This window comes from Phacochoerus africanus, chromosome 1, assembly GCF_016906955.1.
Source record: "Phacochoerus africanus isolate WHEZ1 chromosome 1, ROS_Pafr_v1, whole genome shotgun sequence".
In the NCBI taxonomy this organism is placed as follows: Eukaryota; Metazoa; Chordata; class Mammalia; order Artiodactyla; family Suidae; genus Phacochoerus; species Phacochoerus africanus.
The window spans coordinates 164,864,607-164,936,695 of NC_062544.1; the positions used below are offsets into that span (position 1 = coordinate 164,864,607).

A 72,089-nucleotide genomic window follows, 5' to 3' on the forward strand; every position below is an offset into this window, starting at 1 on the left:
ACATGGTAGAAAGTAGGTGAATGAAAATGGTCTTTATATTGCTCTACCCAGCAATATTTCAACATCATCTTTCCTTTGAAACTTAAGGATAGCTGATAGTTGGGATTTGAGCAGTTCAAGGCCCCATAACTAAGAAATCCCTAAAGGTGCTACCTTCTGGTGAGGAGGGCCATGTTTCTGGAGGAAAAAGTGTAACCTATCATCTCTTTCTATATATATTTAGAAAATAGCAAATTAGTTCAAACCATCTTCTCTGGCCCTCTCAGATTTTTATGTCAGATCTTTTGTGTTCATAGCTGGCCAAGAAGAAAAGTGAGAAGACTGCATGAAATATTTTATTTTATTATTTTTTGCTTTTTAGGGCCAGACCCGCAGCATATGGAAGTTCCCAGGCTAGGGGTCCAATCAAAGCTGTAGCTGCCAGCCTACACCACAGCCACAGCAATGCCAGATCCATGCCACGTCTGCAACCTACACCACAGGTCACGGCAATGCTGGATCCTTAACCCACTGAGCTAGGCCAGGGATTGAACCCATAACCTCATTGTTACTAGTCGGATTCGTTTCTGCTGAGCCATGATGGGAACTCCTGCATGAAATATTTTATTTTCAAACCTGGATGTTTCCCATCTACTGTATTACTTTGTCCAGGATCTGGTCACAAGGCCATATTCATATTGCATTTTGGGCCAGGGATGCTAATCTTTCTATATGGAAGGAGAAATGGGATTGATAAGCATCTAACAATTTCTGCAAAAAAAAAAAAAAAAACCAAAACTGATACATACAAATATCCCCTATTTTGATTTGGTTGGCATTTGCAAGTATGCCAACCAAAATCAATGTCTGTGCCCAGCTATTGATTTTCAAACTTTCTGGATTAGATTGATTTCAGATGAATCTCTTTTACCTATAGTGTACACTTAGGTTTTGCTTTACGATTTGCTCTAAGAGTTTCTTCTTTCACTATGTGAGCTTATTCCATTTAAATTTTTGATCTGATGGATGTTTGCTCTTAGTTTTGTCAGATTGTTTTTTCTTTTAATTTTTTAATGTCTGCTATAAAGTTTTGTTTTTTATTTAGATTTAAGCTTATTTTCTTCCTAATAATTGCAATGTTTTTCTTTTTTAAATTAATATAATTTATCATCTGATTTTTACAGGCATGAAAATTCTGTTTGTTGGCTCTAAACATGTGCAATAATTTGGTTTTGTGTTAAATTCTTAGGATATTCTTCCTTTTCCTGAGGAAAATGTAAATAATATTGCATCATCTTCTAGCAGTGATTGTAACTGGGATAAATTTCTATATAAATTTCTCTCTCTTTTTTTTCTCCTACTTTTTAGGGTCACACCTGCAGCATATGCAAGTTCCCAGGCTAGGGTTTGAATAAGAGCTACAGCTGCCGGCCTACACCACAAGCACAGCAACCCAAGTTCTAAGACAAGTCTATAACCTACACCACAGCTCACAGCAATGCCAGATCCTTACCCACTAAGAGAGGCCAGGGATCGAACTTGCATCTTCCTGGATACTAGCTGGGTTCATTTCTGCTACATCACAATGGGAACTTGTATATAATTTTCTCTTTATTTTTGAAATAAGGTAAATTTTTATGCTATTTCTTGACATTGACTTATTTGTGCAAATGTGTTCTATGACAAGATGTTGTTGAAACTGCTAAGTGGTTTTGCAAAGTATTGTGCTATTTCACAATCCTACCAGCAATGTATGAGTTTCCATTGTTTCACAGCCTTGCCAACTCTTATTTCTAGTTATTTTAATCTTAGCCATGTGAAAGGGTGTGTAGTAGAAACTCATTTACATTTCAGTTTGTATTTTTCTGACAACTACTGACAGTGAGGATTCTTTCATGTGTTTATGACTAATTATATCTTTATATATTAATCATATATATAGTTTTATAGAAAACAATTATAACACAAATATATATTATGTATGTTATACATGCATAATTGTGTATACATATATATGTTATATAATTTGATAGATATAGCATTTTCTCACAATCCATGGCTTGCCTTTTCATTTTCTTTTTTTAAAAAATATAATTGATTTACAATGTTGTGCCAGTTTCTGTTATATAGCAAAGTGGCCCAGTCATACATACATACATATATATATATACATATATATATATTCTTTTTCTCATAATCTCTTCCATCATGTTCTATTCCAAGAGATTGGATATAACTCCCTGTGCTGTACAGTAGGACCTCATTACTTATCTGTGCTAAATGCAAAAGTTTGCATCTTTTCATTTTCTTAATGGTGTGTTTTAAAGAGCACAATTTATCATGGGAAAAGAAAAATAAAGTAGGAGGCATCACTTCCTGAAATCAAGCTATATTACAAAGCTGACATAATTAAAATAGTATAATACTGGGATAAAAACAGACACACTGAGCAATGAAACAGAATCAAGAGCCCAGAAAAAAATCCATGCATATATGGTCAACAAACATTTGGCAAGGGAGACAAGAATACACAGTGAAGACAGTCTCTTCAATAAATAGTGCTGGGAAAATTGCATATTTGCATGTGAAAGAATGAAATTAGACCTCTATTTTATACTTCTCACAAAAATTAACTCAAATGGATTAAAAACTTCAATATGAGACAAAAAAAAACCTCACAAAACTTCAAGAAGAAAACAAGAAAAATATCTCCTTGACATAGACTTGGCAACAATTTTTTGGATATGACATCTAAAGCAGAAGCGACAAAGTCAAAGACAAACAAGTAGGGTTACATCACTAAAAAGCTTTTGCACAGAAAAAGAAATGAGCAACAAAGTAAAAGGACAACCTATGGAATGGGACAAGGTATTTGTGAGCTGTATATGTGATAAGGGGCTAATATCAAAAAATATATAAAGAACTAATACAACTCAATAGCAAAAAAATAGTAATAATCTAATTTAAAATGTGCAAAAGACCTGAACAGACATTTTCCCAAAGAAGATATACAAATGGACAACAGGTACATGAAAAAATGCTGAACATCACTGATCACCAGGAAATGCAATCAAAACCACAAGGAGTTACCACCTCAAACCTGTTAAAGTGGCTATCATCAAAAAGATGATAAAAACCACTGGTGAGGATGTAGAGTAGAAGGAACCCCTGACACTGTTGGAGGGATTGTAAATTGGTACAGCCACCATATAAAACAGTATAGAGGTTCCTCAAAAAAATAAAAACTACCAAATGATCTAGCAGTTCCACTTTTGGAAATATATTCAAAGGAAATGAAAACACTAATTCTTAAAGACATATGCACCCTGATGTTCACAGAAACATTATTTACAATAGTCAAGAAATGAAAACAACCAAAGTGTCTGTCAAAGATGAATGGATAAAGAAGTTATGATATGTACATATGTATGTATATCATGTCATCATATATAACATGTATATGATGGAATATTATTCTGCCATAAAAGAAGGAAATCCTGACATTTGTGACAACATAGATGGATTTTGAGGGCGTTATACTAAGTGAAATAAGTCAAATAGACAAAGACAAGCACTGTATGATCTCACTTGCATGTGGAACCAAAACCAAAATCAAAAATCAAATTCATAGTAAAAGAAATTGTGTTTGTGGTTACCAGAGACAGTGGGGGGTATAGTAGAAACATGGTAACAGTGGTCAAATTTACAAACTTCAAATTATAAGACAATTAGGTACTAGGGAGGTAACATACAACATGATGACTATACACTGCTGTATGGTAAATTTGAAAGTTGTTGAGAGAGTAAATCCTAAGAATTTTCATCACACCCATGCACACAAAAATTTTTCTCTCTTTTTTTTGTATCTATATGAGATGATGGAGCTAAACTTATTGTGCTAATCATTTCACAAGTATGTAAGTCAAATCATTATGCTGTACACCTTAAGTGTATCCAGTGCTATATGTCAATTATATCAATAAAATTAGAAAAATAAAATATACTGTTGCAAAATCTAAAAAAACAGTAACTCATTTATTAAAGCCACTCCAAAAGGAACCAAGACTATAACTGTGTCAAAACAAAACACATTGTAATACAGATTTACACCTAGAAAAGGGATAATAAAGCAATCCTGAGAGTGAAGAACAGAAGGAAAGAAGAGGGGTAGTTATCACCATGAGATCTTTCAGCACTCCTGCAGGTGCTTTAAGCAAGAAAAAACATCAAAGCAGGAAAAACAATTAAGTAAGGGTAAATTGGGTGAACATTGTAAACCAACAGCTAAGAGTTAAGAAAAAGCTGGAAAAGAGAAAAAAAAGTAGGAAAGTCAGAATGATAAATTATTTTTTTTAAAAGAGTATTGGTAGATTTCAAACTAGTCTTAAAACATAGAGCTGCTCTCACATTCTGTCTTAGGATAAAGTATGGTCTTACTCTACCAAATAGGGTTTTAAAAGATGCCAAGATTTCCTGGCATTGAGCATTACTTTGGGATGTCAGCAGAGTCAGGATGCTCTCATTGGTGTCTGCAATTTATGTCTAAACAGTTACATCTCAGATCCCACTTGCTCCCTCTCTCAATAACCTTTGAAACCAGTTCCCCAATCACTTTAACTTCTTACCTCATAAAATATATTTTACATATTAAATAATTTATTTAACCATAAAATTTATAAGAGCACTTTTAAAAAGAACAGAAATCTTTATTTTGATAAAATAAATTTACCACTTTTTTATTTCACGATGGGAACTTTTTTTTCAATGCACCCATGTCCCAGGCCAGGATTGAATACTATGCTACTGCTGTGGCAGTGCTGGATCCTTCAGGCCAGGAATGAAACCTTCACCTCTGCAATCAGATTCTTAACCCATGAACTGCTCATCATGAGAATTTTGGTGTTTTATCCCAAAAACTGTTTTCTACTCCAGTTCTGGGAAGATTTTCTTCTAGGTTTTCTTCCAGAAGTTTTATGTTTCAGTGTTTATGTTTAAGGTTTAAGACCCATTTCAAGTTAAATATCTGCTGCTTATAAAAATTAAATCAATATTGCATTTCTAGAATAAATTTTACTTGCTAATAAAATGTCATTCTTATGCATTGCTGGATTCGATTTATAATATTATGATAAGGATTTTTGCATCTATTTTCTGAGGAATATTTGTCTGTAGTTCTGTTTACTTATAGTCTCTGTCTGGTTTTAGGGTATTAAGATAATTTGGCATCATAAAATGAGTTGCAAGTGTTTCAGAAGGACCTTGTATAAGATTAGCGAAGCTTTCCCTTTAATACTTGTTTGAATCTACCAGTCCAACCATGTGGGGCTTGTCTTTTCTTTGTGGGAAGTTTTTAAATAATCAATTTCATTTTTTCAAATAGGAGAGCTATTCATGTTTCCTTTCACCTTCTATGCCAGTTTTGTTAATTTAGTCTTTCAAGAATTTTCAGTTGTATCTAAGTAGCACAGTTTTCAACAAAACAGGTCCTTATTATTCTTCTAATGCATGTGGGCTCCATAGAGTTTTCTCCTGTTTGATTTTTGTCTTTTTTGGCAATTTTTGTCTTCTTTCATTTGTGTGTGTGTGTGTGATCAGTCTAGCAACAAGTTTATCAATTTTTACTGATCTTTTCAAGGAACTAGCTCTTGGTTCAATTATTATATCATTTATTTTTATTCATTATTCTATTCCTTATTTCATTCTTTCTACTTTTGAGTTTAACTTTTTTTTAACTTTTTAAAATATAAGCTTAAGATCATTGATTTTTATTTAATATTTAATTTTATTTTTTGCTTTTTAGGGCCACACCCATGGCATATGGAGGTTCTCAGGTTAGGGGTCTAATCCAAGCTACAGCTGCCAACCTATGCCACAGCCACAGCAACACCAGATCTGAAGCGCATCTGAGACCTACACCATAGCTCATGGCAATGCTGGATCCCCAACCCATTGAGGAAGGTCAGGGATCGAACCTGCATCCTCATGGTCCCTAGTCGGATTTGTTTCCACTGCACCACGATGGGAACTCCCTGTTGTTTAAATTTTTTAATTTTTAGTTTTTTCTTTTTCTTTTTCTTTTTAGGGCCACACTTTTTTAACATTTTAAAATATAAGCTTAAGACCATTGATTTTTATTTCTTCAATATTTTATTTTATTTTATTTTTTGCTTTTTAGGGCCACATCCATGGCATATGGAAGTTCCCAGGCTAGGGGTTGAATCAGAGCTACAGCTGCTGGCCTATACCACAGCCACAGCAATGTGGGATTTGAGCCACATCTGTGACCTACCCCACAGCTCATGATAATGCTGGATCCCCAACCCACTGAGCGAGGCCAGGGATCGAATTCTCATCCTCATGATATTAGTTGGATTTGTTTCCACTGTGCCACAATGGGAACTCTAGATCATTTGATTTTTAAATATTTCCTCTTTTCTAATACTAGCACCATAAATTTCCCTGTAAGAATTACTTTATTTATTTATTTTTTTGCCTGTGGGCTGTACTTGCGGCATACGGACATTCCCAGGCTAGGGGTCAAATTGGAGATACAGCTGCTGGCCTTGCCATAGCCACAGCAATCGGAGATCTGAGCCGCATCTGTGACCTACACAACAGCTCACGGGCAATGCAGGATCCCCGACCCATTGAGCGAGGGCTGAGATCGAACCCACATCCTCATGGATATTAGTCAGATTCGTTTCTGCTGTGCCACAACAGAAACTCAAGAATTACTTTAGTTACACCCTACAAGTTTAGAAGTATTATTTTCATTATAATTTTAAAATAATTCCATTTCATTTAGTTCAATGTTGTTTTCTAATTTACCATGCTACTCACCAAACCATGGGTTATATAGAACTGTGTAGTTTAATTCTCAAATATTTAAGTATTTATTTACAGATGATTTTGTTATTATTTTCTAAATTAATTTCATTATGTTCACAGAATACATGCCATATGACTTTGATTATTTTACATTTACTGGAACTTCTTTTATGGCTAAACATATGATGTATCTTGGTGAATATTTCCTGTGCATTCACAAATAAGCTGTGTTCTCAAGGATGCCCACTCTCACCACTTTTATTAAACATAGTATTAGAAGTCCTGGCTATAGAAGTTAGACAAGAGAAAGAAATGAAAGATACCCAAATTGGAAGGGAAGAGGTAAAATTGTCACTATATGCAGATGACATGATACTATATACAGAAAACCCTAAGGACTCCACACAAAAACTCCTAGATCTGATAAATTCAACAAAGGAATGGCAGGATACAAGATTAACATTCAGAAATTGGTTGCATTTCTGTATACTAACAATGAAATATCAGAAATTTTATTTCTCATTAAAGAGAATGTAAAATAAAAAATAATGGCTTTTAAAATCACAACAAAATAAAATATCTAATAATAAACCTGAGTATAGAGGTGAAAGACTTATACACTGAGAACTATAATACATTAATAAAGGAAATTAAAAAGGATTCAAAGAAATGGAAGGATATCCCATGCTCTTGGATTATAAGAATTAATAGTTAAAACATACATACTACCCAAAGCAATCTATAGATTTAAGGTGATCCCTATCAAATTACCCATGACATTTTTCACAGAACCAGAACAGATAATCCAAAAATATATATGGAACCATAAAAGACCCAGAATTGCAAAAGCAATCCTCAGGAAAAAGAACAAAGCAGGAGGCATAAATCTCCCAGACTTCAGACAATACTACAAAGCTACAGTAATCAAAACAGTGTAGTACTGGCACAAAACAGACATATAGATCAATGGAACAGAATGGAAAGTCCAGAAATAAAGCCAACAACAATGGTCAATTAATCTTCAACAAAGGAGGCAAAAATATAAAATGGGAAAAAGACAGTCTCTTCAGTAAGTGTTGCTGTTAAAACTGAACTGCCTGTAAATAAATGAAGCTAGAACACACCCTCCTCACACCATGCACAAAAAACAAACTCAAAATGGCTCAAAGACTTAAACATAAGGTATGACACCATAAAACCCCTAGAAGAGAACAAAGGCAAAACATTCTCTGACATAAACTGTGCAAATGCTTTCTTAGGTCAGTCTCCTAAGGCAACAGAAATAAAAACAAAAATAAACAAATGGGACCCACTAAAATTTACAAGCTTTTGCACAGCAAAGGAAAAAACATACAGAAGAAATATTTGCAAATGATGCAACCAACAAGGGCTTAATCTCCAAATATGCAAATAACTCAAAAACCAAAAACCAAACAACCCAACTGAAAATGGGCAGAGGACCTAAACAGACATTTCTCCAAAGACAAATGGATGGCCGGTAGGAATATGAACAGAGGCTCAACATCACTAATTATTAGAGAAATGCAAATTAAAACTACAATGAGGTATCTCCTCACACCAGTCAGAACGGTCATCATTAATAAATCTATAAATAAAAAATGCTGGAGAGGGTGTGAAGAAAGGGAACTATCCTGCACTGTTGATGAGAAAAGAAGTTGGTACACCTACTATGGAAAACAGTATGGAGATTCCTCAGAAAACTAAAAATAGAATTACCATATGATCTAGCCCACTTTTGGGCATATATCTGGACAAAACTATAATTTAAAAAGATACTTGCATTCCTATATCCATAGCAGCACTACTACAATAGCCAAGACATGGAACCAACCTAAATGTCCATAGACAGATGAATGGATTAAGAAGATGTGGTACAGGAGTTCCCGTTGTGGCACAGTGGTTAACGAATCCGACTAGGAACCATGAGGTTGTGGGTTCAGTCCCTGCCCTTGCTCAGTGGGTTAACGATCCGGCGTTGCCGTGAGCTGTGGTGTAGGTTGCAGACGCGGCTCGGATCCCGCGTTGCTGTGGCTCTGGCTCTGGCGTAGGCCGGTGGCTACAGCTCCAATTCAACCCCTAGCCTGGGAATCTCCATATGCCGCGGGAGCGGCCCAAGAAATAGCAACAACAACAACAACAACAACAAAAAGACAAAAAAAAAGAGAAAAAGTGGTACATATATATAATGGAATACTACTCAGCCACAAAAAAGAATGAAACAATGCTATTTGCAACAACATAGATGCAATTAGAGATTAGTATACAAAGTGAACTAAGTCTGAAAGAGAAGGACAAATACCATATGATATCATTTATCTAAAATATGAATCTAAAATATGGCACAAATGAACCTATCTACAGAACAGAGACAGACTCAAAGGCACAGGGAACAGACTTGTGGTTGCCAGGGGAGACGGGCAAGTGAGTGGAATAGACTAGGGGTTTGGGGTTAGTAGATGCAAACCGTTACATTTAGAATGGATAAACAACAAGGTCCTACTGTATAACACAGAACTATATCCAATCTGCTGGGATAGACCACAATTGAAAAGAATCTAAAAAAAGAATGTATAATATAGCAGTGACACTGAGTCAGAAATTGGCACAACACTGTAAATCAATTATACTTTAATAAAAAACAAATTTAAAAAAATCAATCTTCAAATAATGAAAGTAATGATTAGGATATAAATGAAAGCAACTATGACTAATATTTGGGTCATTTAAAAATTAAAAACAATGTTAAATAAAAAAAATAAGTTGCAGTTGTGGCAGCCAAATATCTGGTGCTCCCCGCCTCTTCTTCATCCTCTCCTTCTCCTTTCTCTCCTTGCCTGGCTGCTGCTGCCGCCTTTGCCCAGAGGCCTTGCATTCGTTGAGCCTGTAACCCACACCACGGCTAACATGCGTTTCTTGTTTGGTAGTCGCTCCTCTAAAACATTTAAACCAAAAAAGAACATTCCAGAGGATTCTCACCAATATGAGCTCTTACAGCATGCAAAGGCCACACTTGGCAGTGGAAACCTGTAGATGGCTGTCATGCTTCCTGAGGGGGAAGAGCTAAATGAGTAGGTTGCAATGAACATGGGTTTCTTCAATCAGAACATGCTTTATGGAACAATCACAGATTTTTGCACAGAAGAAATTTATCCCGTGATGTTAGCTGGCTCAAAGTATGAATATCATTGGGCAGATGGAACAAACATAAAGAAGCCTATTAAGAACTCTGCACCAAAGCATATTGATTACATCATGGTGTGGGTTCAGGATCAGTTGAATGATGAGACATTATTTCCATCAAAAATTGGTGTTCTATTCCTAAAGAATCTCATGTCTGTGGCAAAAACTACTCAAAAGCCTCTTCTGGGTTTATGCTCACCTTTATCATCAGCATTTTGACCCTGCGATCTAGATTCAGGAAGAAGCACATCTCAATACACTGTTCAAGCACTTTATTTTTTCTGTCCAGGAATTCAACCTTATTAACAGAAGAAAACTTGCACCATTCCAGGAACTGATTGAAAAACTCACTTCAAAGGACAGATAAAAGGATGCAGATCTATGCAAATTATTCCTTAAATGAAGCTGTGTGGAGTGTATTTGGATTTTTGTCTGTATTTACCTTGGCTGCTTTTGTCTTAGGTTTGTGGGGCTTGTTTGGGTTCCTTTTCCTTTATTCTGAATAAATGAAACCATATCATATTGCTAGAGGGGAGAAAAATAAGCTGTATTCTTTGTTGGATGTAGTTTTAAATAACTTCAGTTAGGTCAATCAGGATGGTCAATCAGGTCAATTTCCTGGTATTATTATTATTTTTGTCTTTTGTCTTTTTAGGACCTGGTATTATTTAATGAGCCTGAGATAACTTCCTTTATCATTACAGTGCTTTTATTGCCGGACTGTTAAGGATATATTTTCTTAGCTTTGTCTAAAAATAGCTTTATTTTGCCTTATTTTTGAAGAATATTTTAATTAGGTATGAAATCTGATTAATAGTTTTCCTTTTTCTTTCCATACTTTGAAGATTTTTTTTACATTGTTTCTAATGATAAGTCCATTTTAATTCTTATTCCATTAATTCTAAAGCATGTAAACTGCTAACCACCCCCCCTTTTTTTGTCTTGGTTCATTAAAAACTTTTCTCTTTATCATTGATTTTTAACAATTTGTTTTTATGTCTCTTGGTATGATTTTATTGTGTTTGTTCCACTTTGGGTTCCTTGAGTTTCATGGGGTTGGGTGTTTATAGTTGTCTTTTTTCTTTTTCTTTTTTATTTTATTTTATTTCTTTGCTTTTTAGGGCCGCATCCAGGACATTTGGAAGTTCCCAGGCTAGGGGTCCAATCAGAGCTGCAGCTGCCAGCCTACACCACAGCCACAGCAACACCAGATCCAAGCCACGTCTGCAACGTACACCACAGCTCACAGCAATGCTGGATCCTTAACCCACTGAGTGGGGCCAGGGATCAAACCCGCCTCCTCATAGATGCAAGCTGGGTTTTTTAACTGCTGAGCCGCAATAGGAACTCTTATAATTTTCTTAAAATTTGAAAAGTATTTGACCATTATCTTACCAAAAAAAATTTCTACTCTCCTTCTTTAGAACATTATATATATTTAAGTTGGATCACTTGATATTGTCCTATGGCTCACAGAGTGAATGTGTTCATTTATTTTCAGCCCTTTTGCTCTTTGTACTTTGGTTTGAACAATTCCTGTGCTATGCCTTTAAGTTTACTGATTCTTTATTTTACAGTGTGCAATCTTCCATTAAGTATATTTGTTTTCTGTTTTTTCACTTTGGATATATTCTTCAGTTCTAAATGCTCATTTTAGTTCTTTTATCTTTCATTCCTCTCATTTTCACGTTTTCTTCTAAATCCTTAAAATATTTCTAATTACTATTTTAAATTATGTGTCTACTAATATAATCATCTATTTTATTTGCATGTTTGTTTCTATGAACTAATTGCATTCCTAGTTATCAGTCACTTTTTCCTGCATGTATAGTAATTTTTGATTCAATTCTGAATATGATGATTTTCATGTTGTTGAGTCTGGATTTTTAGTTTTCCTCTAAAGAATGTTGACTTTTTGTGACACAACTATTTCATCCATTTAAGGTTTTTTCTGTTCACGAGATTCTAGAACAGTCTTAATATGGACAAAATTTAGCCTTATGGTATCACCCTTTTGTGGTCTCTACTGAATGTCTTGATGTTTCATTAATGTTTCTCCACTCTGGTTGGTCTGAATGCAGATATATCCCAGATCTGCCCATGCTCTCCCTTCCTTCTTTTCATTCTGCAAAGTGCCTCCAGTTAGAAAAGTGGAAGGATTGTAGGACTCGCTTAAGTGGTTTCTCTTCTTTTTAGGATCACAGGCTTGTGCTTCCTGTTTTCCAAAGTCTGAAAACACTAATATCCTATATTTGGTCCAGTTTTTTAGTTATTTATGGTATACTAGTCTAGTACTTGTTATTTATTTCTATTGTTTTTTATTGTAAAATAAAAGTTATAGAAAAACACACAAAAGAAAATGTTGCTTAGTGAATTACTATAAGATTAAATATACGCTATGGTCTGAATTTTTGGTTCCCTTCCCCCTAAAACTCATATGTTGAAATCCTAATCCCCAAAGGTAACGGTATTCGGAGGTGGGGGCTTTGGAAGGTGCTTAAGTCCTGAGGATAGAAGCCTCACAAATGGGATTAGTGCTTTATAAAAGAGGTAACAGAATGTGACCTAGCCCTTTCTGCCTACTGAGAATACAAGAATCTGTGACGTGGAAGAAGGCCCTCACCCCAACAATGCCAGTGGTGTCATCATGGACTTCCATGTTCGAATACAGTGAGGAATAAATGTCTGACATTTATAAGCTACCCAGTTGTGATATTTTGTTACAGCAGCCCAAACATTTTAAGACAATACTTTTGGAACCACCTTCCTGGCCAAGAAACAGAACTTTTGGCTAGCCATCCTAGAAGCCTCTCTGGGCTTTAGTATTGTAACTTTTATAATACTCATTTCCTTCTAGTTTTTATGGTTTTCAGTCACTCAAGTGGTCACCCATAGACTTTGTAGTTTAGTCTTACCTATTTTTGTTAACTTTGTCATATGTCTCTTTTTATAAACAGGTGTTCCCTTCATCCCCTTTTTTTCTTTACTATTTATTGAAGAACTGAGCTGTTTGTCTTGCCCAATTTCTTAAATAGTCTGAATTTTGCTAACCATGTATTCATGGTGTAATTAAACATGTTCTTTTTCTGTTTCTTGTAAATTCTTCAGGATACAGAAACTTGATAAAACTACCTTTTCATTCCTTTGATAAGTCTATAATTTCCAGCTGAAGGCACTTATAACTTGTTTTCATTCCGTTTCAATGTTTGCAGCCATTTGTGTTCAATGCCTAGCTTCATTAATTCATTGGTGTTTGCAAAATAGTGATATCCTAAAGTTTTTATTAGCTGGAATAACTTTATAAGAACATGCAAGCCATTTACTATTTTCACCAAGTGGTATGGTTCATTTAGGAAAGTCATTATGAATGCATGTTTTTTTTCTTTTATAAGACAACGATTTGTGATATATTAGTTTCCTATGGCGGCTGTAACAAATTACCAGAAACTTGATGCTTTAAAACAATATTTATTTATTCTGCTGGAGGCCAGAAGTCTGAAATGAATCTTATGGTGCCAAAATCAAGGTTTCAGGAGTTCCCTGTTGTGGCTCAGTGGACGAACCTATTATCTACAAGGATGCAAGTTTGATTCCTGGCCTTGCTCAGTGGGTTAAGGATCTGGTGTTACCATGAACTGCAGTGTAGGTCACAGACACAGCTTGGAACCAGCCTTGCTGTGGCTGTGGTGCAGGCCAGCAGCTGCAGCTCTGATTTGACCCCTAGCCCTGGAACTTTCACATGCCATGAGTGCAGCCCTAAAAAGCAAAGCAAAAAAAAAAAAGCAGAAACAAAAACATTTAAAAAAATACAAAATCAAGGTTTCTGCAGGGCTACACTCACTTCAAAGTCTCCAGAGACAAAAACGCAATCCTTCTTTCATGGCACTCCCTCCATCTTCTCTCTTTGACAATGTTATTTTCAGTCTGCAAATTTCCTGCTGTCTCCCTCACACGAATACTTGTGTTTAAGACCCATCTGGATAATTGAAGATAAACTCCCCATCTCACTATCCTAACTTAATATCTGCTAAGACCCTTTTTCTACATACAGTAAAAATCTTAAGAACTGTATGTCTTTGGAGGCCTACCATGGTGACCAATAAAATCTTTTTAAAAATAATATTTAACATTATTATAAACTCACAAGTTTAAACATATTTGACTGGTTTCAATATATTGTATTTTTTATACAAACTATGGCCAATTAGAGCCCCAATTTGACTTGTGAATCCTTGTGACATGACTTTTATGTTTGACTTTTTCTGTTATATAGTATTTCAAGATATTGTAATATATTTTCTGCTGTGGACCTGGAATCAGTCATATCTTGAAGAAGCCATTGTTTCCTTTAAAAGAAAATTGTATGTCAAAAGAATAGTCTGGAGGATAAGGTTGCTATTTGCTACTGGTTAGTGATTTGTTTCCTAGGATTTTTGTAATTCAGGAACACAGGATTTTTACTCAGTCTTTTTTTATTTTATATCTTTCTTTCCACAATGAGAATCCTCATTCTCAAGATCACAAGTAATGACAAATTTATAATATATCATAATTGCTCATTTGCTTTATCTTATACTTTGCTTTATCTAACTTATATTTACTCCATTTAAGTATCTTAAACATCTTACTCCATTCCTCTGGCATAAAGCATTGCTATTAAAAAGTATGATGAAAATATACTTTTGATGCCTTTATGAAATATGCACTCTTTTCCCTAGATTCCCAAAGTTTTTTTTGTTTGTTTGTTTTCAAGTCTAGTAATTTTAGTAGAATATTTCTTGGTCTTATTTGTTCTGGGTTGATATTGTCAGGTTAACAGTATGCCCTTTTAATGTGTATTTCACAATATTTTTCAGCAAATTTTTAACATTCTATTTCCTAGATTTTTTTTTTTTACGGACTCCTGAATGTTGAATCTTCTTTTTATACATTTAATATTTGTCATTTTCTCTCAAAACCTTTTTATTTATTCATTTTGTTTTAAAAACTCACTCCCTTTAATCTACCATTTCTTGTAAGGAATTTTTTGTTGTGTTTGGTTTGTGTGTGTGTGTGTGTGTGTGTGTGTGTGTGTGAGATGGGATGAGATGTGTTTTTTCTTCTAGTTTATTCTTCGGCTCAGGAATATTTTTATTTCTTTTTTGAGCTAAGTCAGCTAATTTTTTTATTTTAATTTTTTTATATAATGATTTTTATTTTTTTCCATTATAGCTGGTTTACAGTGTTCTGTCAATTTTCTACTATACAGTATGGTGACCCAGTTACACATACATGTATAGATTCTGTTTTCCTCACATTATCATGCTCCATCATCAGTGACTAGACATAGTTTCCAGTGCTATACAGCAGGATCTCATTGCTTATTATATCAGTTAATTTCTAAGTTTCTCTAATTCTCATTTTTGTTATCATCTCTCTTATCTTTTTACTAAACAACATTAAGTATCCTAGATCTTTTTTTTTTTTGGTCTTTTTGCCTTTTCTAGGGCTGCTCCAATGGCATATGGAGGTTCCTAGGCTAGGGGTCTAATCGGAATTGTTGCTGCTGGCCTATGCCAGAGCCACAGCAATCCGGGATCCAAGCCGCATCTGTGACCTACACCACAGCTCATGGTAACACTGGATCCTTAACCCACTCAGCAAGGCCAGGGATCAAATCCGCAACCTCATGATTCCTAGTCAGATTCGTTAACGACTGCACCAAGATGGAACTTCCTAGATCATTTTGAAATGTATGTTTCAATCTGCATACATGTTGAGCATGTCTCTCTAGTGTGTTTCCATTGCTTGCAGGGTTAATTCTGTTTTTTGTTGTCATCCTTTGTTACAGTGACTTGTATGGCATTTGACTTCAATGGTTTTCCAATGCTCACTTATACATGGATTTGATTTGCATGACTTCTTAGAAGATTTGGTTCAGAAAGCTTTTCTAATTTCTTATGGGCTCCTTTTTCTGTTTTATAGGGATCAGACAACTCTAAGACCTACCTTTGATTACTAAAATATGCTAAACCTCTCCTAAGTTTAGCTGCTCTTCTCAAATTGAATTGCCATGCTTTCCAGTGAACAACTTTTAGTTTATGTGGGATTTTTCTGTTCTCAGGTCCATCTGTTGCCCCACTGCTTCACACTGATTTCCCCAGCATAGACACTAAGACACAGGTCTTGTGACTACTGATGGCTTGTCCCACCTGCTTATATTCTGGGGCTTGTGAAGAGAACCCTTTGTTTGCAAATTTTGTTTGTTTTTGACTTTGTCGTTGTGTTGCAATGTCTTTTTATGTGGGAATTCAAAGATCTCAAATATATGCTACCATCTCTACCACCATCTTCTCAGAATCTCATGGTTATTTGAGATGACTTAATATTAAAAAAAGTTAATTGGATATTAAAGTACCAAGAGGCATAAAAAGAACTCATGAATATCAAAGAGCTAGAAACTGCAGGAAGCAACTACCATATCTAGATCTGGGGGACCAAGAAAGAGTGTACTGCTTGGCTGGTACAGCATTTCTGAGTTTAGATGAGGGGCTCAGAGGGGTAGGGAACCAGCCCTAAGAGAAGCTAGAGCACCATTGGTACTGGTTTCTGTGAGAGGGCACAATCAGCATGGTATCTGAAAAACTGAAGCTATAGTCAGCTGCTGCTGTTGTAAGGAAATACTACTGACATAGTGAAGCTTTATTGGGGTGATGGCAATAGGAACAAGAAACAAATGGTAAGAAGAGTTTCTTTCCTCTTCCTTCTGTCTTATGATCACCTTTTATTTCCTGCTATTGCTAGAGCTTAAGAGTGCAAGCTGACAAATCAGAAATGCAATGTCCAGGGTTCTAGTTCCAGCGTCACAAAGGCAAATATAGAAGGGTAAATTTGAAGCTAAGAGATAATACCTTAAAAACTGGCTTACAATTGCTATATTCCTTGTAAACTGTGTCTTTTATTATCGCATATGCTTTATTTTGTTTAATACTTTTAACTTTAATTTTATCTAATGTCAGTGTTGCCTCTCCTCCATTTTTTTGTATGCAGTTGCTTATCTCTTTTCCCCATTTTTTAATTTTCAATATCTCTTCACTGTTCTGTTTAAATGTGTGCATTTTTTTTTTTTTTTTTACTGATTACTTTTATTTTAAAAAAGTTTTTGTAGGAGTACTCCAATGGCTCAGTGGGGAAAAGATCTGGTCCCTGTCCCCACCCCCAAACTCCTAGGATTTACTGATATATTTCAATTGCCTTTAGTTAAGAGTCTACTAACAGGGTTTCCTTGAGTATGCCAATTGTACTTCAGAACTGACAGTATTCATATTATGCATACTCAGCCACTCCGCATTTCTGTTTAGTTTTCTCACTAGGTAACAGATGTGTTAGAGCTCATCATTCATTTAGTTCATCTTCCCATGTATTGAGGTCTGTATTTCCTTTCATTTGTGGTTTGCTTAGTCCTTTAATATTTCTTCAGTTGTGCTGAGTGATATATTCTATATCAATATTCACATATTTCCAAAGAATTTTTCTTTGAAATTGGTGATTAAATGATATCTTGGTTATATTAGAGTTATTGGATCATAGTCCTATTTCTCAATATAAATGATACTAAATTTTCTTCTAGATTCTAATATTTTAAGTACAAGGTGGTCTGATTCTTTTTCCTGCATGATTTATTCTTTTTCCAAGGAAGATAATTAGGTTTTTCTTTATCCTTAGAACTCAGAAATTTAACTAGATTATGTTTATAACAAAATAGTATTAAATATCAGAATATGTAAAAGTTGAAATCTCAACAAAGTGATAGGTCCTTAAAATATTAATGAATAGATTCTATGACCCCTTATAATTGTATGATATTGGCACACCTTTTGGGTTGACATTTTGTTTGGTAATTCGTCACTGCTATTTCCTTTTTCATTAATTATCACTGAGGTCCTTTTCCCCCTGTTGACTATAATGCAGTTCTTGGAATTGTCTTTCCTTGTATTGCTATAATAAAAGAAACCATGATAATTTTGATGTGCTGTGAAATTAGTTATGGTTGCTTTGCTATAGCTGGTGGGAACTCCCCTCTTTTCTGCAATTCTTAGTAAATAACAAATCTTATTTAAAAACTTTAGTCTATGATCATATTTTCCACAATGCTTTCCTTCATCAATCCTGCCTGAGTAAGATCTTTTATCCTGCAGGTGAATGTTTTTCTCTTCAGGGAATTTTATTTTTCTTTCTATAAAATGTTTTTTTCTTATACAAAATGCTACCCCATCTTTTATTCTTCCTCTTTTTGGAACTCATTACTCACTGCTGGGTTTTCTGTGTCTTTCAGTTCTCTTGTCTTTTATGCTTTCCACCCATTGCATTTTTGCTTTGTGCTCTCAATTTTCCTCCATTTGATATTTTATACTATTAATTCTGATGTATAACTTTTGTGCTGAGTTGTTGGTGGTAGCCCTTCTGTATTTTTTTGTATCACACCAATGGCAAAGGGGAGTTTCAGGGCCAATAATCAGCTATAGCTAAAACCTTCGCCTCAGCTCTGGCAACACCAGATCCTTAACCCACTATGCTGTGGCGTGAATTAAACTAGTGCCATCACAGAGACAATGCTATATCCTTAACTCACTGCACCACAGTGGGAACTCTGGTCTGTCTTTTTGGTTGTGTTTTTGTATTGTTTTATTTCTTTTTTAAAAAATTAAACATTTTTTTTTGTCTTTTGTCTTTTTAGGGCTGCACCTGTGACATATGGAGGTTCCCAGGCTAGGGTTCAATCGGAGCTAAAGCCACAGGGCTACGCCATAGCTCACAGCAATGCCAGATCCTTAATCCACTGAGCAAGGCCAGGGATCGAACCCTCATCCTCATGGGTGCTAGTCGGGTTTGTTAACTGCTAAGCCACAATGGGAACTACTCTTATTTCTTTTTTAATGTGCTGAGTTTTAAAATCATGATTCAGATCCTTGGGTTTGGACAGAGTGAGACAGGGTTATTAGTTAATGTGCTTCTAAAATTTCCAGGCTAAAGACTCAGGCCTAAAATAAGTATATAAGACCAGTAGAAATGAAGAAGTAATTAATTGTTAGCTTGCTGGGGCTGCCATAACAAAATACCATAGCTTGGGTGGCTTAAACAATAGAAATTTGTTTTCTCAAAGTTCTGGAGGCTGGATGTCCAAGATCAAGGTGTCAGCAGTATTCATTTCCTTTGAGGCTTCTCCTTGAGTTGCAGACAGCTGCGCTCTTATTGCCTCTTCACATGGTCTTTTCTCCATGTGTGCACACCACCTGGTGTCAGTTTATGTGTCTAAATTTTCTCTTCTATAAGAGGAACTGCTTAGGCCAAAAAATGGCTTCTTTTATATCAGAAAGCCATACTTGCTCCTCTTTCTCTGGGGACCCCCTATCCTATCTACTTATACTTTCAGTCCCACTCCAGGACACCAGTCATATTGGATTAGGACCCACCCTAATTGTCATTTTAACTCAATCGCCTCTTTAAAAACCTTATTTCCAACTATGATTACACTCTGAGGTACTGGGGATTAGGATTTCAACATATGAATTTTGGGGGAACACAATTCAGCTCATAACAACTGTCATGGTAAAAGTAGATATTTGTGGTTTATTCTTATCAACTAATTCTTGTATCAACTAGGTTTCCAACGAGGGTTCCAAACAAACCTCCGAGTTAACAGCAAGATCCACAAGTGTCTGAGTTCCATAAGACTGCACTCAATTGAGACACTGGCCACAAATGGGGTGCCAAAGCTATTTAAATTTCTGCTCAGCAGACTAAATACTCAAGGGTTCCCTCAACCCTCTCCATTGGTTTTGGTACATCACCAGAACAACTCACAGAACTCAGGAAAGCATTTACTTATGTTCTGCCTTATTATGTAAGAAATAATTCAGAAACAGTCAAAGTGTTGCCAAAATTCGGCCTCTGTCCACTGCTGCCAAATAGAAACATGAAGACAGAGTTTTGGGTGGAGGTGCCAGGCAAAGAAGGGTCACAGCAGGCTAATTCCCTAAAGACTATCCTCCTTTTGGAAGAGATTAGGAGGTGGTTTTATAGTTTGGGGAGTGGAAAATAGGGCTACAGATAAGGATGAGGGTAGAGGCAAGCTTGCACTGTTTCTCAAAGCTGGTTAGTGGCCCCGGGACTGGTTCTGGTGATGCTCCTTCTTTTGGGAATGAAGAATGCTTCATTTTTTGAGGGTTTTCGTTCTGCAGAAGGGCTCAAAGATACTGTTATGTATATTTCTTAAGGAGGAACCAGAACCCTAACCCAAGGCTGCACTACTGTCTCTTGGACTGCTCCTCCCTGGTCTCTGCATCCCCTCCCTTCCCAGATTAGCAACTGTTTGTACCTGCCCTTTGGAACTCAGGGAAGGTCAATGGAGACTGAAGCTTATTCCTTAAAAAGAAGAAATGGAGGACACAAAAGAAGCTTGTGTGCCCAGGAGGCCCACAGGGCCCTAGCCCAGTTACAGTAATGGTGTGAAGCTTTCACACCTTCTACTCCTAGCATCTCCATGAGTTTGCCAACTGAAAAACTCTACAAATTCCATTGATTAGGGGTGTTTAAAGAGGTTTCACTACATGGCCATGATTAATTAAATTATTCATAATTGGTAATTAATTCAATCACTAGCCCCTCTCCCCTTCCTGGAGGTTGGAGGGTAGAGCTGAAAGTGTAAGCAGATAGGGTAGGAGGTCCCTGGAGAAAGAGAACCAGGTATGGTTTTTTTCATATAAGAAAGACCATTTTTGGCCCAAGCCAATTTGTGATCTAAATGTGGCTGCAATGCTTGCCTTTGAACATGTCTCAGTAATTAATGATCTTATTTATTTATTTATTCTTTGCTTTTTAATTGCCACACCCTCAGCATATGGAAATTCTAAGGCTAGGGGTCAAATCAGAGCCACAGCCAGGCTACACCACAGCCACAGCAACGGGGGAACTTGAGCTACACCACCGCTCATGGCAACTTCAGATCCTTAACCCACTGATGGAGGCCAAGGATCAAATCCGCATCCTCATGGATACTAGTTGGATTCTGCTGCGCCACGACAGGAACTCCAGTAATTACTTTTCTTAGCTAAGTGAGGGAATGCAGCAACAAAAGAAAACCAGTCAAGAAACAATAGTTCAGTGATAAAGTAGGGTCCTAGTTTCTCCTCAAGGGGTATGTATCTTTGACTTCTGCAGGAACAAAGGCTTCTGGCCAGGTGGAGGATGGTAACTACATGCTGAAACCTCAAGCTAATGAACCCTAAGAAATGATGTTGACCTTTTCCTTTTTTAAAAAATTTTTTATGGCTGCACCCACATCATATGGAAGTTCCCAGGCCAGGGATCAGCTCTGCCAATGCCAGATCCTTTAACCCACTGCACCAGGCTGAGGACTGAACCCCCGCCTCCGCAGTGACCTGCCCCACTGCAGTCAGATTCATAACCCAATGAGCCAAAGCAGGAACTCCTGAGGTCAACCTTTTCTGATGCTCATGACTTCAACCAACTAAGCTTGAACGTGGTCAACCTTTGTCCCAATACTATTTTGACTTCTCTACTGCTTTAAGCCCCTTCATAAATGTACTCTTAGCTTAAAACTTCCCCTTTTGCTGTTGGCAGACAATGCTTCAGAAAAGAGCCCCTTGTTCTCCTTACTTGCTATAATAAATCCTTCTCCCATTCTTTGGCTTGGTTATATCTTTTGACTCACCAAGAAGTGAACCTGGTTTTCATGTAACAAAAGTTCTAAGCTTCTAATCATGAACTGGTCTTTCTGAAGCCTCATCCTGAAGCTATCTAAGAGCCTGCCTTATCACTAAGGAAATTCCAGAGGTTTTAGTTTTGTGCTAGGAACTGGGGCAAATATCTAATTTTTTTCCCCTTCTTTTTTGGCTACCCAGGTGGTATATGGAGTTCCTGGGCCACAGATCAGATCTGAGCCACAGTGGGGACCTAAGCCATAGGTGTGGCAACACTGGATCCTTAGCCCACTCTGCTGGGTCAGGTTTCAAACCTGCACTCACGGCACTCCCAAGACACCACAGATTCCCCTTGTACCACAGCGGGAACTCCACAAATATTTCTCTGCTATGCCACATTTATGAAAAAAGGTGACACACAGAACTATTGATGCTTTTGGACCCTTGATGAATACAGACTGGGAAAAATGCCATTTAAATGTTATAAGTATGTTTGCCTTTAAAGCTGTTAAATTTACCTTTAGATTATTTCTTTGTTCTAGGAAAGCCACAAAATGTAAAAAAGCCATAGGGTAAATGTAAATCAACTCATCTACCTATTGTTCATGGGAAAACTTCGAGAATCTTGAATGTAAATATCTTAGAACAGCTAAGAGTTTTGTTGTATAAATTAAATATATCTAGGTAACAGGTATCTACAGTTTTTTTGGCTTCCTTGGGAAAAGTGTCTTTTTCTCTTTGGGTTTAGATTACCCTCTATATTATTTTTTTGTCCTTTTCCTTTGGACAGTGGTAGCAACTCTAGTGCTGTAAAGTAAAAAAACTCTGAGAAAGCTGACTGGAAAAGTGACAGTAGAAATCAGCTACAAACTCAGATATCTTTAGAGACCAAGAAAGTGACACAAATGTGTGTGAAACTGTTCATTCTAAAACTATATTTAGTTGTGAATAGTTTAGTGGTAAAGCTGGAAAGTTTATGCATTCTCAAGTAATGTGGTTTCAAAAAAAAAGTCTTAAACACTCTGAAGTAAGTTTAATTTCCAGCCATGGTGGAATAACAGGGCCCAGATTTTATCCTCCTGCCATAATAAACAAAAAACTGGACAGAATATATGAAACAATGGTTTTCAGACTCTGGAAAACATCAGCACAGGACAGTGATCAATGACCCTGTTAAAAAGGAAATAAGGAAGGTAAGCTCCATTTTGCCCAAGTTTATTTCTGGAGTTACCAGGTTATAATATACGGAAGGGTACCCAAACAGAAATCAGTAGTCACACTAGATTAAGGAAATGGAGTTTGGTATTTAAGGATGCCAAATTTTCCAGAATTTCCAAAATAATAATAATGTTGAAGAGATATAATAATGTATATAAAGCACTGCAGAAAACTATAAAAAGCTGATCTAGAGTCTTGCTGAGCATTAAGTTGTCCGTTGAGCCTAACTTTTAAAAATGTCTGTGGAATTCAAAAAAATTTTTCAATTTTTTTTTGGCATTTCCTCTGAAATTCCCTTTGTAATTACTTCTGGTTTTAAGAGAGAAAACAATGTAAAAAAATGTAATTCATTAGTAGTAACATTGGTAGAAACAAACATTCCAAAAAAATGAGTAACATACATGTTATGATTTAAGGATTTTCAATAAATACATTTTTTTGGCCATGGCATGCAAAAGTTCCTGGGCTAGGGACTCAAACCTGCACTGTAGGAGAAAATGTCCATATAAAAAGGTAAAAAGGAGAGACCCCAACCATGATGACTAAGCAAAGTCCAGTCAACTGCCCCTAACTACCCCTCCCCCACACATCTGCTTCTATAAAGCTGCTTCTGCAACTACAACCCTGCCTGTTCTCACTCTGGTCCAACCCGCCAAGCACAGACCCAAAACAGCTAGCCCATTAAAGCCTTGTGAAACCCTTCTTAGGGTTTCCCCTCAGACTCCGGAGAGCCATCTCCTCTGAGTCTGCAGGTGTAATAAACCTGTGTTCTCCAACTCTCCGAGTGCTCGCTTGGTTTCTTGCCAGGTAAAAGAGCTGCTGGAACTGATAACACTACAGCCACAGGGTTTTTGCTAGAGTTGATACACTGAAGCTGTGGGCTGCTGGGCAGCTGCCGTAAAGCACCATAGCATGACAATGCCAGATTCTTAAACCCCTGAGCCACCAGGACTCGATTTACAGGAAAGTTTTCACTATTTACTATTGGTCAATTGCTTTGGTATTTAAATTAACACTGAACTAGTTTTTCTCTCTTGATGTTTTTAAATTGTCTTTCATTATCTATAGTTCAACCCTAAGTACTAGTGTCTTAAAGACTTGGGAATCAAAACCTAATACAAAAAAAATTAAAATCTGCCCTTATATAGAGTTAAAGCTTCTTTTTAAATAAATTCTAGAATTTCAATTACTGTATTTACTATTGAGTGCAAACTGATAGCTGCAATTACATGCTATTTTACGCTGGAATGATATAACATTTACAAAAATTTTAATTGTTTTGACATTTCAGTTTATTCTACTAAGCTGCTGTTTTTAGTTTGTCAACAAGTTAGAATGGTTTTGTTATCATTGATTAGGTCACTATACAACATATTTTACTTACCTATAATTATTTAAGTTCTGTTTTCTAAGAAGCAGGCAAAACTTCAAGGAAGCTTAGTTATAATAAAGGAATACGTAACATTTCTAATTCCTTCGATGTGATTTAAAATTTTAATTCCTGACTTTGAAGCAGGACTCTTTGGGGACCTCCTGGGTACAAAAGCCTTTCCATGTCCTCTGTTTCTTGTCTGTAGAAAAAAGCTTTATCTCCTAGTCCTCCCAGAGCTCCAAAGAGGAGAAATAGTTACTAATTAGGGAAGTGAGGGAATAAAGAAACAAAGGAAAAGGAGTTAAGCAAGAAAAGCAGTGATAGTTTAAACAATAGTTCAGTGATAAAACAGTCCCTATTTCCTCCTCAATGGATATACATAATAATTTGATGCATATCTTCAAGCTGTTCTTCAGAGACTAAGACCCCCCCTTAGCAGGAGGAAGATGGTGCCTACATGTTGACCACAAGCCCAGAGACCCCAGACTGGTTGGAACCAGAGGCTGACGGTTAAGATCTCTGAAAGATCACTGTTAGCTCACCACCAACCAATCAGAGGAAAGTCCATGAGCTGCGACTCTGGGACTCTCATTCCAAATGCTGCCTTTAAAAAATTCTTCCCTGAAAGCCATCAGAGAGTTGGGTCTTTTAAGCATTTGCTTGGGGGCCTGCAAATAAATGATGTACTTTCCTTCACCTCAAGCCTGGTATCAGGCTTTGTTGTGAGGCAGGCAAGTGGGCCCAAATTTGGTTCAGTAACAACCTCTCAAAAAATAAGCAGAACTTTACTATTTCCTTGGGGGGGAAGGTGGATGGAGGAAAACCCTATATACCAATTACTTTCTACAGAAAGTACGAGGCAGCACGAGAAGAACAGAAAAGCAGAGGAGAATCTCTCAAATTGGATACACCAGTGACTCAGTTATATTTCTATTGTGAACTCAGTTGTATTGGCCACACAATAGACTATACTGAATGATAAGACCTCTCTACAGTTAGTTCCTGTGATATTGTGATTTATAATAAAAAATACATATTTGGCCTTTGGTTCCTGGTCCACAGTTTCAAATCCTTGGAATTTCCTGAGCAGAAAGCAAGTACCTTTGCTATAACATTTGGTCTTTGGTCTTCAGTTCATGAAATCACTTCAGAGCAAACAAAGTGAAATGAGGGTCTTGCTATTTATAATAAGCCCCCTTCCACTACAATGGGGTTTGTGTTAATGAGGTGACTTTTGGAAAGCACCTAAGGATACTGCTGGTTACCAGGGGAACCAATGGAATAGAACCTCTGAATAGAGGGCTTGAACTTTCAGTCCCACCCCTTGACCAGAGGGAAGAAGAAAGGGGCTGGCTGATGAATCAATCACTCATGTCCAATGACTTAATAAACTGTGCCTAAGTAATGAAGCCTCCATAAAACCCCAAAAGGATGGGATTAAGAGCACTCCTGGGTTGGTGAACATGTAAAGAGTCAGGGAGAGGCATACTCAGGGCACAAAGGAAGTTCCAAGTTCTTTTCCTATACCTTGTCCTATTTATCTCTTCTATTTGGCTGTTCCTGAGTAATATTCTTTTATAACAAATGAACAATTACTAGAGAAAATGTTTCCCTGAGTTTTCTGAGCCACTCTAACAAATTAATCAAAATCAAGGTGGGCATAAGGTGAAACGAATAGGTGAAAACCTGGATTTATAACTGGCTTCTGAAGTGGGAGGGTGGGACTTGTAGGATGATCACTTAATACACAACCCAAGAAGGGGTAAAGAGAACCTCTGATTTGTAGCTGATCATCAGAAGAATAGGTAACAACCTGGGCTCACCATTTTCTTCTAAAGTAAATGGCAGTCTTGTGACACTGAGCCTTTAACCTGTGGAATCTGATGCTATCCCCAGGTAGACAGTGTCAGAATTGAGTCAACTTGTAGGATATCCAGCTGGTGTCAGAAAATTGCTTGTTGATGTGGGGAATGCCCTCCCAAACACGTACACTCGCCACACAGGAACTGGTGACCAGAATCTTTAGGTCTCCAAAATGGGAATTCTTAATTATTTATCTATAGGGTTTATAAACCCTTTTATAAGAACAAATCCAAAAAAAAAAATCATCTGATCTCAACCACATAATTTGGAATGCTAAATATACACTATGTTTGATATCCAAGTGCAAAACATAAATGACTGTCGTCAGCCCCATGGCTGATCTTTATAAATGGAACAGCCATTAGGCTGGGCTACGGCACATCTTTTACCTATACATGTGGTTTCCATGAAGCGATCCTTACTTAGAAAAGAAGTCAAAGCTTTAGCTATCCAGAGTGTGCTGCTGTCCTGAAAGTGGCAGTTATGGTTCTCCAAGCATTCTAGCATGTTTGCTTAGAAAGGTCAATGGGTTACAGCTGCCATCATCCAGCCATGGTGACAGGAACATCATCTGCATAAACCAGTAGACTTGGAGAGGTAGGAGACATAGAATCCGAACTTACGAGGAAAATACTGTCAAGGGAAAGAGAAGCAAAATTATCCAAGTGCACAAAATCTGCTCTCTTAAGAAGAATGTTATCAATGCAAAGACAATATCTATACCTATAGGAATATCCTCTTTGCTTATAATGCTTTAACATTTACTTATATCCCAATATTTATCACAAACATGTAATAAAGTTAATATGTATATATTTGTCTCCTCCATTGGACTCTGAGAACCCAACCCTCAGAATCTTGTACTTGCATGGAACTGAATAAGGGGAACTTTCATTACATATGCCATCTTATAGAATAGATACTAATAATTTACATAGGTTTTGGATTTTTTCAAAATAACTTAACAACTGAGTAAGTAATCTCTCATTGAAATGGTGTTAGTTTTTATGTCTTTGCATATCTTATTTATTCTACTGATACAAACTGGGAAAAAAGTATCAAAACTATACTAAGAGAAAAGTGTGCCTCTCTGGATTAGCCAAGGTAGAAAACATGTAACGTTGTATGTTAATCTGAATTAACATAAATCAAGGATTGCAAATTGCAGTTGCATTTGAGATAATGTGAACTATTCTGACCATGTCAGAAAACTATTTGATACAATTATTTAAAGCAAAATCTTGGTTTTGACATTTTTGAGTTTAAGAAGTCTATTTTTATATCCAATGAAGCCAAGTGTTTGATATTAAACCTGTCCTAAAAATACTTGTGATTGTTATTGATTTAAAATACAATGTGTTTAAAATTCTATTTTAACAGCTTTTAACTACAAAACCTGTCCTTAAAGTACATCTAATAACATAAATCAGATAATTAACATTTCTTGATAGAAGAGTTAGTTAACATTGTCAAGTGTTTGAATTTTAGGCGTTGGACTTGGAAACAGGGAAAAGACACCATCTTTTTTTTGGGGAATGACTACATAGGTTTTTAACTACTGAAAGTAATATGTACTACTATTTAATTTTGATAGCTTTCAACAGCTAAATTAAGCTCAGAAACACAAATATGGCACTGAAAAAATGGTCATAGAAAATTTTACTTGTATCTTATCATTTTTTTCTTTCAATATCACCCATTTCATTAAGAGGTAACTCTTAAAATCTATGCAGTGAGAGCTGATGCTTATCCTTCTCTCACATCTAAACCTTGAATAAATTTTGTTAGAATAGATCTGTCTTCAGAATATATCCAAAATGTTCTCACCAGCTTCTTGCTATCAGCTGTCACTTCTAGTTTGGATTATTACAATAATATTTAATCCTAAAATGTTCATGGGTTCAATTGTTCACCCACTGACTCATCAAACAACTGCTAATAAACAAACACTTAAATCACAGTTAAGTACAAAAAGAATTGCTCTTTTGGCCTTTACAAAAGGAATACCTCTTATCCACCCATTAAATTTACTTTGATGCATTATTCCAGGGCATAACTGCCAGAGTACTAACCAATCAATCACAAGAAAATTAATGACTCAGTAAGGAATCATTTTCCAAGCTGAAATTTCAATGCTTTGCTTCTAAACCAAACTAAACTGGAGAACCTAAGAATGATACGTCATTAAGAATATTGTAATAGGTCATTGTCAGTAATGATTTTTGGCATACAACATTGAAGGAATAAAAAGAACTGAATGACATTACTGTGTGACATTTTTTTTTTACTCCTCTCATCTTAAATGAACAAGATGTGGCCTTTATATCTCTAAAATTGAAAAAGAATTTATGTTGAACTCTGTTAGATTCTAGCAATAAATAATATTCATTCACAACTTTACCTAAATGATAAAATCTCAATCTCTTACAAAATGTATTCAGGAGTCCCCATTGTGGCTCTGTGGTAACAAACCTGACTAGTATCCATGAGGATGCAGGTTTGATTTCTGGCCCTGCTCAGTGGGTTAAGGCTCTAGCATGGCCTTGAGCTGCAGTGTAGGTTGCAGATGCTGCTCCAATCTGGCGTTGCTGTGGCATAGGCTAGCAGCTGTAGCTCCGATTTGACCTGGCAACTTCCATATGCCTCGGGTGCAGTCCTAAAAAGAAAAAAAGAAAAAAAAAAAAGAAATGTATTTCAATAAATTATTTTTTATAATATTCAAAATTGTGACATATTCTGATCAGCTGTATAGTAGTAATAGTTCTAATGCTAAAAATTTCTCTAAATTGACAATATTCAGAATATTATGATCACACAAGATATGCAATAAATGTAAATATAGATGCATTTTGCCGCAGGAAAATGACAACCAAGAAGACTTTTCATACCTAAAATCTTACTACCTAACAGTAGAATTCTCTAAGTCAGAGTTTCTCAGGAGCACAGCACTATTGACATCTTGGGCTGGTTAATTTTTTGTTGTTGGGAATTGCCTAGTGTAATGTAAGATGTTTTGCAATATCCCTGGCCTCCTCCACTAGATGCCAGTAGCCCCTATTCCCTAGTTATGGCACCAAAAATGTTTCCAGATATTGCCAAATATCCCAACTACCCTCCCCCTCAAGACATTCTCTAATTGAGTACCACTGCTACAAGGGATATAATAGCAATGCAATATAATATTTTGACTCTCAAAGACCTAGTTCATTTTTAAAAAATATATGATGGGTATGAAAATACTATGCTATTTAATTCTACTGCATATATTTAAAAGCATAAATTATTGTAAAATTACATTTTACAATGTGCCAGAAATTACATTATTTGTCTTTACTTAAACTAATGGGAAGAACTCTGTATGTTAGCTTACAATGCATTAGCCAAAAACATTCTGAGGTTTATAAATAGATGGGTAATGTTCATTAACATTCATTTACTCTACTTTTCTCAAATATGGTACTTTAGAACACTCTGGTTTTATCTCATACAGCTCTAAGCCTTCCCGCCTCCACTTGAGGAATGTGTTACATTCTTGAAGACTTTCTTTCCTGATAAAAGTCTAGAAAACTTAACTGAAAGGAATATCAGGGCTTAACAAATGTAAAATACTAAGATATAAAGCAAGTATTTTTCAAAATTCAACTTATATAAGCTTGTAACTTTTTACTTACAATCTTCAAATGATTCCTACACAATTCCAAAGATTTGAAGGCTAAGAAGTTTAAGAACCCAAAAGATCTTTTCTATACATAGAAGCAGTACCTCCTTAATCCTGCCACTAGTCTCTTAAACAGTCTCTCCTTATGCCTCAATACTCTCAGCTTAGTCACTGGCAAGAATGCCAAGGAATTCATTCATTCTAAATACAGAAATGTAACGTCTTCTACTGTATTAAAGTAATTCCATATAAATTACCTTGTATTAATTGAATACATCTATAGGACAAATAGAAAAGATGTTAGGAATAAGAAATCTGAAGTTTAGTAATAACTTGCCTAGTCTACAGTTCAGCAGCAGAAGCAGAGCTGACATCTCCAGAACAATCATACCAAACACTATTTCTATGAAATCCTCATTTGAGATTTTGCTCATAACTTTACATTGCATGGAATAAACGTACTGAAGGCACGTTAATCAAATTACTGCCAAGGGTTTGAAAAAGCCCTTAGTTTCAGCATTTTTCTTAAGCAGTCACTTTGTACAGGCTTTGAAGACTAAATCTTCCAATTTGTCGTCAATCTAACATCACCTAAAAGTCACTTCTGTGTCGAACACCTTAAATTGTATAAAGGTTTTCTTCTTTCAAAGTTTGAATTCTTATATCACGAAGGTCAAAACACTGACTTCAACAGTACTTCTCAAGAGAATGGCTCTGTCTTTTACAAACAGGTGTTGAGAACAATAGAAGTGAATTTAATAATCCAATATATAGCTGTTTCTCATTTAGCCACTCTTGAGTTCATTCATGCAGGCCAGTTCATTGGTCTTCTAAAAAGTCATCATTCAATCGCTATCATTAACTCAGTTAAAACTCAGATATTTAATACTGTATCAGGAATCACTTATCCAACAGAAAAACTACTCATTTTGATTATTCCAGCGCAAAAACTAAACAGCATTAAAATCACATGTCCCAGCTACTGTGGAGTCTGGGTCCCCTAAAACGTCTACCAAAACGAGGCGCTGTAGTTCCGCATTTCCGAGCTATTTTTGTAGTCGTGGCGCGAACTTGAGCCAAGGTGCCGGTGTGGAGCACAGGCTGCCCCGGGTCCCCAAGGGTACCGCCACAGCGACGCGGCGTGGCCCGCGGGGCAGGCCCGAGCGATGGGGGAAGGGCGGGGCGCATAGCCGCACGCCGGAGACCCTCACGGTAGGCAGGCGCGAGGACGCCGACATCCTTGGGGGAAAAAAAAAAAAAAAAAAAAAAAAGGGCTTCAGCGCCGGGCTGGGAAAGACTAGCCAGCCGCTCGTCTCCGCATCTAGGCAGTGTTAGGCACAACTCAAAGTGACACCAGGCCGCGTCAGTTCCCTCTTCAGCCTACTTTCCCCTTTTCATCATGGTGTGTGGCGGACTTCGTTTTCTCCGTGCCCACTCAGGATACTTTAAAATGCCTCCACAGAAGTAGCTGACGCCAAAGGTGAAGCATCCCCCCTCAAACAATCGAGCCACACCTCGCGCCCGTGTACCTCCTCTCTGCAGACCCGCCCCCACGCGGAGGCGCGCGGGCCCAGAGACAAGAAATCCCTCACTGGCCTCGCCTCATCCCGCCCCCAGGCGCGCCCCACCCCTATAAGGCGCAGTGAACACGACACCCCGCCCACTCCGCCTACACCCTGCGGGCGCCTTGCCGGTGCCCTGCGGAGGCGAAGGATTGCACTAGAGTTCCGCAGTTTTTTTTTTTTTCCGATTTAGAAGACTCTTTCCACAATGACAAAAGACAGCCCCCAACAAAAGTCAACGATCATAAAAAAGCAACTATTACTAAAAGTAATTTCTCCACAGGAGATCGCGAGTTTACCCTGTCTCTAGAAGCTCGAGCCCCGCCCCTCGGAGTGGGCCCCCAAAGCCGCCCCCGAGAGCCCGCGATTACGCTTTCCGGGCGGTACGCCACACGCTCGCTCCGCCCCTCCAGCCCCGCCCCCAGCCCCCTCGCCCTCCCTCCGGGGAGTCGGCGCGCAAGAACTGGGGCGTGTGGCGTCAGGGACGCGCGAGCACCTCATCCTTCCCACCTTCCTACACAGTTGCTACTTTTCGATGTTTGACATTCCAGCTTCTCTTCCCCTTCCGTGAGTCCCTGCTTCCCTCTTCTCAGACACCCCGCTCGCCCAGGAGGCGGACGCCGCCGCCGCAGCTCTCGCGCCCCGAGCTAGCTATACGCGTGCGCGCACACGGGCGGACGCGGGCGCGCGGGCGTTGGGTCCCCGCGCTCCCTCCGCCTCCCGCTGCTGTATAACTTGACTGGCTTGGAGGAGGCGCTGCCGGAGTCGGAGGGCGGGGAGCTCGGAGGAGGGAGCTCGAGAGTTGTGGAGACTAGTGACTGGGAGAAGTCGCAGCCTGCTCCGGTCGGTTCCTTCCAGCTCCCCGTCTCTCTTACACACCTACTCCGCTTCCCGCCCCAGCCCGCGCCTTCGCTCCTTCACTCGCCCGGGGGCCCCCTGCCGGTCGCTCCCCGGGTTTCGGCGCGGCGGGGGCGCCCCGGGGGTGCCCTCGCCCTCCGGGTGCGGGCGGACGGGCGGCGGCGGGCGGGATGTGGCGCCTGGTGCCCCCGAAGCTGGGCCGCCTGTCCCGCTCGCTGAAGCTGGCGGCGCTGGGCAGCCTGTTGGTGCTGATGGTGCTGCACTCGCCGTCGCTGCTCGCCTCCTGGCAGCGGAACGAACTGGCCGACCGGCGCTTCCTCCAGCTCAATAAGTGCCCGGCGTGCTTCGGTACGAGCTGGTGCCGCCGCTTCCTCAACGGGCAGGTGGTGTTCGAGGCGTGGGGCCGCCTGCGCCTGCTGGACTTCCTTAACGTGAAGAACGTCTACTTCGCGCAGTACGGCGAGCCCCGCGAGGGCGGCCGCCGCCGAGTGGTGCTCAAGCGCCTTGGCTCGCAGCGCGAGCTGGCGCAGCTCGACCAGAGCATCTGCAAGCGGGCCACCGGCCGGCCCCGCTGCGACCTGCTCCAGGCCATGCCCCGCACCGAGTTCGCGCGCCTCAACGGCGACGTGCGGCTGCTCACGCCCGAGGCGGTGGAGGGCTGGTCCGACCTGGTGCACTGCCCCTCGCAGCGTCTGCTCGACCGCCTGGTGCGCCGCTACGCCGAGACCAAGGACTCGGGCAGTTTCCTGCTCCGCAACCTCAAGGACTCGGAGCGTATGCAGCTGCTGTTGACCCTGGCCTTCAACCCCGAGCCGCTGGTGCTACAGGTAGGCGCGAAGCCCCGGAGGGGGGCATCCTGCCCGGAGGGCCACCCAGGTTACGGGAGTCGGGAGCAGCGGCCCCGCCCTCGCCGGTCCTCCTGTCAGGACCTGGCCCCCTGGGGGCCAGGCGGCGGGCTTGGGAAAGGAACGGCGCTGGGGACCCCCGGGCGCGGTGCGGGATCGTGGAAGGCGACCCAGCTGGTGGCAAGGCTTGCTCTTGTCACCTAGACGCGGGCACATCTCGGTTCTGATTGCGGATCTTTCAACGCCAGAGGGAGCGCGTTTGGTCTGGTACGCTCCCAAAATGTCTCTCCGGCGAGTTTCCTTCGGCTCTCCTCCTTGCCTTTCTGCTTTGCTCGCCGGGCTTGCACTTCCTCGGCGCAGTCTGTTTAGGAGGACCTTAGTTCTTAAGTGTTTCTATACCGCTTTGCTTTCCCCTTTAGTACCCCTCGTGACTGGCTTAACTTCGGCCCCAAAGTCTCTTTGTTTTATCCCTTAGCTCATTCACCTGGCGAATCATTTGGGGTAGCAGATTTGGGGACAAACTCGGGAGGATGAGGTTAGAGTATGGAAACTGTGGTCCGGATGGGGCTAATCCATGAGGCCTGCTTTAAGTGTGATTAGAAAGAGAAAAAAAAGTAAGGCGTCGTTGGACTTGGGGCTGCGAGGGTTTAAGGCCAAATCGGGCATTTTCATCCTGATCCTGTGACCTGCTCTGTTCATCTGGTAATTTGACTGCAGGAGGAGACGAAATGTTAGGCCAGGGCTGGAAATGGGGAGACGAGAGTCACCTTTCTCCTGTTTGACTTAGTGGCTCTCTCGTGACTTTATTTTGAAGACAAAGGAGCCTTTTCGGGGAGTAGGTTGGGATCTTTTTACTGGTGGTGACAGCTAAGAGGAAAACACCCCGCCCCCCCAAAAAAAACCCTGCTTACCTTGGGAAAAGTTACGGAGTTTATACACATTCCCACTCGTCTTTAATGCAGTGTCCTTGGATAGTGGTTGCAACTTTGGTGCTGTGATCTCTTATGATATTCCCAGGGAAAATAACCTTCCTTCTTTTCCATACCAGTTGTGCTGTATTGCCAATACAAAGGGGAAAGAATGACTTAAAATTAATCACAAGTAATTTGGTGTACTTCACACCCTCTCTGCGCTGCTAAGAATGTCACTGGGAGATTTGTATTTTTTAAAATCTGAAGTGTGTGAATAGGAATGTGCAGAATTCAATGATACTGTTTGCTTTTCTCAAGTTCTCTGCTGCCCAACTTAGCTAAGAGAAATGAGCATAGTGTGATTAGTTCAGTCAAATAATTTTAACGCAAATATTTTGCTTTGAAGAAAACTGTAATGTGGGTCCTGATAAATTTTAAAGCGTCTTAGGATGTACAGATTGTGTATAAAATGCTGCTCTCCTTAACGGTGTATGCAAAACTGGTTTAACTTCCCTCAGAGTAATTACTTTATTTCTTCCTTTCAAAACTAGTCAGCCTCTAAAGCTTAGGTCCATATTTACAATATATACATTTGATTTGATACTTTCTTTTTCTTTTTTAATTTAAGTTGCCTTTTCTCTTTGAGAAAGATGTTTGTGTTAGCAAGGTTGGTCCCTGGAGAAAGCTCTAGCAGTTTGGTTTGTTATATAGAGTCTGTCAAATTCTCTGGGACCTAAAAATTTAGTGAGGAGCTATCTTAGTGATACACATTTTCTGCACCTATAATAGTGGCTGCGTATTGACACATTATCAGGTAATTCAGTTAATATTAGAACCAATATCTTTAGAGTTTTATATATCCAGTTCTATAAACATATGGCACTTTAAGGAACTTATAAGGAATTAAGGTACTTGATTTGTATGAAGGTAAATCTGCTTTATTTGGGAAGCTTATGTGTTTTTGAAATTTGAAGTATTAGCATCTTCAGTTTACAGTTGAGGTAGTAAAGTGAGCTTGTATCTTTTCTTATTAACTCTTCCCTTAAACTTTTTCTCTGTTTTCATCTTTAGTGATAAGCAACTTTAAAAAAGATCAGTAGTGGGAGGTGGGGGGATGTGCTGGGTTGTGGGATGGAAATCTGGTAAAATTGGATTGTGATGATCATTGTACAGCTATAAATAAAATAAATTCATTGAGAAAAAAAGAAAATAGTAAAAAAAAAAAAAGATCAGTAGTATTTTGGTAATTGAAATTTACTGACAGTCGCTCTGCACTGGTGGCTAGGTGGATTATAGAGTATGAGTTTGTTTTTGGTATGTGAAGAAATATATGTATCAACATTGTTGACTGTGATATTTATAAATTGAATTTTTAATTTAGTCAACTCAGTTCTATAGCTGTTTACATGCTGTGTAAAATATAAATTTAAGATGTTTAGTACCAGTCTTTGGTATGTTTATTATTATTATTATTTTAACTGACAAACAAGCGAGTAGAATAAGAAGACTTTTTTTAAGTAAAAGATCTTCATAGAGCTGCTACTTTCTTTATAGAACCACATTATCTTTGGTAAAAACTAGTGAGTTAAGTATGAACATATAATGAAGGTTTGATGACAGTATGAAACCACTAAAGTGAAAGGAATCTCAAAATTCAATGATCAAGTGTAAAGATTTTTATACATTAAGTCAAATCATGATTGTTCATTACTTTTTGTTAGCTAGGTAAATGTACACAATTTAAGTAAACAGGTTTCTGTGAAACTTAATAGCTGATTATGATAGTATTGGGATATTAATTGATAAGGGTAGAAAAATCACTTAAATTTGGCTCTCTCTGTATATTTTGATGCTTGTGTATTTTTAAAAAATATTTTTAAGGGTATAAAAGTGTGTGTTTTACAACTTAAACAGGAACTTACATTTTTTTTTCCAGGAGAGGGAGCTACCTATTGAATTTTTGGACAGTTGTTGCACCAAAATTAACTACTTGGGAGAAAAAGTCTTCTAAACTGAATTCAAACAAAAGTTCCAATGTAGTAAACATGCTTCCAAAGTAAACATTTAAAAATCTCTTTAACAAGATGCTAAAGAAAGAACTGAAAAGTATATATGAGTTTAACCCATTAAACTTGCCTTTTCTGATTTTAAGAAATAGTACCAAACTGCAGTTTCTATTATGCCTTGAAAGGAGATGTGAATGTTATTAAATGTCTGCCAGATATGTTATGGACCTACCTTATCTATATAAGGCTACATGGATTTGTAGTACAGATTTCCTTATATGAAATGATGTAAAAGTACACTCTCCTCCCATTGTTGAGTAGTTTTAATAACTTACAGCAGCTTATCTAGCTCTTAAAGCTGTTCTGCCACAGACTAATTTAAAAAATTTTTATAAACACCAAGCAACAAGGTAATGCTAGAATCTTTATCTTCTACTCTGATGTCTTCTTTTCCTCTTAACATTTTTACTTCAGGAAGAAGTATATTTTAATTACAAGTATTCCATAATTTTATGGGGGGAAAATTTGGCGAGGGACTTCATAATATTGTGTATAGCATTCTTAGGATAGTAAAAAATTAAGGTGTTGATATATTTAGCAATATAGCAAGATGTTTTCTGCTATCAATAAAATGTATCCCTGTATTTGTACTTACCTATTCCTTAATTTATGGAGAATGTATGTATGAGAGAGAAAGATGCTATCTGGATTTTTTGAAGTCCTTTACTTACCTGTAAAGTGAGACTACTGGAATAGATCTTTCCTTTTCAGCCTAAACATCCTGTGACTCTCATACTCTTGCAAAATTATTGTTCTTCTGCTTTTGAGCTTGACTTTAACTGGTGTGTTTAAGCTTTTCTGGAGGTTTTGGTTCTTGATTACTGCCTGGGGGTATGGCTTGAAGGCCAGGCTAGTTAGCCCTGTTTCCAGCTTATCTTCCTATCCCCCAATTTTTCATGTGTGAAATCAGATTAAAACAAAACAAAAATTCAAGACTGTCTTTAAAGGGAAAAGTCTGCAGTTAAAGGTAGCTAACGATCTCGTGGGGCAATAGCATGTAGAAAGGATGTTCCAGACTTTATGTCAGGAGATTCTTTTCAGGCTGCAGTTTATAGGGAGCCACCTACTTCTCTCCTACTGGCTACTGCTGTACTAACTGCCCTCTCAGATTTAGACTTCAGGGATGGTTCTGACTAGGTAGTTTTGAGAAGAGCACTTTTTACCTAGTAAATTCATAAGCTTAAATCTAGAGGATTTTTTTTCTTGTTTTTAATCAGGGGGTTCATTGACACTTGTCACTTGATCATCCTTTGTGAAAAGGTAAAAATACTAAAACTTATGTAAATTGGGTCCAAAAAAAGGAGGAGACTTTTATTTTGGAAAGATTATAGAAGCAAAAATCATCCTTAGGAAAGCACCACTTCCGGGTCAGGGGAGCAGAATTATTTGACACCCCGGCCTATTTTCTGCATATCCATATCTTTTGACTGTTACTAATTCTGAGGTCCTTTCTGTACTTGTGTCTAATTTTCTAACTATGTTCCCTCATATTTCCATTGCATGGGTCAGCACATATTTCTCACAGGTGTTGGTGGGTACTAATAGAAAGCTTACTTTTTTGGGGCTCTGCTTTCTGGACATACATGGTTGATTTCTCAGAGGATCATTTGACTGGTTTTTATTCTAATTTTCTAGCTTATGGTCTCTGGCCTACTTGCTATATTGCTGGTGACTGTAAACAGAATGCTGACGTATTTTCTTTGCTTTTCACTCATGTACATATTAAACTAATATGGTCTTAGAATATAAGCCCTGCATTTTTCCTCTACATACAATGAATTTTAGTAACTGATTATAAAATGTCTTAAGAGTGTCAGTAAAATTATTGGTATAAGGTGAGGATAGTTACTCATCATGGTTGTAGACCCTGAAAGGCTTTAAATTATGTAATCAAATTTTTTTTATCCAATTTTTATGTCTTTTTATAGATTCTTGATAGGAAATTATCTGAAATACCTGGAAGATCTCTGGACTTAATAGACCTGTATTTAAAAGTCAGAAGAACTGAATTTTGTTCGTTCATTTGGTAAATAGTCTGTTAGGAGGCATTTGAGTTGAAAAGGTCTTAGGAAAGATGCCTTGAAAGGCATCATGTAGCTTAGCTATGTAGGAGGTATGTATATAAATGATGAATTGCAATCAATATAGCATAATAAGCTCTACAAACAAAGATATTATGTACTCTGTCAGATAACTCATTTAGGGAAGGACATCTGCGTGTCTCATAGAGTGGATACCAGAGGATACCAGAAGTCAATACCGAGGAATTGAGTTCTGAGGGTAAGTGGGATTTTGCCCAAAGATTTGGGGGGTAGGGTGATGGAGGCAGGAGGTGTGGTAAGGGCAGTATTGTAATAGCATTCTGTGCTACCACAAAGTTGTTGGATGGCAAAGAGCAAGTCATTTAATGTTTGAGACAATTTTTTAATCAGTAAAATGGGAATGTTAACATTTATCCAACAGGATTGTTTCAAAGATTAAAGGAGATAGGACTATTTAGATAAAATATGCAAAATATCCTTAATTGTAAAGTTTTTTACTGTATTTTATTTCTTTGAAAATCAGCTTATTTCATTTTAAGATGGCTATAGTAATTAAAAAGTTTCTTAGTACACTATGTTGACATCTGTCTTAGGAATATGTACATTTTTCTCTTCCTGTGGTAAATGTTCAAATGTCATGTATTTTAGATGGACATACACACATCGTAAATGTAGCTTCTGCTTTAAACTATGAAGTTTTTTTGAATAGTAATGAGAAAGGGGGTTAGGGATGTGTTCCCTATGATGATAAAGTAAATATTGTAGGAAATATGATTCACATAAGAATTCAGTAATACAAGGCAAATAGTTTAATTTTTCTTTGTAAATCATTATTAACTTTAATAACTCTATTTAGTACCTTGGTGAATGATCATTTTAAAAATAGAGGTTAAATCTGGGTTATTTCAAGGCATGCTTAGATGCTGAGATAGAACCTTAAAAAGATTTATTATCTGAGGTAGGTGTGATGTTTCAGGATCTTTGTCATATTTTGCCTTAGTGCTCATTTGGAGTTTCAACTATGAAATGAAGAAATCTGACAAAAATTGTGTCAATTGCTCAGTAATGCTAGGAACTGGCCTTTGCCCTTAGGGTACAATAAAGATGACAGGCCAGGGCACATTTGTTTAGTCTTTGTTTTCTGGGGCACTAGGTGTGGGCAGCAAACATGTAAAAAATAAGGTAATTTTAGATTTTACATACTCTAAGAACAAAGCAGGCTCCTGTGATGGAGAATTGGATTGGTGATAGAATACTTTACATTGGGTGGTCAGGAAGAGTGACATTTTAGTGGAGGTGTGAATGATGAGAAAAAGACACTAGAGCAAAGTTCTGAGGGCACAGTATTTTTAAACAAGAGGTGTGCCAAATTCAGAGGGCCCAAAACAGGAGCGGGCACTGGAGTAAGGAAGCGTGGTAGAACACAAGATCATAGAAATAGGCAAGGCCCATCCATATCCTGTAGAGAGCCTTGTAGGCATGCTTAATGAGCTTAGGATTTTGATTTCATAGCATTGGGAAACTAGAAGATTTTTTTGTTCGTTTTTTAAGCAGGGCTTGTTTTGTGGAGAATGGATTAAAAGGGGTAAGAGGAATTGGAAAGGCTTTTGCCGTGGTTTGTGGGAGAAAGCTTGGTAGTTTTTATTAAGGTGGTTGCAGTGGAGGTTATGAAAAGTGGTTAGACCCAATATGTTTTGGAGAAATACCTGACAAGACTCGATGATGGGTTATGAAGTGAAGGAAAGAGAAAAATAAAGGATAATTTTTGGTCCGAGCAACTGCATGGCTTTGGGGTGGGGGGATTTTGGCTGTGTTAAATTTAAGGCAGAAATGGGAATGCAAATCTAAAACCAGGCATGAGGTATTTAATGCACAGAAATACTATAGTATGCATCTAGCAGATATTTTTCTATACTTCTGAAAGACCGTGTTAATTCAGTTTGTGTTTCAGGGGAACAGAGGAAGTTAGCACTGTTCTATTGGATTTTTTTTTTTTTTTTTTTAAAGAAATCAGATCTTGACTAAAGGAAGTAAGGGGGCATTCTTAGGTTATTGGGTCCAAAAGAAGCTGCTTTTAGCTATCCCCCCCCCCCATTTGACATTTTGTTTTACTCAAAATAAATACTTGATGTGTTTCTGGGTATGTATTTCAACTTAGAAACATGGATCAGAATTGCTAGTTCTCTTGAGGTAAGAAAGGGTCAGATGAGACTAGTAAATTTATGCATATTTAAAATTTGCAGCCAAGTGGTTTTTTTTTTTTTTTAACTATTCTAAAAGAGTTATTTCTATTAGACTTGGTAGTTTGTTGTTGTTGTTGCATTTTAATATAAGCTTCCAATTTTAGGTACAGCTGTTGGACATGATATTCAATGAAATAACAAGCCTTGCTATTTTCAAGGCATGCTTAATATTGTTGGAATTGTAGGTGGGTGGAAATGGCATCCAGAAAATTATTTAATGAAATAAATAGAACATATCCTATGACATGAAAATCTTGAGATTACCAAGATTCTACAGTATTTGCAGTAGATTTTGGCCACTATTTGACAGTATAAATTAAGAAGCTAAGGGCTTAGAGAAATGTTAGCAAAAATTAGGTAACCATTAAATCATCCCAGTAATTTTATTCTATTCCCCCTCCAGACAGTTCACAAAACTGTGAACACATTAGTCTGTCACCAGTACAGTTGACTAATCTCTATGAACAGCTGTTATAACATGCATTACTACAATGGGATTTTGTTCAAATTTGGGCTTTTAAAAATAATTTAGAAACTCACATTGAACCTTTAAGCACTTTCTGTCCTCTGATAACATTTACTTTAAGTATTCTCAAGTTTAAGCCAGTTCTATAGAAAATCTGTAACTAGATTTTAGATTGTGTATTTTGATTATTAATGGATTTTTTTCAAGCCAGTATCTTTTTATTAGGAATTTTCACCCTTAAAAACTAGTCTTGTAATATTTCTTTTTTAGGTGAACTGCAAAGTTATATTCCTTATAATGGACTATTGTGAGATAATAAATGGCTACAAAATATTTTATATTTTTTGTATGAAAAGAATTATCTAACTTGGACTGCAAACCACCTTACTTTTGGTGTTGTAAAGAGAGAAAAGAATAATAGAATACAAACGATTTAGAGTTGACCTTATTTTGTTCTGTTTTTCTTATATATCCCATGCCTCTTTTTTTTTTAGGACTGTATTCTGACATAGTAGAATAAAATGACCTAATTAATCTGGTAGGACAATGGCTATTGATGAAAGGATATTGGGATATTGTAAAAACTCTCTTTTTCAGAATGATGCCACGGGATATTGGTTAACTTCAATAAATAAGATATTTCTGAATGTTAAAGCTTGGGCACATATTTGTTTTTTTCATAGCATAGAGACCATGTTGAGCACTTTGTGTTTTATTCTGTTAAGTTCCAGCATGATCTGATTCCTGCTTTCCTCCCCATACTTCAAGCCATTCCCTCCTCATTTCATGCCACTGGTTTGGCCTTTTTTTTCCTCTTTTCAGTTCTGAGAAGACAATTTTCTGGCTCTAACATCTACCTGGAATATTCTTAATGCCTCATCCCCAGTCTATATAATACTATGCTCATCCTTTAGATCTTGGTCCCTAAGTAGTGCTTCCTTTGAGAGGCTGTCCTTTCCCACACAATCTGAAATAGGTCCCTATTCTTCTCTCTCAGCATTCTCTATACTTCTGTAATTTGTAACAAATTCCATAATTTATAATTTATATGTATTTAATAATCATCTTCCCACCTCAGGCTGGGAAGCTTTCCTGAGAATAGGGACTATGTTTTATTTTTACAACTGTCTACTTTGCATTTTGTGGTGGAGTTACGCTAGACCTAGGATTTTTTAATTCACAATTTGTATTCTTTACGTTCCGCAATAACTTCTCGCTGCCTTTTGCTCCAGCTGTTGTATTAGTCAGTGAAATGTGGGTTGACCTACAATTCTTTATCTGCGATTCCAAATTTAAAATTCTGAAAAAAAAAAGGTTTTGTCATGTTAAAAACAAATATGAAAACACAGGAAGTACATTATATGCTTTATCTCACTTGGGATGAATAAGTGTACATTATTTTTGCAGCATAATGTATTTCCTTGTGAGGCGCTACCTCAGACTCTTCCTGAAGGCATTATATAATATGAGTATGAAATTATACATACCGATAACCTTTCTAAAATTTGAAAACTTCTGAAACAGAAGTATATTGGATTGAGGGGTTGTATTGGCCTGACTTCACCTTCTATTGACTTGTGTGACTTGAGGCAAATCACTTAAAATATGCTATTAAAATTGAACTAGATTTAAAACTCAGGTACCCTCCAACTCTAGAATTCATAGATTTCGCATCCCATTTATTTTTTATTTTTTGGCCGCATCTACGGCATGCAGAAATTCCTGGACCAGGGATTGAACCCTTGTCACAGCAGTGACCCAAACCATTGCAGTGACAATGCCAGATTTTTAACCCACTGCACCATAAGGGAACTCAACATCCCACTTATTGATCACATACAGCCATGACATTTGGTTTTGATCAACAGGTGTTAGTCACATTAGCATTTAGAATTTATTTTGTGGTGCTTACCTATTATAAATGAAAAGCTCATTAAAATGTTGTGTTTATGTGTATGCATATTACCAAGTTTTAATTTTTTCATGTTTTTAGTGCTTGTGGATACCCTGTTCATTTCTCACAGCATCAAACCTGTTTAAAGTTTGGTAACTAGTTTATATGTTATTTATAAATAGAAAGTACCAGAGGACAGTGAAGATAGATCTCTAATTTAGTGGTTCTTAGCTGTATTTGGAATGTGTTCAGTATTCGTAGATGCCTTTCAGTAGGTGATAGGAAAACAAGCACGTCTATTGATGAATGTATGGACTTGTGTACATAGGAAGACTTAAATAGAAAGTATAAAAATGTTTTGGTAAGCAATTCTTCATAAAGCAGTGGTAAATTATACATTTCATGCTTCCTCCCCCTTTGATCTCAGATTACCCTGATGAATGTGGAGCAAATATTCCTAGTTTTACAGGGGAAGAGACTAAAGCTCTAAGATTTTGCTACCATCACACTGCTGGTGAGATGCAGACATGAAGTTGAAACTTAAAGCTGGACTTGTGGTTTCAAGTCCATTATTCTGCTTACGTACTATTTTGCCCTTAAGTATAGAAATTTTATAAAACATTATATACTTTAAAGAATATGAAATATCTAAATTTTCTCTTTACTTTATTGATTAAATACATCTTATGTCACCTTCACTTTATTTTCCTTATAAAATGAAGATAATATTAAGGATTTTCGTTTCTGAAACCTTGGTTTAAGCTAAAAGATAGGTAGACGTGGTGATTTATCTTAGGTTCGTATTAAAAATACTTTTTATCTTGTAAATTAACAGTGAAGGCATTTATTTAAATCTTAGAGTTAATCATGTTTGACCTAATACTTAAATATCCATTTTTAACTTTTATGCTGGTAGTAATATTCAGTAGATTTTTTTCCTTTGGGTGGTCACCAACTTGATGTAAAACAACAACAACAACAACAAAAAACTCTGTAATACAATAAATATTGTTTGTAACTGTTCTGTACCTTTGTATAATCTTAAACTAATATTTAGTTTTAAAAACTTTATATATATTAACACTTTATGACATACATTCAAGCCTGATGGAAAAGCCTGAACAGTTCATTGGAGTGTCTCCAATCTGATTAGAATTTAAACCATTCCAAGTTTAATGACTCTTTCCTTCAAATAAAAAGTATTTGTACACAATTTTTCAGTAAATCATCCTTTGCACACATTTCATGATACAGCTCAATACAAAAAGTATCAAACAACCCAATTAAAAAAAAGGACAGAAGATCTAACATATAGGTGGCCAAAGGCACATAAAAGGATGCTGAACATCACTAATTATTTGAGAAATGCCAGTCAAAATACAGTGAGATATCTGTCACCCCATAGCAACCAAAATGGCCATCATCCAAAAGTCTACAAGTAATAAATGCTGGAGAGGGTGTGAAGAAAAGGAAGCCCTCCTCCACTGTTGGTGGGAATGTAAATTGGTGCACCCATTATGGAAAACAGTATGGAGGTTACTCAGAAAACTAGAAATAGATTACCATATGATCCTGCAATCCCACTTCTGCACATCTATCCAGAGATAGCCATAATTCCAAAAGATACATGCACCCAAGTGTTCATTGCAGCACTATTTACAATAGCCAGGACATGGAAGTGACCTAAATGTCCATCAACAGAGGAATGGATGAAGAAGACATGGTACCTATATACAATGGATTATTATTCATCCATAAAGAAGAATGAAATCATGCCATTTGGAGCAGCAAGGATGGACAGAGAAAGACAAATATATGATATTGCTTATGTGCGGAATCTTAAAAAAAAAGATGCAAATGAACTCATTTCTAAAACAGAAATAGGCCCACAAAGAAAACAAACTTATCTTTATTAAAGTGGATATATTGAGGGGCAAGAGAAAGAGATAAATTAGGAGGTTGGAGTTAACATATGCACACTAAAATATATAAAGTAGATAACCAACAAAGACCTACTGTATAGCGCAGGGAACTCTACTCAGAAATTTTTAATAACCTATAAGGAAAAAGAATTGGAAGAATCTAAACAAACACATTACATGTTTAACTGAATCACTGTGCTGTACATGTGAAATTAATACAATACTGTAAATCAACTATACTTCCATAAAAGTAATAAAATGAAAATTAAAAAATACATTTTATTTCAGGGTATAAATTGTGTCCTATTGTAGGCAATTTGAAAATCTGATTTTAAAATTTTAAAGAAAAGAATGTGGATCTCAGCCCTGTGGGAATTTGGTAGTCAGAAATAAGAAGTTCTGTTTCATATTTCTTGATGTATTTAATAAATCTAAGAAGCAGCATCTTAAAATTTTATCTCTTGAACTCTGCTTGATCGTGGTGATTTGGTTCTAAGCCAGAATTGTTTTAAATACAGATTATAAATATTTTGGCTTCCTTTGAGCATTTTCTTGGTACTACAGTGTGTTCAGTAGAATTCTCTTCTCATTAATGAAATCTATTTTGATTACACAGTGAAAATTCTTGTCATATGAGCAAATGATGTGAAATCATTTATTAAAAGTTCTTCCAAAAGATTAGGTAGCAGACTATATATACTGCTCTTAAGATGAGGCATAATAGCATTTCAGCTAACATTGTCAGAAATTACTATGAATATAAATTTGCTCAGTGTGACATTTGTTCATATATTTTAATTTTCTTCTATGAGGGACTTGGGTAATGAAGTGTGTATGTATTTGACTGTCTTTTGCCAGTTGGATAAGCTCCAAAAACAAGTAGGCATTTGTATATGTGCAGATGTTGGCAGGGTTCCCTTTTCTTCTGTTGTCAAAGACCATTTTATTTTCACAAAGATATGTTTGTATCTGTTCTACAATATGGCATGTGAATAATACACCAATAGTGTATGGAAGAGTTTTTTGCTTTACTTTTTTGCACCACAAAACTATGTAATCACACAGAGCCAGTTTTTTTTTTCCAGTGCTTTCATTTTTTATGTCAGAGATTTTATACATGAATACTTCTGGGAAATAGTTAAATCTTTTATAATCATTTTGTCTAAATAAATTCTCAAGGTTGTGGAGGTATCTTATTGGGGAAGAAAAAATTGAAAAGAACAGGTGGTTAGCAGTTTTTATGTCACATTGGACATGAGCAATCTCACTTTCCCAATGCCCAGAAGTTAAAAATCTCAGATACAAGGTAAAAAAATGTGCTTTCTTCTAATTACTAAAGAACCACTAGATATCATCCCTGAACAAAATCGAGTCAATTCATTTACTATATTTAAAGATCCATCATGTCATATCTTAATTTTTAATTTACATAATTAGTATTTTGCCACAAAACTGCAGGTATTAAAATTTAAAAGAAAAATGGTATATGTACAAAGTACAAGTATAGTTATTGTGCATTGATAGACTTGAAAGGAAACACAAATGAAAATAGGTTATGGAAGAAATTTGGTTCTAAAAATCTTTTTTGCTTTAAAGTTGATAAAAGTTTTAATGTGAGTTACTACTGAGTTTTGTCAATTTTATAAAAGCTTAGTGTAGAAAGAATTATTACTTTCTTGAGGGGGTCCAAGAAGAGCCTATCTCTAGCTCTTTTAATGAATATAGATTTTTCAGTTTTTTATCATGGAAGTAGGCTATATTTATATTCTGTAGTTTGTGTGATCTTTGCATAATTTCTTACCCCAATTTATGAAAAGTTTTTAGGCTGAAAAATGGCTCTTAAAACATATCTGGTCATGTGGTCTTCCAAGAAGTTGTTTAAAACATTACTTCACACCCTTTTGTACTCTAGTGCTTATCTTGCAGGTGAATGGGTTTTGTTTCGTTTTGTTTTTTTTTTATCAGGTACCTTAGAATAGGCCTGCCATTTTACTTAGGTTGAAAATAACTTGTTTATGATCCTGGAAGCCTTTTGTTTTCGGATATTAATCTTCCTAGTAGTTGTAAAATCCGTGAGAAAAATATTGCTAAGATTAGGAGAATAATTTTAAAGTGGGTTTAAGGTGAGTAGAAAATATGGTGGCCTTGGAGGGGGAAGCAAGACTAAACTTGGAACCAGAGGTAGTTGGTGTGGAGATTGTATTAATAGGTTATTAGGTTGCTCTTTACTAGCCTTTTAGGTATAGATTAGAAGATACTTATCTAGAATCCTTCTCTGAATTCCATCCCTTCCTACTTGTGGACAAAATAATGCACCTATTAAAAACTCTTTGAGACCTGCACCACTTTTTAGTAACTAACACTTACTATACTCATAGTTACTTGTTTGGTATCTGTCTTCTCTAAATTTTTCTTTTTTATTTTAAACATTGTGGTTCTCCCTTATTGCCAGTATAGATAGTATAGTGCCTGGAGCCTGGTAAATTCTTGTTGGCTAATAGGCCTGCAGTCCTACATTCAAAAGAAAAATTGGTTGTTTGTGCTTAAAAGAGTCAAAAAGATAAAGGAAGGCATACATACTTTTAGATCTGGTAATGAAGATGTCTTGTGTTTTGCTGATAAATCTGTCAAAAAATATTCAAGTCCATGGTAATGATATGGGTTAGAAGAGAAATAAGGTTTATCTTTATTGAACTATTGAATTTAACAAGAAAATCCAAGCTCATGCCTAGTACAAATCTCTGAGAGATCAGAATCTCTTATAATAAGATAATTCTTTTGTAGAGTTTTCCATCTGATGAAGGTTGGCCATTTGCAAAATATCTTGGAGCTTGTGGAAGAATGGTGGCTGTAAATTATGTTGGAGAAGAACTGTGGAGTTACTTTAATGCGCCCTGGGAGAAACGAGTTGACCTTGCTTGGCAATTAATGGAAATAGCAGAGCAGCTTACAAACAATGACTTTGAATTTGCACTCTACCTCCTGGATGTCAGCTTTGACAATTTTGCAGTTGGTCCTAGAGATGGAAAGGTCATCATTGTGGATGCTGAAAATGTTTTGGTTGCTGACAAAAGGTTAATTAGACAAAGTAAGTATATAACTTTTAGATTTTTTTCCCTATGTCAGGGTAATGTTTACATTTATGTGACGCAAACCCTACATCTTTATTTTATTTGACCAGTATCAGTAGACAAATACTGATTTATTATATTTACACTTTTGTGCTTAGTCAATTTGTCCATGTTTAGGAAAATATCCTTTAGGTTCAACTGAACACAGATATACTCTGTGTGTGTGTGTGTGTGTTTATACATGTCTTTTTCATACTGTCTGCTCTCTGCTGTGGCTTAGGAGTCTAATGCAGAATTAAGTTTTTATATAGTTAAAGGTTACCAGAGACACTTTACTGCTTTCATGGAGGCCATCTTTTTTTGTGGAGTCTCAGATATTTTGTGATTCATTATTCTTTGGGGCCCCTCCAGTGATTTTTTTTTCCCCCTCTTTTAACCATTGAGATGATTCTTAGCACTGCAAATCTCTGACTTTGGTTTGACTTTATTATATCTCATCCAAAACTTTGCTCTTCCTTTATTTATGACCTCTTCACAGGATAGGTGGCATAATGTCTGGTTTTGAAAATTGTCAAAGGAATTTTAAAGTTGCAGGGATAAAGCCTGTAGTACAAAGCTGATAGTTCTATAACTGATACACTTAGTAAAAGAAACTGAAGAATTGTTCCATGGTAAGGGTCTTGTCTTTTTTAATCTCCTCCTGTCATATGGGGGGGTCTTTTGATGAAGAGACCAAACATTTGTGGCACTTAACGGAATGCAGTGAATGGAACAGCAGTGTATTAAGTTGACATTTACTTTTTGCATCATCTTAGCTTGATCTTGTTAAATACTTGAGATTTTTCTCAATGCCTTGGTTCCATACTTACCAAACCACTTTCTGTGTATTTCTTGATCTGCCATGTAGATCCTTCCACAGGGAGTAGATGTCTTGCTTTGGAGTGCTTCATTTCCCACTTAGCTCTTCTTATATTGTGAACAAAACAGCAGCTTAGAACATTCTTTTTTCAAGTGTGCGGTTCAGTGGTTTTTATTACATTCACAGAGTTGTGCAACTTGCCTAAACTTTAAAAAAAAAATTATTCCAAAAATAAAATTGGATGAATACAATATAGCTTCTGTAGTCTTGCATTTTGTACAGTGAACATTGCTCCGGTGCTGCTTTAGCTCTGGCCAGTTCTTTTCAATTGCCTGTTGGTAGGTCTATCTAAATAGACACTTCACAAAAGGCCATATCTATTTATCCACCCTCTTTTCTAAACTCTTGCTAGTAAATGACCTTTATAGGGAAATTGTGGTCTTGTTGGGGCAACTTCTTCAGTGTCCTTCTCTTTATCATCCACATTAGTTAATACATTCGTCTCTCTTTCAGAGAGAAAAGATCCTTCTTTGAGAACTTGTATTAGTTGTCTTCTTTAACTTCCCACCCCCTCTTTGAAATCCAGTTTTTCTTAACTTCCCATAATAAGTATGTACAAGATTCTTTCCTCCTTTCCTACTATTTTTAAAGTTTTGCTTACTACCTGTCCCTACTTCCTCAGCCCCCATTCATTTCTCAGCCCATTAAACCTGACCTAGAAGTCTGCGGTGCTGTTACCAACCACCTAATTGGCAAATTCTTCAAGTAACTGATTAGTAACTTTCTGAAATTCTCCTTTGGTTTCCTTCTACTCACGTAGTTCCTTTTTTAAAACATAAATCATGATCTTAGCACTCCCTTGCTTAATGCTTTTAATGACTTCCCATTGTTTTTTGGAGTAAAATTCGAACTCCTTAACCAGAGGATAATCTGTGTGACTTGGCCCTATTCCACTTCATTTTTAGCATCCCTTCGCTGCCCTTAATGCTTTGGCTATAGTGGCCTTTTGATTTCTTGAGTAAACTTTTTTACTGAATACCTCACAGCTATTTTATATCACTCTGTGTTTATATGTTAGTAGTGTGTACCTTGTCATCTAGTTAGATCCTCAGACTTTTCTCATGCACTCCCTGTTAATTTTTGTCTCAAATATTACTACAATCTGGCTTTTTTTTCCTGGGCCTTATTTAATTGCTGTCATCACCTTAGTCCCTAGTCTTCAGCCCAGAGTTGAATTTCTGTTAGACAAATCATAGTCATGACCATACAGGGTACAACCTATTTTTTCAGCCTTATCTGTACCTTCTTTCCATGTATCTGTCTTACACTCCAGCATGTGAATTTATTGTTTCCTGAATCAGCTGGAGCAATCCTTAAAGCTATGGCTGTCCCTAGTATGCTTTTTTCCCTTTTTTCATACTTGCTTATCTTTCAATACCTAAAAGAGTTGTTCTCTATGAAGCTTTCCATGGCCCCACGCAGAGGTAGTGCTTCCCCTGTATTTATGTAGCACTGTGTCATTCTTCTGTGTGGCTCTTTCTCTCTTATCATGGAGAGTTTTACTCTATGCTGAATCCTTTAGTAGTTGGGACCTTGTCTGATCCTTCAGCCAGGCATTGGTGGACTCACAGCAAATGTGTATAAATTAGTATATTTGAATGTTTAAAGTTAAAATCCAATTAAGAACAAATACTATTGTGTTAATTAGTGGAATGTTACATGTTGGGAAACAATGAAAACTCTTAAAATAATTTTTCTCTTTCTGCTTTCTTCCTTTTCACAGATAAACCTGAAAATTGGGATGTATGGTATGAAAGCAAATTTGATGACTGTGATAAGGAGGCTTGCTTATCATTTTCAAAGGAAATTCTTTGTGCTCGTGCCACTGTGGACCACAATTATTATGCTGTTTGTCAGAACCTCTTATCCAGACATGCCACCTGGCGTGGCACGTCTGGAGGACTCCTTCATGATCCACCAAGTGAAATTGCCAAAGATGGCCGCCTAGAGGCCTTGCTGGATGAGTGTGCCAACCCAAAGAAGCGCTATGGCAGATTCCAGGCTGCAAAAGAACTGCGTGAATATCTAGCACAATTAAGTAACAATGTGAGGTAGTCAATGCTGAACCTTTTTTCCCCATTTAAATAGCACTGGCTGAAATGGAACCACCAAAAACTGTCTGGAAAAGTGAAATTTGGAAATAATATATTCAGAGGATGGTAAACTTGCACTGATAGATCTTATGTTCACATCCACCAGAATAGGATATAATTTCAAAAATCACACGATGCTTCTGCAAATAAGTTTGTTCTTTCGAGACTTGAGCTATCGTTGACTGCTTTGCCCCTGAATACCTGAGTGGATTAATGAGTATTGTTAAGCTATTGGAAATGAGTCTGATAGTTACATTGGCTTGTGTATCAAAGGGTACTTGGTACTTGACTTAGTTTGCATTACTGTCATGATTTTGTGAATCTCTTGCATTTACTTTGAATGTCAGGTTAGATTGGCCTGTTTTATAGGCCACTTTTTCCTTCTGATGTGTAGGGTTTGTTTTTCCCCCCCATTTTTATGTTTGTTTTTTTTTAAATAAAATTTTACACATTCACGTTACAGTAGGTTTTCATTTCTGTTTGGGCTAGTTCTCGTTCAGTGCTATGCGGTACACATTTACTGTTAGGGCAGGATTTCCAGGTTTATTGTGTTTTTTTCAGAAAACTGAATATTTTATTATATAAATACATTTCTTCTACTTTCTATGGTTTCACCATTGCATGAGATCATTTATGGTTATTTAGCAGTTACATCCCTCTATGCCAGTAATTATAAGTGTACACTAAACATGAACTTTGGCATATGCTGCAAAATGTCATTTTGGCTTTAAGAGTATACTAGCAACCTGTACCTTGATATTAATTTTGATTGAGGAAAAAAAACAGTATTTTTTAAATGCTAACTAGTCCACAATAGTAATGCATATGCCAAAGAAATATTAGATTTAGTTCTGTGGTTAGATTTTAAAATTGGTCACCTACTTATTCTTACTATCCTACTTCTAATACTTCAACTCTGTCATTGTTAAAATCATTATCTTCCTGGTTTTTATTTTATGTTGAAAAGTTAAGCTACTGCTTTTAAATATATGTAACTTAAAGATGTCTTACCTTTTAGTCATTGTTGTTTTGCAAAAATCAGCATAATTGTCATTGTTTGTGTTTAATCTGGCATCGTAACTTTTTATTTATTGATGGACTAGTAATTATAAAGCAGACAGATTTAGCCAGTCTGCCCCAGTTGGTCTTCATTATCCAATTGTTAAATATCAAAGCATCAAATTTAAATATGTGGATAAAAATGAACAAATGTGAAATTTCTGCGGGCTCTTTTTTAGAGTATACAAATTGGCTTTTGCTAATAACATAGGTGATAGTTTTCTGTTTGAAATTATAACTTTTGTTTATGACAAAATTTGGTATAGTGTGTAGTATTTAGTTCTAGACCGACCTTATTCTAATCAGAAAGTGATTAAAATATGCACAACCAAAGCCAAGTTTTTCTTTTCTTTTTCATTCCTTCAGCAACTATTTATTGAGCATCAACTCTATGCCAGGTACATTACTAGCTGCTACACACTGTTTAAACATGACATACGGTTAAGTAACTTTACAATGATTATCAAAGACTTTAATGTAGGTATTAAGTTGAAATAGCATTCATTAACTTAGGATGATGCTTTCATGTTATTTTACTGTTGTGACGGAAATTCTTATACCATCTATAACTGGGTTGCTACAAAAAGAATAGGAGGAAATCAATAAAGTTAATCCCAGTTTTAAAACTGGAAGAAGGGTAAGATCTCTTCATTGTAAAATATATTACATTATGTTAATTTTTATACATCAGTACATTACATATATATCAACTAGCCCTCAAAGAAATATTTATGTGCTGGAAATTTTACTAAGCTGACTTTTTACAACTTTGGAAAACTTTTGAGGGGAGTAGGTAAAATTACTTTGTCATACATTTGCCTCTTATTCAAAATGTCAAAAAAAAAAAACACATTTTCAAAGTGGAACACCTTTTATATTTGATAATGTATTCATTGTAAACCTTAGAATGCCAGTCATAGAATTGTCTTTCTGTGGTTTAGCTAACATTTATCTTTTTGGAAGAGTGATTATGATTGCAGAAAAGAAGTGAGAAAACACTGCCAGCAGTGATTGCTACTTGAGGTAATTTTTTGTAACCACCATTTCCCCATGAGATTATGTGGAATTTCTTTTATCTTTGGAAAAGTTGAGGAGAAGATAGTAAAAGAATTAGGAATTTAAAATTACAGGGAAAAAATATATATGTGAAAAGCAATAAATATTTTGTTCACTTTGCTATCAAGATGTTCACTATCAGATATTTATTATACAGCAGCAATTTATATTTTTAATCATTGCCCATTAAATAGACGCAGTAAAATATTTTTGAATCAGACATTTGGGGTTTGTATGTGCATTAAAATTGTCTTTTGTACTGTAAGTTACTGTTTAATTTGACTATTTTATCAGAACTGTCTCCCTGTGCCTTTATGATATAAAGTTGTTTCTACAACTTTTAATGATCTTAATAAAGAATACTTTAAGAATCATACTTTTCAGACTATCTCTTAACTTCAGATATTCAACTTTTTCTTGAGTAGAAAGTGAGGTTATATAGATAAGTTTTTTTTTATGTTGCATGTATTTTGATATAATTTTGAGAAACTCTGTTGAGTATGAGCTGGACTTATAAGATGTGTGCCTTTTTTTCTGTTTTTCTATAGTAGTTGGTGACTTTTAAAACTTAAATTTGATTCAGGTGTACACAGTAGGCATTTTCTCCTCCAAGAAACACATCTAAAAAATTAACAGCAATACCTCAATATCACTGAAACAAGAAAGTTCTCAAAAACTCAAAAAAGATATCTTCTCAAAAGCTCAAGATCCAACTGCATGGGTTCTAAACCACTGGCCATAAAATGGAATAATTTGATGATCAACACGGATAATAACTGAAGTGGAGTGAAACACATTAACTATGGAACTTATGCATTCAAAATGATAAAAGTGACCCAAAACAAAACAAAGCAACTCGGTTACTTTTGGAAATATGTTGAGGAATTATTCTGAAAACTGGTGTAACATGGGGAGAAGAAACATTTATTCTGTCTTACCCCAGGATAATAAATAATTGAGGGGAAGAATTTGTAGAATTATTTCAGTTCATGTATTCAGGAGTGTTGTTGGAATATCACTGTTTTTAGATAACTAATAAATTGGCAAGAGCTAGGCAATGATCATCAATGACTGCTGAAGCTATTAATTGAAAAGCTGATGAGAAACATTGGATGGATGGATCAGGATGGCAGCACCTGATGAACTTACTCTTTTATCTTAATGATGTGCCTTCTAGTATAACTCATTGGTACTCAGTACCACCTATGAAGTATCTTGACAGAAAAAGCAAAAAAGCCAGAATCTGATCAAGTTCCAAGATCTACCTATTAATGGGAAATACACAGCACAAAAGAGAGAACATCCTGGGAATGCAACCAACAAAATGCAGAAAACAGGTACTTCTGCAGGATAAATGACTTGGCTTTGTTTTGACAATTGCAAGGAAAAAGAGTTGGACCTTTTACCTGAAAAGAAACTTAAATAACATAAAGTAAATGCAAATGTCATCTTTATAATCCCGATTTGAACAGATCTGCTTTTAGATCAACTGGAAACAGAAAATTGAACAATAAGGAGGATGTCTTGAGTAATCTCATCCACTTTAATTTTGCACTTGCTTTAATACGTAGAAAAACCATAGTAGTACCTATTCAACTAAATGAGCTATATGTCTAAATTTTGGATTAAAACATTATAGTTTTTTTTCTTTTGAGAAGTTATTTGTGGAGTTCCCATTGAGGCTCAGGGCTAATGAACCTGATTAGTATCCATGAGGACACAGGTTCCATCCTGACCTCCCTCAGTGGGTGAAGGATTGGGTGTTGCTGCAAGCTGTGTTATAGGTTGTCACAGGCAAAGCTCAGATCCAGCATTGGCTGTGTCTGTGGCGTAGGCTGGCAGCTGCAGCTCCAATTTTGACCCCTAGCCTGCAAACTTCCATATACTTTGGGTGTGGCCCTAATAAGACAACAACAAAAAAATGTTATGTGCCCATGGTTACAAAAATAGGTAGTGACAGATCCCAGGCTCAACACTGACTTTCTGATTGACTTCAGCATTCTTTGTGCTGTACCGTGTTGCAACTTTTAAGAACTAGAAGCGTGTAGTTGAAGGTAAGATTATGTAATTGCATAAAACGTTCCAATGCATTTTCTCAATTATTAATAAATAAGTGAAGGGGAGATTTTTGAGGGCAAAAGAGGTAGAGAAATCCCAATTGAGGTACAAGCTGAAAAAGAGGAAGTCAGGGTTAAGAGAGAGGTGAGGGAGAAGGGTTAGAGAGATAGAAGACAAGGGTAGAAAGCTATGGAAATGAAAGACAAAGGGTAAGATCTTTTTACTTTGACTTCAAAACGTGAGGCCTCTCAGGTCTATATAGACTTAGATTATTCTTTCCACCATGAGTTTACAAATATATTCTGTCTCGGGATCTACAAAACTTGCTCAACCTTTCAAGTTGTGGTTTTTTTTTTTCCCCTTTCACCTTCCTTTATTCTACAGATACTGTTGAAAATGTACCTCATGCCTTATACCCTAATTCTAAGAATATATAGACTTGGAAGAAAGCCTACCTTGTAAGGTGACAGGCCATTAAAAATCTGTGCAGTCAGGCTTGGGTTTTGTTAATTTTAACTTAACTTTTCATTGTGTATCTCAAGTGTTTAGTAACTCAAAATATTGAGAGGTCACCTACATGCTGTTAGATAAAGATAGGACAAGCAGAAGCACTGCTCTTTCAGTATTTCTCTTTGAGCCTCCAATGATATTGAATGGTCTCACCGATTTTCTTTATTTTCTTTTTAGGGGCACACCTGTGGCATATGGAAGTTCCCAGGCTAGGGGTTGAATCAGAGCTGCAGCTGCCAGCCTATGCCACAGCCACAGCAACACCAGATCTGAGCTGCATCTGTGATGTATGCTGAATCTTGTGGCAACGCCTAATCCTTAACCCACAGAGCAGGGCTAGGGATCGAATCCACACCCTCCGCAGACACTGCATCAGGTTCTTAACCCACTGAGCCACAAGGGGAACTCCTGTTTTTTCATTTTGTACCTAAAGATATTGATTTTAATGTCTTACTATATATATAGTAGCTATATATATATTATATATATATATTACTTAATTGCAGTCTCTTTAAGGACTTCTTATATAGGTTATCTTTCCATATTTTTAGTAATCATTTAGTAATATTAGGTTGGTGGAAAGGGAGTAGTGAGTAAAACACCCATGCCAAATTATTTTCTGAGACTTGGCCTTGAAAGGTGTATTTTCAGTTGTCTCATTAACAATTCTGAAAGCCTTTAGACTTTTTTTTAAATCAATGCCTATATTTTTATAGTAATGCCATGGGTCGAGTTCCTTTGATTTTTCTACTATTACTGGAACTATAATTTTGTGGTCCTTTTATGTAATGGTTTTCAGACATAACTTATTTTTGAATAATTTGGGAAAGTAGAAAAAAGTAAAAATTTGGATAAGTCACAGATTTTGGTCTCATGAAACTGGTTAATGGTACTGGTGTACCTTCATGAGATGTGATGAGGTTTTAAGGATAGTACTTCCCCATCTTCCTTTGAAACTAATATTTTTTTTTTTTTTTTGTCTCTGCCATTTCTAGGGCCGCTCCCATGGCATATGGAGGTTCCCAAGCTAGGGGTCTAATCTGAGCTGTAGCCGCCAGCCTACACCAGAGCCACAGCCAAGCGGGATCTGAGCTGCATCTGCAACCTATGCCACATCTCACAGCAATGCTGGATCCTTAACCCACTGAGCAAGGCCAGGGATTGAACCCGCAACCTCGTGGCTCCTAGTCAGATTTGTTAACCACTGAGCCATGATGGGAACTCCTGAAACTAATATTTTCTTTTAAAAAATAATTTGCTGTTGCTAAAGCCACAAATAGAAATCTGTCATTTGAGAAAAGGCAGTGAAAATGGGAGGGAAGATAGACCTCTTTGAACTATTAAAAATATGTACTTAGATGTTTCTGAGAGAATTTAAATCCCTTCTTTGACACTTGCAAGTTGTTCCCCTAGATAAATTATTTAACATCTATGAGATAGTGTTCACATTAAAGAAACAGCATTTCCTCTTTGATTCATTACGGGTTTACTGGCCAGGTGCAGTGATGTATGGGAAAACACTTTGAAAGCTGTAAAGTGCTATATAAATATATTGTGATAACAAATAAATATTAATGGTTTGCCCAGAGAGAAGAAGCTTCATTCAAGGATTAAATAATTGGCTTCTTGCTGGCAGTGCACAGCTACCCATGATTTTCAACTCTTTGTAACTTAAGACTCTAAACTAGTTTTAGCAGGGGGAGAGGCAGCAGATATTTTTAGAAAACTTCCTGTGGTTTAGATGAAATTGCCAAAGATATGATTCAGCATGAGAATTTTTAGGTTCTAGGTTCCTGTGCTTCATAGGATAATAATTTATAATCAGCAGGGGAAAATCACATGAGGGGGGAGGGGACTATTTACTTTTGTCAAATTATCACTTTTGAAGCTTAATTTTTGCACCTTTTGTTGAAATACCAAAAGTAAGAAAAAAAAGTCAGTAATCATGATACTTAAGGTATGGTTATTTATTTTCAGCTCATGGTTTTATTTCTTTGTTTTATCAGATCAAAATTAAATGAAACCAGTATAGTATATCTAACTTAAGTCCTTCAGTTCTCCAAAGAGGAAACATAGCAGGCCTAATGTAAAATATGCGAACTTATTAATAATCAAATAATAACCTACCTCTCAGCTCTCCAAAGAATTACCAATTTATACTCCCCAAAACAGTATGTAAGAATAGACTTCTTGAGAGTTCTGTCACTTCAGTGGTTTAGGTTGCTGCTGTGGTGCAAGTTCAATCCCTGGCCCAGGAACTTCCACATGCTGTGGATGCAGCCAAAAAAAAAAAGACTTCTTAACTGCCTGCCAAGCCTGACTATTATTTATTTTTATTTTTACCAATGTAATGTTCAGAATACTATTTCCCTCATTCCTAATAATTAGTTGATAAAGCTTGAGAGAACTAATAACATCCTCTTACCTTCCTGCCTGATTTAGAATAAACTGAGAGGCAGATGCAAGAATCAAGAAGAGTATCACCTATCCTATTGATAAAGCTGTTGGGCAGCATGGCCTATATCCATGGTAACAATAGTTTTCTGAATACTATATCCTAGAATTAATCTTCCCCACTTTTATCAGAGGCGGAGTTGGGAAGCGACATAGCTTCTACCATTGGTAGTCTCTCCTTGGATGGAAACCATATAGAGAAGCAGAAAATTTGCAATTTATAAGATAGTCATAACCCATAAGAAAAGAGAAAGGGACAGTGTCTGAACCACACATGTTCAGTTCCCTTTCCCAAACTCACCAGTTAGATGAGTCACCAGGGAGGGGAAGAGGACAGATCAGAAGTGGCACTCGCAGCCAAGTCCTTCCACTTGGAAACATGAGTCAGTGTCTTCCCCTGACACTCCAGCCTCAGTCTTAGTGACTATCCTATAAGTTTGGTGACCATTTAACTTTTTTGTGAATGGCTTACTTTTTTATTTGTTCATATTTTTCTATTTTGTAGGGATGCTTCATCTTAATAAGGATATTAACCTTTGGTTACTTATTGCAATTAACTGCATTTATTAAATCTAAGATGCCATTGCTTGTAAGATTTTTATATACTCCTAAGGGGAAGGTGGTTAACAAAACAACAAGACACTATTAGTTAAGCTATGTTGCAGTGAGTCTTATCACAGAATATTTGTTTTATATGTACTGAAAGAGCTTGCTTAGACTTTTTGAGTGTATACTTAAAAGGGAAAGTATTAAACTAAATTGATTGGCTGAGGTATTTGCAAAACATTTATATTCAGAACTCATCCACTCTCTTGTCTCACTTTTTTCTTCAGAGCCCTTGCTTTACATAGTTTTTCCACACTGTGTTTCATCCTCTGTGTCATCAAGAACTTTGGTGCAGCCACATTTCTCCAAAGAGTGTTTCAGTCCTGTCTTCAGAATTTTTTTTAAGTCATAACCACTAATTCTTTGTTTTGATGCTGGCACTTTCTTGAACTTACCAGTAGATGTAACAAGGTTTCAGACAAAACAAAAACCAAAAAACTAGAACTTTTATTTTTCTCCTTAAATGGTGTTTGGATAGTATGTTGACTCAAGTGTTTAGTAACTGCACCTTTCTAAAAATTATGGGAATATCAGCCAACTTTGAATATGTGCAGGCAACGGCTCCACTTACAACTACTACCTGGCAGACAGAAAATGTAAGTGATGGTAAAACAAACATTGATTTCAGAAATGTTAAAATTTGAGGAAGTGTTTATGCTCTAATTAATGAATTAGAGTGCTTTTTTTCCAGTACGTCATGCCTCCTTTTTTTTTATGGTAAAATATATAAAACAATTTGTTATTTAATTACATTTTTGATTTATGATTCAGTGGTATTAATTGCATTCATGATATTGTGCAGCCATCACCACTATTTCCAAAATGTTACATCACCCCAAACAAAACTTTGTATACATTAAGCACCAGCTACCCATTACCCCTTTCCTCAGCCCCAGGTAATTTCTAATTCACTTTCCATCTCTATGAATCTGGCTTTTCTTGATATTTTATATAATTGGAATCACACAGCATTTTTCTTTTTGTGTCTGGCTTCCTTCACTTAGCATGTGTCAGAACTTTATTCCTAATTATGGTTGAATAATGTTCTATTATATATCTATACCATATTGTGTTCCTCTGTTTATCTCTTGATGGGTACTTGGATTATTTCCATCTCTTGGCTAGTATAAATAATACTGAAAGGAACACCAGCATAGAGGTAGCTGTTTGAGTTCCTGATTTGAGGGGGTATATACCTAGGAGTGGAATTACTGATTTATAAGGGAATTTTATTTTTAACTTTTTCAGAAATCTCCAACTGTCACATATCTTTTAACTTTAATATCTGATTGACCCATGGAGATGAATAGAAAGTGTCCAAGATTTGGTAAAGGTGCAATAATGGCTGGGAGGAAACTGAGAACAAAGCATCCATCAATGATGTCCACACTGGTAGATGTCTTATTAAGTGCAAGAGTGGCCAGAGGTTCTTTAATTATAACTTTAGAAACAAAGAGATTAGCCATTGTAAATCAATCTAAGGAGTAAGCCTATGCCCAGAGTTACTGAACAATTTATCTTTCTTAAGTTTGAAATAGCCGGTGAAAAGAGCTAAATGGCTCTGCCTAAGAGAAGGAGAGAGACTGAGAAACCAGAAATGACCTACGGCTCGTGTAGGGAAGAAGCTAGCAGGAGGAGACAGGGAGAGAGGAGAAACAATTGATTTAGGTCTGTTAACATCATTTTAAATACCATGCCCCATGAGCACACACCATTCTCCATGAGTGATAGGCGTTGTGCTTAACTTTATAATTTTTTTTTTTTTCTTTTTAGGGCCTCACCACAGCATATGGATGTTCCCAGGCTAGGGGTCAAATTGGAGCTACAGCTGCCAGTCTATGCCACAGCCACAGCAAAGCCAGATTCGAGCTGCGTCTGTGACCTACACCAAAGCTCACGGCAATGCCAGATCCTTAACCCACTGAGTGTGGCCAGGGATCAAACCCACAACCTCAGGGTTCTTAGTCGGACTCGTTTCCACTGTGCCATGATGGAAACTCCTATATCTAAACTTTAAAGCAAGATAGGTATGATATTTCCATTGTACATACTGAAATCTGGCTCTGGGGTTTTAGTGCCTGCCCAAGGTTATGGAACTAGTGAACAGCAGAGATGGGATTTGCAGCCCCCAGACCCCCAACTCCAGCCCTTTTCACCGTCCACTCTGGCCCTACAGTTTCATTGTTGGAAATTATTTATCTATCACTCTTTCCTGTCTACCGTTGTCTTGTCCTTGCAGGTTTGCCTTGCCCTTCATGGTACTGGCCGTTGTTCTTGTGATGCTGCCCAGAGCTGTGTAAATGCTTCGGTGTGCCTGGTGTCTGGTTAGTGAGGTACAAAGCTTCATTCCCAAACTCTTATACCATCCTTTGTGCTGTTGGTATGAATTTGCTTTCTTCTAACCTGTGTCTACTTTGTGCATACTTCAACATCAAAGTCTTGTCTTTTGCTAAATAACATGGCCTCCTATTTTCACAGGAGAAAAAAAAAAAAAAGGTAGCTTATGGGGTTGCTTTTCTAAAGTGTACCCACCCACATGCCCTATCCCTGCCCTCTCAGCAGACCTTGTATTTCCTTTTATTAATTTATATTTAAATGTCAAAGTTTGTCTCTCCTAAGAGCCATCTCAAAGGATCCTATGCCCCTGGGGTTGCAACTGCCACTACAGGGGTCTCAGATGGGTCACAGATTCTCTTTTTCCTTTTTCTCTGAGACTTACATTTTTTACAGAGCACATGTCGTACTAATTTGTTGATAAAATGATTGTTGTAATAATATCCTCCAAAACCCAGCTTCCTCTCACTGACTTCCTCCTCAGGAACTTGAATTTATTTTATCTTGTCCCAAATTTATTCCCAATTCTTCCCTACCCCAAGACCATTAGAGGCTGAGAACTAGGAGCCTGGATTGAGTGTAGGGCTTCAGAGCATAGAGAAGATATTTTGGAGAGATGCTAACTCAGCATTCAAGTGCAAATACTGGATGATGTTCCAAAGAATTAGAAAAGCTAGACATCTCTTTAAGGGATTAATTTTAAAAAAGGATGGTTCATGTATGCAGTGAAATACTATATTTTCTGGCATTTAAAATAATAATGCAGATATATATTTATTCACATAGAAGTGGGTGAATTCAGATTTTGTGGGACCTGAAGTTTACACAATTTAGGGTCTTTAAGAAGAAGATAGATTCAGATACCTGGAAGGGGGGTCTATGCTTATGTGGGGCTTTAAAGCTTCATAAATACACTTTGTGAAGAAAGTAGGTTTCTGAATAGCATGTGAAACTATTCTTATTTCAGACAAGTCTAATGTGCTATGCAGAGGGTTGCTAGCAGTGGTTATCTGTTGTATTTTCACTTTCGATATATTTGCATTTTGCATCTCTGCAATGTGATTATATATGTGGATCTATGCATATATGTAAAGTGTGTGTACATTTCAAAGTACATGTGTGTTTAAATATCAATATTTATGTTTTTCACTTGAAGGTCAATGGGTCATCCAGACTTCTTCAATCTAAAGGGCTAGGCAGGAGACTTTAGGTCCAAGATTGTAGGATGGAAAGTTGGGGAAGCAGATGTAAGTAAAGTTTAAACCAGAGAATAGGAGCATAGAAGAATTCTCTAAGAATTGGTTGCCAGGTTTGTTTTTTAATAAGCTTTTTGTTAAGCTTTTTAGAGTTACAGGAAAGTTACAAAGATAGTACAGAGAGTTCCTGTACAACCTTCACCCAGTTTCCCCTGTGGTCAGAATCTTTCATTACAATGGTAAATTTGTCACAACTAAGGACACAACATTGGTGCATTATTAACTTGATGCCATACTTTATTTGGATTTCACTAGTTTTTGTCTAATGTCCTTTTTCTGTTCCAAGATAATCACATTACATTTTATTCTCATGTCTACTCAGCCTCTGTCTATGACAATTTCTCAAACTTTCCTTGATTTTATTTTATTTTTTTAATTAAAAAGAATTTTTTTTTTTTTTTTTGGCTGTGCCCATGGCATGAGGAAGTTCCTGGGGCAGGGATCAAACCTGCCCCACTTCAGTGACCTGAGCCACAGCAGTGACAATACTGTATCCTTAATCTGCTACGCCACCAGGGAATTTAAAAACCTCCCTTGATTTTAATGACCTTAACAGTTTGGAGGGGTACTGTCTGATATTTTTCTGTTGGTTAGGCTGGAGTAATGGGATTTGGGGATGTTGACCACACAGATAAAGTACCATCCTCATCCCGTCAAACCAAGGATTCATGTTACCAGCATGACTTGTCAATGACAGTGTTAACCTTGATCTCTTCCCAAGGTAGTTTTTGCCAGGTTTTACCCCTGTAAAGTTACTCCCCCCCCTTTTCTATTCTGTTCTTTGGAAGCGAGTCACGAAGCACAGCCCATACTCGAGGGTGGAGAGTTAGGCTGTGTCTTTCAGAGGACAAGTATCTATATAAATTATTTGGAATTCTTTTGTATGAGAGATTTGTCTCTTCTCCCCCATTTATTTATGTATTCAATCATTTATATCAGTACGGAATCATGGATATTTATTTTACATTTTGGGTGATAACCCAAATACCATATTATTTATTTTATTGCTTGAATTGTTTCAGTTTTCTTCAGATTGGTTCCTATGTCCTTTGGCATGACCACATCGTTTATTTCTTCAGTGTTTCCTCACTCTCTGGCACTGCTAAACACTCCAGGTTTATTCAGTACATTTCCTGCCCAGCCCTAGAATCAGCAGTTTCTCCCAAGAGCAGTGCTTCCTTTATCGGAGAACAGTACAGAAAGCAATATCTGGGCCCTTCGTGTGCTTGTTGCTACTGGAATGTCATTGCTTCTAAGCCTTTCAGTGCACAGAGCCAAGAAATAATTGTGTGCCTATTAACATACATGTACACATATGTATACACACATATCTATAGTTATTCATGTGTTGATACATTCATATCCATATTGAGCTAAACATGAGTTCGTAGTGATGTCTCCAAATCTAATCCAGACCCACATGGTTCATTCTAGTCTTCCTCCTTTGCTTGTCTGTATCCTCCTTTTCCAACAAGAAGAAACCTGGCTCCCACCATCTGTCATGCCTTTACTTATTTGCCCAATCACAGCGTATATATACAGTACTTTCAGAATTGTTAACCTGTACCCCCCACAGGAAAGAACTTTATCAATGTAAGTACAGTATTTATATACCTTTCCTTTTGTCTTTAGTCTTAACTGTTTCTAGTCAGAACATTGTATTCCAAAGTTACTAAGGTCAGCACCATTTATTTAATTGCCAGGTTTTACAATTTTTTTTTTTAATTTCAAAAAAATTTTTTAAATTGGGAGCTGACACTCCACATATGAGTGAAGAAAAATGCTTTAAAGACATTCTAAAGATAATGTCTCCCATCTTGTACACAAGCCCCTTTGCAACATGACTTTTCCCATAAAGAAGTAGATTCTGTTTCCTCACTCCTTGAATCTGAGACTGGCTTTGTTACTGCCTTGGCTGATAGAATATGTGTGTGACTCTGAACCTAGGCCTCAAGAGAACTTAGCAGTTTTTGCTGTTGTGCTCCTGGCACACTGCTGCTATTCTGTGAAGGAGTCTGAGAATATTGCCCCAAGTCATATGACTCAGTTGACTCAGGTGGTCCCACTACCAGATATGTCTGTGAAACAAAATTCACCTATTATAACAAGACAAAAAAAATTTAAATGTAAAAAAAACGTCTTTGCCCTTTCGCTTCCTCTTTTCCCCCTACTGTGCATTGCTTATCTGCGTGTTATATGTCAAGTTTACCAAACCTCGACAGAAATACCTGTTCAACCATAAAGAGCAACTTCCTCTTAGCATCAATAAGACAATTCCTTGAAAGATAACATTCTTCTTTATCTTAAGGGGCCACGATGACACTTAGATCTGGATTATGTAAATTGTCAGTAATATGTCATTTAATGTGTAGCCCTGTGTCTTAAAAAAAGTATGTAACTGTATCTTGCCTTCTAATAGGTGAAACAGTTTTCAGAGCTTTCTGAGATGCTATTCCTGGGTTATAATCCTCAATTTGACTAGAATAAAAATTTCCATTTCTTTCTTAGATTGATGGATTAATTTTTTGTAGATATATCTGTAAGGCTATTATAGATCATCCTGTCTCAGTTGAGCCACCTAATACCTGCAGCCACTTGAATGACCTGGCAAAAGCAACAAAAAAACTGCTCAGCTGAGCCTAGCCTAAATTGCTGACTCACTGAATTGTGATCAAAAATGATGTTTGATTTATATTATTTCTTTAAAATCATTAAGTTTTAGGGTATTTTGTTAAAGCAATAATAGATAAATGATCCAGGCACTGATGCAACCTGGGCAGTTTTTAACATTCAAGGAAGTTCTATACTTTACCCATTTAAGTTTTTAGAATGTTCCCCACAGGCTATGCCAACTGATAGAAAAATGCACAACATACAAATTGTTAGTTAAATTTTATTCAGGGACTTTACTGAGGACAAAGCCCGGGAGACAGCCTCTCATATAGCCCTGAGAAACTGTTTTAAAGAGGTAAGTGAGGAGCCAGGCTGTATATAACTTTTTTTTTTTTTTTTTTTTTGCTGGGAAAAAACAAAAGCAAAAACAAAACATGTTATCAAACATCAAGAGATTACTGCTAATCACAGACATCTAAAGTTAAATATTTTAGTGCTTTTCCATTTATGGGAAGATGTAAGAATCTGCAGTCATTGAAATTTTTCCTTAAATATGTGTCTTAACTACCTAGGAGCCTGTATATCTAAAGCGCAGAATGCTTCCTGTTTTTATCCATCCTGAATTCCTCTCAGGCTGCACTTTTGAGGGGTGACCGCAATGGCTAATGACTCCATCCTTGCAGAACTGTTATGGCCGGCAACATTTTTTTCTTTGTAGTTATATCAGATCAGCCAGCTTAAATCATTGAGGGTCAAATAAATAACATGACTATTTCTGTAAAAAAAAATAAGATGAAACCAAGTCATTGATTTCACGTTTCTCTATCATGTATGATTTTCACAAAGATTCCTGGTGCTGGATCTTTAGAACATCAAAAGATAGCTAGAGGTTCCTTTTGTGTAAATAAATAGCTGATTACAGCTTCCAACTCACAGTACTTCCTCAGCCATATAGCTTCTCTGCTGTCTCTTTGCGACCTTATTTTTAACTTCTGGATCCAACTTTAAAATTGAAAGCTTTCCATACTTTCTGGTTATTCTCATCTTTTTCCATTTTTACTTACCTCATTTTGTATGTAGATGATGATGATGAAGATGATGATGTGATGATAATGGTTGCACCGTCACATATAAAGCTTTTGCTGTTTTTCTCCAGTATCAGTCTGGCCAGCTGAGACCTGATAGGTTAGATCAGCTAGGACAGTACTGACACAGAGCTTCTCTGGAGAGTCTGTTCTCCAGCCTTGGAGACTAACCCATGCTTCTCTAACATGGACTGCCACCCTTTGAGAAAGAACATCAAAATGTAGGCAAAATCTGGAATGTAGACAACACTTAATACATGACAAGGCAGCCATAGAAAGAAATGGATGTGCTACTCTCTAGTGGAGGTTATTAAATCAAGGGAGTACAGCAAAGACCTTTAAAAACCCATAGCTAATTTTAACTTTTTTAGACTATTGGGCCAAAGAGATGTTAGTGGTTTAGCCCATTAGTTTATGAAAGTATTACAAGTAGAGGTAAACTATTTGCAAACAAAATCCCCAAAGATTCTCAGTAGATAGAACAGATAAATGGTAGACCCACACTGACTACTGTAGCCATTACCCATGCCAGCTTCAGGATGACCCTAAAGAAGGTGCTTTCTCAAAACCCTATTTGAAAAACACAATTAAAAAATCATTCATCCATTCACCGAATCTAGTTTCTTCTTCTTCTTCTTTTTTTTTTTTTGTGGAAGTTCCCTGGCCACAGCAGTGACCTGAACCATGGCAGTGAGAATGCTGGATCCTTAACCTGCTGAGCCACAGGAGAAGTCCTTGTTTCTTCATTTGATACATGAGAAATTATACCAGGAGTGATGTAAGGTCACTACAAGGTAGTAGGAGGGGGCAGGTAGTAGTAATATTTAGCCTTGAAACTGGTCTCCTTCCCTATTTTAGATCTTCTTTCACTACGTATCTTACTTTTCATTTGAGCTCCTTCCGCTCAATCATCTTTCATGATTTAAGTCTATATCATCAATATCTGAGAGTCTCTTACACATTTATTTTGTTAAGATATATTTAGAATGGATGTGCTTTTTATATGCATCATGGTAGGATGATGAATATTAAAAAGGAGTAGAAAATAAAAAAACACATGAAGCAATACTTTAAAAAAAAGATTTATCTCATTTTAAATTGTAACCACAATGAAAATTTAAGGTGAAAGGTATAGAAGCATCTTGAAATTTCTCACTTGATTCTTATTTTTTTTCTTGTGATATACACTTTCCTCAAGTACAGATATTTCAGTCTTATTTTGAGAAAATGATCTCTTCACTCTTACCTGAATGCATAAAACTAAGTTCTCAATTATAAGTGTGCTGGGATGAACCTGGGAAAATTAAGGTCTCTAGATCTTTAGCAATGCTTTTGTTATTCTGACAAGCCATTCAGACTGTCAAAAACATCTAGGTAATGCAGTCCCTGAAGGAAAATGTATTTATGTCATTCCTAAGGATGAAGAAACCTCTTAAGAAAACAGTTCCATGGTTTGGATCCCACTTGATTCCCAGCAATTCTTTTCTCCCTTAAGTGTTTTTACTAACAGTAACTATTTTAATTAAAAAGCATTTACTTACTGCCTTTTTTGTGCATTCTGTGGGGATAAGAGTGATTAAAAAACTATGAATTCAAGCCATCAGTTTTTTATTTACCCTTCATGTCTGGTTTTAATAACAATTCTAAATCTTAGTTTTGACAACTGCTAAAGTAATGTTCATATCTGTTCTGTGTTTCCTTTTAAAATGCTCTCAAGTCACATGTTAGGAAAAGACTGATCAGATGAGATTAACTTTTGAGTTTACATGCCACCTCAGGTTATATTTAGTGCTACTGGCAAAAGATTTTATGGGTCTGCAGTTCTTTCAGCTTTGTTCAAGTTTTTGGCAAGATTTTTTTTTCTGTGTGTGTGATATTTGTTTCCTTTTGGCAAGTTTCTGACAACTTGATGCTTTAAAAAAATATATGTCTGTGATGCCATCTTCAATACCTGCCTTGCACTGTTTTATATTTTGACACTAAAAAGTTAGCTTGTACCAGGCCTTGAGCTCAACAAAATATATCTCATACGTGTTGCCACATTTTAAGAGGTTGTCCTTTCTTTGGAGGGCATTTCTATTTGGGATGAATGAACCTAGAGTTACATATATGAGATACTGGAAAAAGAAGAGCTGTGGCCATGGGAACTCATCCTTCACCTACTCACCACCTGTCTTCAATAAGACCGAAAGGAAATGCTGGAACGGTTTTCAGCCTGACTGTCTCCAAATAGGAGACTGTTGAAAAATCATTCTTGAAGGAGAGAAAAACCAAATCTGAAAAAGTAGGACACATTCATTAATTTTTTTCTGTCTGTTTACATTTGAAAGCAAGCTCATTTTTATCGCTTTAAAGTGATTTAAGGGGACACAAAAATGGCTGTCTCATCATAGTTAACCATTACTTCCTTAGTTTACTGTAAGTTAACAATTTCGGGAAATGCTGTTTCCCCCCATTTTTCCTCTGAGCAGCTGCCTTGTAAATAAATGGGAGCACCTGGTCAGCAGTCAGGTTGGTTGAAGGAAAGAGAATGTTTAGTACATTTTCTTTGATATCTACTGAGGAAAAAAAAAAAAAAGTGTGCTTTACTCTGTAGGATGCAAGGAGGCAGTCCTTGAGAGAAGTCTCCAATGTAATATCCATATGGAAACCATGGCCTTGAAAGAATTTTTTCTCTTTTATAATGTTTCAGATCTGAATCCCTTCTGTACCCACTTTTTAGTTCATTTGCTGCCACTCCAGAGCTGAGTCACTATAAATAATCTCTTCGTCTTTAACGCTGGTTCAAGCCTGGAGGATAACATCAGACAATGCCTCATCCTTAAGGCTGAATTAGCTCTTCAGATTTGAGAATAGATGTTCTTAGCTGAGAGCTACTACATTGTCTACCTAAATGTCTTCTTAGACAATGGGGCACCAGGGTCAGGATGGCTACAACCTCAAGGCAAAGACTGTTTATTTTTGTTAAACATCATTTGGCAGAGAAGACTTAAATGCTGCTCTTTAAAACTAGTGGTGTCTATGGATAAATTTTAGTACATACATTGTCAGAGCATACTTAAGCATTTAAAGATATTTTGCTCAATTCTTTAAAAATGCAGTTTGTGGAGTTCCCATAGTGGCTCCCTATTTAATGAACCCCAGGTTTGTCTGTATTATACCCTGAAAATCATTTTTTAGTGCATTTGTCATATCTTTAATTGTTTTTGTCTAGGAATAAACTTGTTTTTTGCATAGCCAGGAAATATGGTTCTCTAAATGTCAATTTCAGCAATCTCAGACTAAACAAACAAATCTAACTTTAGCAACTTGTGGCTTTCACCATGGTCTCTTCTCTCTATATTTATGAATCTATTATTTATACTCATTCTAAGGAGGGGATTAAGTAATGAAATTAATGTTTGCTTATTCTAGAATGTGCTAGAAAAGGGCAGATTTTAGCTTAGTCCCTCCTGACTCCTGAGTTCTCCTCTTAGAAGAATTTGCACCTTCGGATCGTGTGTGATTCTTAAGGCTGGTATGAAAAAATGTTCAAAAAGTTCAGGCCTTCACAGGGAAATGGCAGGTCCCAATCCAAGTCTGCATCCTCAATTCCAAGCTTCTGTTGAAACTGCACTGGGTAACTTCCTACTGACTTTTCAGAAAACCTCAACTCCTATACAGAGGAGTAGGATCTAGGTCCAATATCTATCCCCCTTTACCTAAGAGCACATTTCCCTAAGGCTGAGGTATTCTGAGAACTGGTAAAGGTGGGGTCTAGGGAGACAAGAAAATGTAGTTAATAGTGACTGCCAGAATGCTACATTCCACTGAAGAGTAGAAGAGAGTAGGCAGATGTGAGTTCCTTTGTCTTCCAGTTGTATAATTTCCAAATATAATTTCCTTGAAGATCTTATCACTAAATTTCTTTTAGCCAAGAGAGAATAAAGATAAGGGATTTACCCTCTTGCTATTTACAATTAAGAAAACAAGACATAAATATATGAAAAAAATACTTTTCAGTATACTGGACGTAAGCAATGAAAGATAATAATCCTTAAAAGATGGGCAACACATAAAGTTAGCCCTGCTGTTGCCTCTTTTATTACCTGAGGGTTTCTGGCCTTGGTGCAGGGAAGAGAAACAGACAGAGAAGAGTAGACTCTTTGAGTTAAGGAGATGCTCCTGGGAGTCCAGAGAGATTATGGTTCACAGGGCCAAGTGTTGAAAGGAGAGAGCTACACAAAGTGAGAACCTTGGAAATCTGCAGAGTGTCCTTCGTTAGTATTCAGAAGAGTGCTAATCAACACATACATGGGAGGAAACTACCTAAGGTCAAGGAAAAAAATTATTAAAAAAAAGATTAGAGGTAATAGAACCCATTGTTCACACACTCCCAAGAAGAGGGGCCTGATTCTACCAGTCACACTGGAAAAGCCTCACAAGTCAGGGCATTGAGTAAAGTATTCAGAATGGTCTCAGTAGTGAAGAGTAATTAATCAGGCCTAAAATAAATTGCTCTAGTCCTACCTAACAAGCCTTAAAGGCAAATTCTAAAAAGGTCAAAATTTTTCCCAAATAACTGTGTTGAATAAGAAAGCTCGAGAATATTTATACAAAAATGTGCAACCTTCAGATATATAAAAATCACAATGTCTGGCATCCAATCAAAGATTACTAGGCATTTAAAAAGCAGAAATACATGACCCATAATTATGAAAAGTATCAATCAAATGAAGCTGACCAGGAACTAGATAAAGATAAGGACATTAAAACAGATTAAACTATATTCAAAAAGCTAAATAGAATATATTTAAAAGACTCAAACTTCTGGTGATGAGAACCACAATGACTGAGATTTTAAAATAGGGTAAACGACAGATAAGGCAGGAAACAAAAAGATTAATATATTCAAAGACATAACAAAATTTATCCAAAAGGGGGAGTTCCCATTGTGGCTCAGAAGGTGGGGCCCTAAAAAGAAAAAAATAATAAAAAGAAATGAGTTATCTTCTTTTTCAGATTCTTTTCCATTATAGGTTTTTACAAGATACTGAATATAGTTCCCAGTATACTATTTCTTAAGACATGTACGTTGTTTTTTAGATAAACTGATATTGCTCACTTATTAGACTAAAGTGTAATGTAAACATAACTTTTATATGCAATGAAAAACCAAAAAATTGGTATGACTTGCTTTATCACAATATTCACTTTATTACAATGGTCTGCAACCAAACTCACAATATGTTTGGGATCTGCCTGTATAATAAAAAGAATTATCTAAAATAACATGAACTCTACAAATAAAAATTTATATGTGTTAAACATGATTCATCAGATTCAAATTAAACTTCTGAAATTGTACTGAAAGTAGAGTTTATTTTATGTGTCCTTGCGTTAAAATCATCAGCACACATCAGACATTAACCCTCAGTGAAACTTATGATTTGGGATTAGTTATATTGCTCTCTAGTGCTGCAGACACCACACCTTTTGTCTTTCCCTTGAGTGCACAGGATCTAAGGCCTCTGAGGACAAGGTTCTTGTGTTTGCTTGCACAATCCTCTCCTTTTTCTTTATATGTCTACTCTAAAATATGTGCCAAGAATGGATGGGATACAAATATGTAATTCCTAGAAAATAATACCTCTTTGTCATTTTTATTTGGCATTGAAATTCATCAATTGAAGTTCATCAATCGAGAACAGTGAAAACTAATCTTTAACAATAATGTTCTTCAAATTGCATTTTTACAGTATTTCAGGAGCTCCAGTTGTATTAAGAAGTCCACATTAAGCATTTGTATAATTTTAGTATCAACTCTCTCATAAAATATATTAACTGCTAATCTATATTTCTAAAACATTTTCTTTTGGATTTAGAGAATTCTTTGTGTTCCTGGGAAGCTCCACTCTGGAGACAGGCCTGGGGGAAATCTTTGGGAAGCTCCAATCTGGAGACAGGCCTGGGAGAAATCTTTGTGATGATTGGTATAGTTTTAAGGGATTTGTTGGGGTAGGGAGTGACTGAAAATTGTTGATGGGATTGAAAGCATATCCTTGTAAAAACCTGCACATGGATGTTTATAGCAGCTTTATTCATATCTGCCAAAACTTAGAAGCAACTAAGATGTCCTTCAACAAGTGAATGGATGAATAATCTGTGGTACATCCAGACAATGTAATATTATCCAGTGATAAAAAGAAACAAACTAGCAGGTCATAAAAAGTCATGGAGTAAACTTAAATGCGTATTACTAAGTGAAAGAAGGCAATCTGAAAATGTACATACTGTATGATTTCAACTATACAATAATTTGGAAAAGGCAAAACTATTTGGAGACAGGAAAGAGATCAGTGGGTT

At 36.8% G+C, this 72,089-nt stretch overlaps 1 protein-coding gene, 1 long non-coding RNA gene and 1 pseudogene across 4 annotated transcripts; 2 read left to right on the top strand and 1 right to left on the bottom strand.

The window, feature by feature from the left end:
- Positions 1-9,645: 9,645 nt before the first annotated feature.
- Positions 9,646-10,375, top strand: LOC125129434 (MOB kinase activator 1B-like; annotated as a pseudogene).
- Positions 10,376-23,446: 13,071 nt separating this feature from the next.
- LOC125129440 (uncharacterized) lies at positions 23,447-31,955 on the bottom strand. The gene is made up of 3 exons (XR_007135475.1): positions 31,894-31,955; positions 30,835-31,060; positions 23,447-26,796 (listed from the first exon to the last, which is right to left on the bottom strand). It is a non-coding gene; the product is annotated as an uncharacterized LOC125129440 (long non-coding RNA).
- A 347-nt stretch (positions 31,956-32,302) lies between these two features.
- DIPK2A (divergent protein kinase domain 2A) lies at positions 32,303-53,202 on the top strand. Of its 3 annotated transcripts, none has more exons than XM_047784081.1 (3): positions 32,303-33,068; positions 47,415-47,718; positions 50,344-53,202. In XM_047784081.1, the coding sequence occupies exons 1-3, from the start codon at positions 32,412-32,414 to the stop codon at positions 50,673-50,675; spliced, it is 1,293 nt and encodes a 430-aa protein (XP_047640037.1). In that variant the 5' UTR covers positions 32,303-32,411; the 3' UTR covers positions 50,676-53,202. The 3 variants fall into 3 exon arrangements, with proteins under 3 accessions (XP_047640037.1, XP_047640054.1, XP_047640045.1); XM_047784098.1 differs by lacking the exon at positions 32,303-33,068 and adding an exon at positions 33,292-33,353; XM_047784089.1 differs by lacking the exon at positions 32,303-33,068 and adding an exon at positions 38,256-38,343.
- Positions 53,203-72,089: the final 18,887 nt, after the last annotated feature.

What these genes read in the sequence shown, in the direction of transcription:
- DIPK2A (XM_047784081.1), top strand. Translation starts at nt 32,412, where the DNA reads ATGTGGCGCCTGGTGCCCCCGAAGCTGGGCCGCCTGTCCCGCTCGCTG. An exon ending in CCGAGCCGCTGGTGCTACAG is followed by an intron (nt 33,069 to 47,414) that starts GTAGGCGCGAAG and finishes ATTCTTTTGTAG; the next exon opens with AGTTTTCCATCTGATGAAGG. An exon ending in CAAAAGGTTAATTAGACAAA is followed by an intron (nt 47,719 to 50,343) that starts GTAAGTATATAA and finishes TCCTTTTCACAG; the next exon opens with ATAAACCTGAAAATTGGGAT.